The sequence below is a fragment of the Sprattus sprattus genome (genome assembly GCF_963457725.1).
Source record: "Sprattus sprattus genome assembly, chromosome: 2".
Classification (NCBI taxonomy): Eukaryota; Metazoa; Chordata; class Actinopteri; order Clupeiformes; family Clupeidae; genus Sprattus; species Sprattus sprattus.
The window spans coordinates 58,198,972-58,269,591 of NC_137921.1; the positions used below are offsets into that span (position 1 = coordinate 58,198,972).

Sequence of the window (70,620 nt, forward strand, 5' to 3'; positions counted from 1 at the left end):
GTGTTTTAGTTGTGAAAAAACCAAGTGATTGCTTACACTGCGGTGAAAATTAATCCCAAACACTGTGGTCTAAATTTCTACATGAGACAATCCACAGACTTCACATAAAACTGCCCAGAAGCTGTTTAAGGATGAGGTCAGCAGCTAAAAACAGCATTAGTCTGCATGCTGCTTGCAAGTATTTTTTGCCAAATGTGACAAGAATTGATGATTACAGAGCAAGGTCCTATACCAATATTATAATGAAGCTCTAGGCATCTGCTGTGAAACATAAATGTTTTAATTAAAAGTGTTTTATTAATATTTCAACTTTTAACTAAGTTGGATCAATCTTATTAGTCTGATTGAGCATTCATGCCTCACTAGTACCATCAGTGCTATTTCCACATTTTTAACACAATCCTCTGTCTAAAACATATACATACGTCACAATCCCTGTGGAAATGTGATCTACTTTCATAGTACACACTGCTGCATCACTTCATGATTCAGCGCACAGGTGCAACGGCTAAAGACAATGAATGCCAAGTGGCATGTCAACGTACATCTATTGAAGTGCTAATCAGAACTCCACTGTGCAGAGAAAAAAATGGAGAGACAGGCCTGCAGACCGTGCATGAGGGCTGGGCTCAGCGAGGCTGCTGCCACAGTCTTGGGGTGTCTAATCTCTTCTCCTAGGGTGCAGTGCTCCCAGGGGGACTGAGCACATTTCTGTTCTCAGGGGGCAAAGAGCAAGGAGGGAGGGCAGGGCATGCTTTGCCTGTGCTCTGCCAGACATCTGCTGTGAATAGATTAACATTCAAAGGCTCTCCAAGTGGCTGCCCCGGTTCCCTCTCTCCCATCTTTGCTGTGATGCCAGGGTGTCTCAGAAAAACACACTCGTTGGAACGGGATAGAAGCAGATTGTAAGCATATTTTTCACCCCAAGCATAATTCAAGACAACGGAAAATACAATAATGATCATAACTTGTTCGTAGCAAACTGTACCATATGGAAAAACACAGTTTTTATCCATTGGTTTTTATGTGAGGTATAAACATGTCCTACCATTAGGCACAATTACTTCTCTGTTTCCAAAGCAGTTGTTCTTGCAATACATTTTAAGTACTCTGGATGGCAATTAACTGACTGCATATTTATAAAATAAAAACATAATTTGCCATGGCACCCCACATGAATTGTGTGGAACTGCTTCAGTGAATATGCAGTCTGTCGTGTTATTGGAAAGGAGGACCAGATTAATTAAAATAGTGCTCGCTCCAGAGACAACATTTGCCATCATGGCTACGAAATAGAGCCTAAGCCTGTAGCCCCAGGGAGCAGTTTAATTACACACATATTGATTATAAACAGTATAAAACCAAAGGGAGTGATAAAAGAATGCTGTAGATGAAAAATAATAACGTTCCATTATTATTCCTATCTCATGCTTTAAGTGTGCTCCATCTGGCCTTGGTTTCTTCTTTGCCAGTCTGAACTACAGTTCAAACGAACTCCAACTGCTGGGTTTATTAGTGTTGCTGTCAATGAAGTCGCTGCTTGATTAAAAGAGCCAAAACCTCAGGGAAAACTCTATTTCTGAGGAACAGATCCTTTTCGATTCTGCTTGTTGATTCGTTATCACTGCACTGGCATTAAACTCTCAGACAGGAGTTTGGCATTCCTCGTTGGAAACGCGCACAGAAGATCCCATTGCTGCCAATCTTAGGATTGTTCAAGCTTTATTGCATTACATACGAGCCAAAGCACACATCCATACCCTTTAACTCTTCAAGCGTCTAGCTAAACTAACCTCTTGGTGACTCCCCTCCACGGTGTTAGCAGTTTCCTGGGTCTTTCACACACAAAAAAAGTGGGAGCAGAGGCAAGTTTACCACTGTGTTAAATCACCTTCTAATTACACTTTTTAACCGTTTGGGGATTGAGGAAACTAATTGTTGCAGTTCTGAAAATGCATTTGCCGATTCTGTGCTTGATAAAAGACTTCAGGTGCTCAACAGTCTGTGGTTGCCGTCGTCTGATTCTCCCGTCATGAAACGCCATACATTTTCAATAGAAAACAGATCTGGACTGTTGGCAGGCCAGTCAAGCACATACACTCTGTATCTACGAAGCCACCCTGTTGAAGCACATGCAGAATCAGGCCTGGCATTGTCTTGCTGAAATAACCATGGACTTCCCGGAAAAATACGTTGCCTTGATGGCATACTGTATGTCTCTCTAAAATCCCTACACATGCCTACGCATCAGCAATACCCTCACACATATGCAAGTCACCCATGCCGTGGGCACTGATGCGGCCCCATACCGTGTCAAATGAACTTGGCACCAGAAGGCTGTGGAGCTTCACATGAATCTGTGCAGTGCAAGCCTACAAACCCATGCCTACGGTGACAAGGATTGTGACTTCACGGTCTGATTACAGAATCTGTAGGTGACGCTTTGGGGTGAACACTGATTGCATTTTGAAAACAAACAAGTTGAACTTTGTTCAGTGGCAGTGGTCCTGTCTTACTGGGTGCCTTACGCATGCTATTTTGTGTGCTCATTCTGTTAAAAGATTGGGACAGGACAGTTCTTGTAAAGGAGGCACCAAAAGTGTTGCCAAATATTTTTGAAAGAATGAACATTGCAACCCCATATGCAATTGGTAAGGTCAGTTGTTTACATCTGACAAGTGGAGACACAAGCCAACAATATTTGTTGTTATGATTAATACAACAACATATATTAATATGTTGTTATGATATAGTAAAATATTAACATTCACATTAAGGGGCCACTTTCTCTCTAAAGTGCAACCTAGTGGTAAAGTAGTCTTGGCTTTTAAGTGTATTAGTGCAATTATACGGCATGGAAATCAGAGATGGAAAGAAAAGAAGGATCATCCTCCTTTCCCAGCATTTCCAGGCTATGCTTTAGCTTCCAGCAAATCTGCCCTCCCCTGAGGAGCTCCACTGAAACGTTTGCCATTTTTCAGGGGATGGGTGGGGAGATGGGATCTTTCACATCATTTACTCCCTCTACTCCGGACGCTCTTACACATTAGCTTCCACTGTTTTAAAAGACACACACTTAGTCCTCTCCCCAGATGTGATGACATATCAGTCCTTTCCCCAGATGTGTTGATCTATCAGTCCTCTCCCCAGATCTGTTGGAATACAACTTCTCAGAGTCCCGTCTGAATGTAATTGTAACTTGTGTCAAATGTGAAGGTCTCGAGTAACTGATGAATATGTATTGTGACACATATAAAATCCCAATGTGCTATGCAGGAAGCACAGATAAAGGACTGACACTGATGTCCTGAGTAAGAACAGAGGCTTATTGTTCAAGTTCTTGTTCACTTGTTTATGGTGCCTTTGATTTGCAGGCACTTCATGTGTCCTTCTTCATGCCAGTATATCAGGGGTTCTGTGGAAGAATTCATCCCCACTGGTAGGTTATGTGTGTTTTCTCAGCCATGGCTATTAGTCCTCGCCGAAGCACCCTCCCAACCTCCCAGCCCACCCTTTCCTTCCCTCCCTCCTGTGCTTAAAAATTTGACTGACATTAAAGGGGCCCAATCCCTGACTTTGATCTTCTGATGGGTCACAGGCCGTGCATTTCTGAAAAATCTCATATCTCTTAAAGACTTACAAAAGTCTTCATGGCTGTTCCCACTGTGGTGCATCTGGTGCGGTTCTGATCAGGGCTGGACCCCCTCATGAGTCATCTGTTATCTGAGATTTACAGTAATAGACATTTAGGAGCTGAGCCTCCATGTTTGGTTTAAGAAATACAGCTTTAACGCAAAAGATAAATATTTAATATATATGAAAATGCTACATTTCTAACTCTGAAGACATACACCTACATGCATCATCCAGCAAACATGCTTTTGCAAAAGTAATGTCTAGGCCTATATGAATGTGTTTTTGTATGTGTGAACTTATTAAACATATAGTGTTCCAATTAACCTCTTTCTTTCTGTGTCAGACCCTTGATAATAGCTTGTTGTGACAAACCGATCTACTTCAGAAACGGGTAATGGACTAATTATGGTATATGGGTCGAATTTTACAAATGAGTACATGGGTATCAACTACCCCTCTGTGTCTTCACTTAATAAATGATGGCAAGCCACTGGTGCCATGCAGAATGAGCTAACACTTTAAATCTTTAAAGAATGTCATGCTGGGCCTTAAATGCCTGCTTCAGTGTCACGTTATGAAACAAACACAGTTGTGCTATTTGTTGTTACAGCAGTTTTATTCTTCGGAAATCAAACCACATAATCAGTTATCTGGTTCAGAGCAATGCCCAAATAAGTCTATAAACAGGCTTCTGTTAAAGGCCAATCGAATTAGGGGCATTATTTTTTGCCTCTGTCTTATGATGTTCCCAAACTTGGCCTTGCAGTGCTGTGGCTGTCCTGGGGTCACCTCAGAATGGAACACACAGATGAAAGACCCAATAATTAATTATGTGGTACATTCAGTGACGGCAGATTAGATTAGTTTTAGGCTAGAATAGATTGATTTTTTTAATTCGGAAATACCTTGCCTCCAGTGATCACAGCAAAAAAACTGGGTTGTGATGTCTGTGTGTGTCCGGACTCAACTGATAAAAGTTTCTTTTTTTGTCAGTTTCTGATAATATACACAAATCAAAACTCTGTAAAAAGTGATGAGAATGAGAAAAGTAATGAGGTATTCTTGGACCTTGTATTGTTGACAAACCACTATAACTCACAAACAAAGCGGGGTTGTATTATACGCACTATGAGTCAATATCATAACATTATTTTCCAACGCAACAGCGTCATTACAAAAAAAAATATTCGGCTACAGTGTTTCACACCAAAAAAAATGCATATCCTGCAAATAAATCAAGTATAACTAAAGTGGCAAACGAATAGATGAAATATAGCCTTCAACCGTTACGGAAGATACAGACGGATACAGATCTGTCTTTGCTCATTGGACCGTGTGTGAACTCCCTGTGGTGAGGGGCTACAGTACCCTATCTCTGCGAGTACGGCGCGTTTTAAGACCATGCCTGCACAGTTGAGTTTGTAACATCGAGTAGCCTACAGCACTCACTGCATACCCTCACTATTCTTTTTCTGGTTTTGTTTTGCGAAGGAATTTCCGTTGAAAAGTCGAGATGTTGACGGAAGAAGACAACGTGTGTTGAACAAAAGGATACAACATTCTCTCAAAAATGAAAACGGTAATGTAGGCCAATCAGAGTAAGCTCTTCATGTAGGCTATGTTTGTGGAGTTTTTTTTACGTAGTTTGGTGGGCGTTGTCATTGTCATTCTCTTTAAATCGTTCCCACAGTCAGATTATTAATATAACATTTAGTAGCCTAATATTTTCATGTACTCGTTAAAAAATGATTTCAGGTCGATACAGGAAATGTTAATGTTTGGTAAACTTTAAGTGCTCTGGTCGTGATGTCTGCGCGAGCTGTCAGTGGGACCTGGACTTTGTGTCAGTTGGATCGTTAGTTCCGTAGGATGCAGTTTAACTTTGATGGACTGATAGGCTACTATGTGTCAGAATTAGCGCTTGCCTACATACGACACAGAGCATGTGGGTTTGTGTTAAAAATTAAAAACCGTTCTATAATGCGTAGGTGCATTAGAACAGTTAATGCTGTCAGCGATGTGTAGCCTAAGTTGTTCTGACTAAATGCTGTTGCAAATAAAGAAGTAACATTGCAACTGCTGCGTCTGAAAATAGTATTTTTTGTGTATGTATCCCAGATTTTCATTGTATTGCTGTTATCGCTTGTTGCCTCTCGTTCTAGTGTCATGTGTTGCTCCTCCTCGCTGTGATCACCACCATGTGCACGTGCCTGTTGCTGATGTACAAGAACACCTTGACTGAGCCACCAGCTCCTCAGACCAGACCCCGACCCAGCACACCCCAGACCTCACCATGGAGATCTTCACCATTAATCTTGGATGGTTACAACAGCATGGTTGACAATCAGGTAGGGGAGAGTGGGGTGATTTGTGCCAGTGGGGAAGTTGTGCCACCCTTTATTTCTAGGGAACCATAGAAAAAATTGGTCAATTGACCACACATTTTTGAAGATTCAGCCATTTAACTCATCCTGCAAAGAAGAGAGCCACTTTGCATGAGATAAGCACATTTAAGTTCAAAAAACTTTTTTTTGCCTACCAAAGTAAAATTTCTATGATCGCGTTTTTTTTATTGTTGTGTCTTAACAGGTTTAGACAAGTTTCAAAACATTTCACACATGTTTTAGTGCTTTGGTAAGCTACACTATGAGTCTATATAGCTAGTATGATTTTAGCTCAAAACAGCTGGATGATGCATTTTTTCCCAAAAAGTTGGGATTGGGGTGATTTGTGCAAAAGGGCCTGGGTTAAGTTGTGCATTCAATTTGGTCTTCATTTGAATTTCATTTTGTTCTGAACATGCGTTCATGTAAATTACCTTTAAATGGAATTGGCTCAACCCAACTTTGTTCTAATGTGTTCAGGAAGCCCTAGGCCTTGTTTAAGATGTACCTTTGATGTGCTCATGTGATGCAATAGGCTTGTAGAAAATCTGCTTTTGTTGTTGTAAAATAACTTTAAATAAACCTTAAATGAGTAATTTTGCATTGAATTTGTCTAGCTTTTATAAAGCAACACAGTTCCTGAGATGCAAATATACTGTTTTACTTCATTAATCAATGGCACAATTTACCCCAATGTATTCTCTTTAATGGCACTTTTTTTCAGAAAGCTATATTTCTTAAATACTATATTTCACATCCAATGTGATTTTTCCCAAGGATGCACCACATCCTGAAATATATGTACATATTTTAGTTGGAAGCATTACTGTCATGGCCTCGCTTAAAAGTCACTTTAAGTAAAAACTGACCCCACTCTCACCCCATCTCACCCACTCTCCCCTACAGTAAGACAACTTACTATAATTTAGTTAAATAATTTAGTAAGAATAGTAAAATCTGTAAAGTAATTTAAAAAAGTGTACACCAGCACGTCTATTGCACTGAATTAAATGCAGATCCAATAGTTCATTATAAATACACTTCATATAAATGAGTAGATTCCACAGGCTCAGAAGCAGGTCTTTGGGGTGTCTCTGGCTGTAAAATACTGGACATACTCACTCCTTACTCAACCAAACTGACTCATGGCCGTGGTCCTGTAGTGTGGGAGCACAGGCTAGGCTGGCATGGCCCAGAGGTGTGTTTAGCTCTGCAGAATGGCAGCACCTTTATGTGATTAATTGCTTCCAGTAACAGAACTTGCAGACTCATAAGCTGTGTTTGTATTGTGTTTGCTTTCTAATTAAGTCATTTTAAAGTGCCCCTCATATCTTCATTTGCACAATTACTGCTATTATTGCAGTGTTGTGAGAGCACCCATTTCCATTTGGACAGTTTTTTTTCTGGCTGGTCCAATTTATATGTTAATATACTTCCACAATTCTATATGGATTTTTAAAAATAGGGATTGTAATTGTCAAAAGCTTCATGCACTCTATCCTCCCTCTCTGTAAAAGGCATACCTGTCTGCTGTGCAATCACTTCACCTTCCCTTTCCCACTCAGTTGTGAATGAGCCCAGGCTACTCGGTCACGCTAGTTTACCCCAGGCATCCGAGTTAGACTTCACCATGCATCCTCTAAGTATGCACGGCAGCCCACTGCACCTCTGTTCATTTCCTTCTCTTCGACCGAAGCGTGGAGAATCGCTAAATTGATCTGGAGACCTTTCTCGCCCGGTATCAATCTCTAAATGGTGGTGAAGGCAGCAGTCTCCAGACTCCCCTGTCAGATAACGCACCTCTGAGGGTCTGAGGAGGCTTTCAGCTGTATCCCTGTGTGATCCATCAGTTTACTACCTATTAACTCACACACAGGAATCATTCAACACACGATGAGGAGGATCTGAAGAACACCACTCTGTTTTATTTGGTGTTAGTGTTATTGAGCCTGTTCTTAATACAACAATAGATACTGGAAAGCTATGCTGTGCTGTTGACTACATCATGTTTATTCAAGATATTTGGTGAATTGTGCATGATGTGGGGTCCAGAAATTACTTTTTAAAAGTATTTATGTATTTAGTGTGCTTGTATTAGCTATTGCTAAGTAGGTGTGTAGGTCAATTAAACCCTCCCCTTATTTCCTCCATGTTTGGTTTCTTAATTGCTTCGTTGTCCTGGCATGAGGTCCGTGGGCATGATGGGATGAGTTGCACTCTCAGATTTGGCTATGGCTGAGGATCTGCTCTGTTGATGATTGATTAGGTTAAGTAGATTTTCAACAGGAACAATCAGTGTAATACAGAGCAATTTGCTGACAAAAAAATGTACTGGATCAAAATCAGGGACTGTACATTTAAGTGATTAGTACTGTATATTTAGCAATTAGATCCTTGTAATCAGCCATGTGCAGTACCTGTGCAGAAAATTGTATTCAAAGGCAAGGGCTCACTCTCCTCCATGGGTTTGAGTTAAGTACAAACCAGCCCACTCAACTTATCTTTACACTGTTAGCCTAAGTCTCTAGGAGCACACTTCCATACACCATATAAAAGTGCCAGCTAATTCAGAGTAACTTTGGTCTGTGTCCATTAGCGATGACTCTAAACCAAAGGACCCAGTGAAAACTGGAGCATGGCAATTCCAGGTCAGCCAAATGCATTATGGTTGGCATCTGAATAGCTGCTACTTACAGGGACAAGTATCTCTTAAAACTGCTGTTTTGGTGAGTGAACGTTATGCATTGTTTGCCTACTCTGTCTGATAGAGTGACAAAAACTAAAATACAAACTGTCATGTTAAAATATGAGTATAGCAGATGAGACAAACAGATCAATAGAGAGACACATGCTAATAGAGAATGATTGGTTATCATTAACTTGGGTAAAGGGCAAAACAGATTGATGCTGACAAGTGAAAGTATCTCATTATTTTAATAAGAGTGAGTGGAGGAGGACCCGGAGTGAATTAAAACGGTTGTCTCGATACAAAGGCCTTTAAATTCTAGTACAAAGTATTTCAGTGAATGTTTTTTTTTCTCCTGTTAAGCAATTTATGGGGATTATATCAGTGACTCTAAAGAATGAAGTCTGGACGCGTGTCCCCTGAGTTATATGATTTGATATGATGACATTAATGTTCACTACTCCACCTTTTCACCAGCCAGACCAGCTCCATAAACTTCTTAGTTACCTCTGAAGATTATAGTTTCACCGTTTGGCCTACGTCCTCCTCCATTGGCTGCCGTTTGACCTACGTCCTCTTTCCTTGGCTGCTCAAATCATTTAGTTGGCTTTTTGTGTTTTGAAAGGGATTGAGCAAAAGTGGTGCAGAGATTTTTTTTGTTGTGGCCATGGTGTAATGGTCAAGGATGCTGAATCATCACTAGCCTGACTGTAGCCCATTTCAGAAACAGGACATTTTGACGAGCCATTCTTCCTGCCACTCTGGAGGGAGGTTCATGAGGACTCTTTACCTGTCATTGTGAAGAAATGTTCTGTCAAAGCACTTCCCCTGTGCAATTTGATTTAAGTGTTTACTTGTTTAATATTTTTTTACAGTTGACTCAGACCGGGACCTTCCTTCAGATAAGAAAGTCTCAATCTAACAAAAAGCAAAAGCTATTTGATTTTCAAAGAGGATTTGAAGTTGTGACGCTCATTTTAGTGAATGTTCTGTCATAAACTGTTCATTGTATAAGGGGAATTTCCTCTCTCTTAAATTGTTTATTTCAAATTAACATTTTATCGTATTATCTAACTAAGTTGTAGTGCTATTCAAATCCATCCAACCAATCCAGCAACACTATATTATCTAACTTGATGTCTCTTTTCACTGAGTCATCCATCAGCACACACTGTATATTTCTGGAAAGGTCAATGGCACCTAAAGCTAAAGTGAGAACTAGCTGCACGTAATTGTTCTAAAAGCCAAATGCTCTCCCGTTTTTCTGTGAAAATGTTGAGCAGTGTAAGGCTTATGTCTCCAAGTGGGTGTTCACAATCTTGGAACTACAATGCAGCAAGTCCCTCGCTTTCACAGACAAGGCCCTGTTCCTGAAAGAGCATCAGATAATGTGTTGGAAATGCCATGCCAAAAGGCTGCCATATGACTCAGTAGATTCCAGTCTGTCTGAGCAGCCTACACTTCAAGTCAGTGGTATTTTCTTTCCTATGTGACTTTTATTAGTCTATTTGCCTGCCATCTATCACAGGAACGACCAGGGCTGGAAATGGTGTTCATTCTGAACCTGTTTCCATTTTATATTTTGAAACCAACCCACAATCCCTTCTACAACACTTTAGAAAACTGAAAGGAGGATAGAAAACTGTCCAGTTTGGATTTACCGATGAGCACAGAACCATGAGCACAGAACCTTTGTGTTGATATGGATTGGATCAGATATGGATCAGATTTGGAATACAGGAAAGTACTCTGTAGGGAAGAATTTATTAAACAACCCCTGTATTCTGTCTTTTATCTTTTTCAATCTCACATATTGACTGTATGGTGGAAACCAGTATGTGTGTTTACTTGGACTGTGTGTGTACTTGGACTGTGTGTGTACTTGGACTGTGTTTTCTATGCCTGAAAGGAAGTGTGTTTGGCAGTTGGTCTTCTCTGAGTGCGATGTGATGTCCTCTTTGTCCACACACCTCTCTTTCAGCCCTTGAGGATGCACTGTAACTCCTGTTCCTTGGTGACGAGTTCCGGCCACCTCTCAGGCAGCGGGCGGGGAGTGGACATCGACCGCGCGGACTGTGTGATCCGGATGAACGACGCCCCGACCGAGGGCCACGAGCATGACGTAGGCCAGCGCACCAGCCTGCGCGTGGTGGCCCATTCCAGCATTAACCAGGTGCTGCGTAACCGTCAGAACCTGCTCCAGTCCCGCCAGGACTCGGTCTTCGTGTTCTGGGGTCCCAGCTCCTTAATGAGTCTACAGGGCTCAGTCTATAAGAAACTACAAAGTATCAAGAAGGCATTGCCCAAGCTCAAGGTGTACATCATTTCCCAGCAGAAGATGCAGCAGCTGGACAAGGTCTTTAAAGAAGAGACTGGGAAGGACAGGTGAGCCAAAAGTGTTCTGTCTGCTGGCAGCTTAGGCATTGAGTTCTGTGAATCACCAGGATACAATGTTCAATGTTAATGGCAATATTTAAACAAATCGTAAGAGGAAAAGGGGCTTTGATGGAGTGTGCACTCTATATTTGACATTCATGTGGGCTTCTTTGATCAGACTTCAGTCGCAGTTAATTGTTTAAGTATACAGTACGTGCCTGAAGATGCAATTTGGAGGGTGACTGCACAGGCCCAGAAGAAGCCTTTGGTTCTCAGACTGTAATATATATTGAATTTTGACAAACCATATTATTAGATGAAAGAAAGGACTCACTTATAAACCCAGATCCAATTGCAAATTTGATTGCACAATATCAGATTGTCCTAAAGATTTTACTCCAAGAAAGAAGAACTCTACTGCCAGTGCTTTAGCCTATATGGCCTTCACCAGGGCTTTGGAGTATGGGGTTACAGTGTGTATTTTAAGACCTGTATCAGCATGGAGATGTTTAAAGGTCATTCTCCCCATGGTAGACCAAGGACTGTTAGATTATTTTAGGTAGTCTGACATGCCTTGATGTTTTTGTATATTTCACCTCACTAAAAAATTGATGCAAAAGTGGCATATATGATTATATTCTAGAAGACCTCAGCAATAATAACATGAGAGTAAAAGGAATGTAGTAAAATAATGTTTTATTGAAATCAAATGTAAACATACCCTTACAAAAACTTACTTTCAGAGGTGCTCAGACTTTATACAAAAACACATTGTAAAGACTTAAGGTCAAGACTTTTGAACTCTGAACCTTGCGATTTTAGTATTCATAAAGTGTGTGTGGTTTCACTACTAAATATTAGTAAATGCAGAGTAACCTTTACTTCTCCAAAACCTAATACTACTTCTCTGGCGCTGTAACCCAATGCTAACCTGCGCTAACCTAAAATTGAATATATGACTCCTGTTAAATCTTGTTTTCTCTGTGTTTTTTATTCCACCTTGCAGACGAATATCTCAATCCTGGCTCAGTACAGGCTGGTTCACCATGATTCTTGCCATTGAGCTATGTAACAGGGTTAATGTGTATGGCATGGTCTCCCCTAACTTTTGTCAGTAAGTTACTCTTGAACTTCAGAACTGCTTTTCCCTATATGATTCTTGCAGCTGGTTTTAGTTCTCAAGTCAATAACACGCTGTAACTCAGCCATATAGACTACTGCTTGTGGGCAGCATGTTGTAGATCAGCATCTCTGACTCCCAAAGCCAGAGCATGTTTATTTCCTTGTTTAGTAGATTTGATCTCAGGAATGGAAGTGTTCAGGAGCTCTGACAGCTTCCTCTTTCTTTATTTTTGCACAGGGATTCCACCCACGCTGTCCCCTACCACTACTACGGACCCTCAAAGATCCTGGAATGTGCCATGTATCTGTCTCACGAGCGTGGCAAGCGTGGAGGCCACCATCGCTTCATCACAGAGAAACAGGTGTTTGCCAGCTGGGCCAGAACTTTTGACATCCACTTCCACCAGCCCGACTGGACTCCCACGCTGCCTGCACAGAACAGCACAAGTACCTCAGATACCCAAGGGTCCTGATACGGTGCGGAGTGTCTGATGGTCTGACTGCGGCTGACTGCCCTGTGGAGAAACCTGGACACGAGAGTGAGGTTCTCATGTATTGTTCTTGCTGTCAGGCTAGCCTGTTCGTGGCTCATTCCGTGCCAATCTGTGCGAACAGACAGACAATCTGAATCCAGTTACTGCAGCAGAGAGCTCTGTTACATAATGTCTGGGAGGCCAATAGAATTGGAGGATTCAAAGCCAACTGTAACGAGCTGCAGGTTTGCTAAGAAGGCCATTGCAGTGAAATAGAAGTTTGTCTTGAATTTAGTTCATTCATCAGGGGGATGTTTCAGGGACGCCTATGTTTGTAATCAACCAAGATGAATGTGAATGGGAGAGTGATTGACACAGATATGGGTATTTGGGCAGCAACAAACAATAGCATTTTCACAAGTGGCCATAAAAAGGTCCAGCAGACTCACAATTTTCCTATTATTTAGAATTTGATGGTGCCATTGGAGGAAAGATTTGCGAGATTCACATGACAGATTACCATTCATCATGAAGACTTCAATTAGGCCCATGCAATAAACACTGAATAAAACCTTCAAAGAAGAGATAATCAGCACATTACACATATACAAAGGCTGAAGCCACATGGTCACACTAAAGAAGAAAGATAGTAAAATATGACAGCCCTTTCTTAACTGTGAAAGGAGGGATCAGAACTTAACCCCTTCAATATAAGGCCAGATAATATGCTTCACATTCATAACAAACATTAAGTCTTGCATCTGCAGGAAGAGACACCCAGCCAAATATGAACCACAGTGCGCCACAGGAAGGTGTAGAGAGGCATCAAGGCCTTGAGAGGATAGTTTAAGACACTCTGAGGCAGGTCTGAACTGCTTGAGACAGAATGTTAAAACACAGTTTTACAGCAGGACGGTTTCAAATCATTTCTGAACATGGTGTATTACATCTTGAAAACAATCTTCATGTTACGTGCCTGAGCTGTCAGATGTTTTAGAAGGATTATATTTAAAAGGCCTTTATTTTATATGAGGTGTCAGGGTGTCATAAGAGTCAGGTGCTCTTTGGTGTCAAGGGAAAAGGGACAAGGTACGAGCTACTACGCCTGGGTATTTTCTAACAGTCCAGTTAGGACCTGTCAATATAATAAAAATAAAAAATTCTCGCTTTTTCTTTAGCTGTCAGTTGTTTCTTCAGCTTCAGCTGTCAGTTGCTGTCAGCTTTAATTTACATTTACATTTAGTCATTTAGCAGACGCTTTTGTCCAAAGCAACGTACAAGGGAGAGAAAGCGACGTACAAGGGAGAGAAGGACACTAAAAGTTGATGAAAAAATGGTTCAAGAATGTACCACTGCTCATGTTTTGGTATCCATCTCTCCAATCCACTGACTCTGCTTCTGCTTCTGTTAAATTATTTAATAATGTGTGCTTTTAGCAACAACTGGGAAGATATTTAGGTCACATTGTTCTTAATCTAAAAATGTAGTTGAGTCATGTTCATAGCATAGAAACTGCCAGGCCTGACGAGGCTGACTTCATTAAGCATAAGTGGGTCTAGTGGGAAGTTCCAGTTTGTGGTCATTAAAACATACAACACTTCTACGAGGCGTTGACCATCACTGTTTCTGGTTTTCCTTTGGTTTGGCTCACTTAGCAGAGGCAGTGTTGCCTTGTTTGTTTACGTAACTTCACACCCAGGTGCTCCTTCCTCTGCTTCCTTGTAAAAGTTGCTGGCATGTCACCTGGCCAAAACTGTAACATGATTTTCATTTATCATGCTTTAGAAAGCAGCTTCCTTTGGGATGGGTCTGGCCTGTTCCGGCCCCAGCTTCTATTTGAGGACAGCCCAGTGATCAGAGAGCCTAAGTGAAATGCTAATGTGCTGTCATTCACCCCTTTGCCCTCCCTCCTGCCCAGAAATGCCATGCTGAGTGCATTTGTTCCCGCCGGAGCTCAATTGCTATACTCAACAGTGCCTTTTTAAATAACAGTAACAGTGGGACATTTGGGACATTTCGATTTTAAGGCTTTAAAGGTCAGAGAGACGTTTAAGACTGGCATCAGACTGGCATCTGGCATCAGACTGGCATCCGAGGCCTCTTCCTCCGATCCCTTGCTATCAGACCACCCCAGGGTGGCACCGTGATTACTTCTGACCTTCCTACATTAAAGAGAATAGGGATGGGAGCCTGCTGGACGTATTTCCGTGTAGGAGACCTCTCCTTGACTGTCAACTGCGTTGATTAGTCAAAAGGACCCAATGCTCAAATGTGAGATGAAAATTTCATTGAAACGCCAGATGCTCCAAGCTTTGTGTTTTGGTTCCAAATTGAAGAGGGGTCAGTAGGAAGGCCGTACAGGTAGAGGGCTTCTTGCTATCAGATCCTCACTTATTAATCATGTTGAACACATACAGATCAATACTGTTCAATACTTAAGCTCACCCAGAAACAGTAGTAATGGTGTATAAACAAGGACATACTAGTTGTATCCTTTCATGCATGGAAATGCTGTTGATTTCTACTAGTCTGTATTCGTTTGGGTGACATAGTGATGGTTGAATAACTGAATCCAAAGCATGGAACTGTGAACTATGCAGTAAGTTACAGGTCAGTCATCCTTCCTCTGATATGACAGTAAAGTTGATCTGTTTGGGACTGCACTCTGGAAAAGAAATTAGATTATGGTAACAGATTGATTTTTGCTAAATTGATCTAAGTAATCTAAACCAAATGTCAAGCTCAAACCTGTTTTCCATGAGTTCCATGGCACTTGATTCGGCATGTCTTCCAGATTCCACAGAGGACGATACCATTTGTCTTTGGTGATGTTACAATTATCAAACATCACTGGATAATTGCAGGGCTAATTTAGATCAAAAGCACAAGCTGAAGCAAAACACTTTCAATCTGCAGCTCCTTGCAATAGAAATGTTCCGACAATGAAGATTATGTTGTTATGGAAACACCCACAGTGTTCCAGCTTGTTTGAGCTGGTAAGTCCCCAGATTCCGAATATTTGAGTTGCAAGGAGTCACACGTAGGTTGCAACGTATCTTTAACATAAGCCTCTGAGGCTGTGTCGCTTGGCTTACTTTATCTTTTCAGCTTCAATCTACCGCATCTCTTTCTCCTTGCACTAGTCATAGTAGTCTTGTCTTTCAACAACTCAATTCTAATATTGTATTGTTGGATGTGTAGCAAAGCAGGAGATGTTTCATCCCTTCCCCTCATTTATTCATCACCCTTTCATTAACTACAACATTCCTATTTGAATTCTAATCTTTGGTTAGATTCAAATTCCTCACACTTGTTACTTTCAAGCCTTGGTTTATTTAACATTGTACAGACACACAGTATAAACAGTGTTGTGTGCAGACTTACCTTGACAGTTCCATGGATTACACTCATGTAAGTCAATCTCATTTAGCTGAACATACACATCATTAACAGCTAGTGACAGCAGTACCCAACATACACATCAACAGCTAGTGATAGCAGTGAGTATTTTTCAGTTTGTTGAGCTGTTAGAATAATTCCTCCACAGTCTTGTGGGTCTGTGATGGATGGCTTACACCCTGTGCCAGGAGGGAGAAGGGGATCAAGCAGAACAAAGCACAGAAGGAGCATGGAAACCTCCTTGGATATTTGGTTCCTCACCAAGATGACAGACAGTCATATTCTGTTGACTAGAAAGGAGGCAACACAACATTGTAATATTTATCTCTCTATCATAGATGGATGAGGACTGCAGGACTATGTGCACTACAATAGGAGTGGATTTATAGAAGAGAAAGAAAGAAAATGATTACAGTAGAGTTACCTCAATGTTATTGCAATGTTTACTAAATAATAGTGGCTCTTAGTAAATATTTATTGTTACACTTGGTCTCTATTGCTCGTCGCTTGACTGTTCTCTCCCTTGTACGTCGATTTGGACAAAAGCGTCTGCTAAATGACTAAATGTAAATGTAGTAGTCGGCTGGAGAAAGATTTGAAGTCCTGAGGGATACTGCCGATGTAATAATGCCAGAGATAGAGCATTGCTACATAAAGTAACCAATGACTATATCAGTCCATGTGTGAAACTAGCAGACACAACACTGAGCTCATTTCCCCATCTAGTGGCCAATCATGGCTTCACACTGTGTTGTAAAGGTCCTGTCATATACTACGCCTTCAAATGAGCCATTAAACACAGACAAGACCCAGCAATCCGTTTGTATTGATTGTGCTTTTCACAGTTTGTACCACTCTTGTTCCCTGAATTGAGAAATTGTTATAGTTCCTGCTTTTCTCAAGACATCCCAAAACTAGACATACCCAGCTAGATTTTGTTTTAATATATAATCACAAATGTTTCTAATTACTTGTTGAAGAATTAGTGCTTATTCACTTTTCTTAGAAGATCATCAGCACAATGGAAAATCTCTCAGTCTCTGACAGTTTAATAACAGGCTGATGACATTAACATTAGTATGCTCCACTCGGTGCCCGAACAGGTCATCCCAAAACTAGACATACCCAGCCTGAGTTTTTGTTTTAATATATAATCACAAATGTTTTTAATTACTGGTTGAAGAATTAAGGTCTATTCACTATTCTTAGAAGACCATCAGAACAATGGAAAATCTCACAGTCTCTGGCGGTTTAATAACAGGCTGATGACATGAGCATTAGTGTGCTACACTCTGTGCTTGAACACCATGTGCCGGTGACAAGATATTTCTCAGTAACTCACATCTCATACCAAATTCTCAGCCACCTGGAAATGGCAGGCAACTATGGCAACTATTTTGTCATCACAGACACAGCAAAGTAAGGGAGGCAGGCCTAGTTTTCCCGTGGATCTCAGTGATGTGGTGGCAGAAGCAGCACTTGGTGATTAAGTTTCCATGTTACTGAACATCCATTATTACTGTTGCCTCCCAGACACGGGCCAGATGAGGATGCATGTGGTCCGATATCAGCAGCTACTCTTCAGGCTTCTGCTTGTATTGCTGGACTTGGTGCAGGAAAGAATATGTCGGTTGACAGGAACAGAGTCATTGAGCCTGGTGAGCAGACCTAATGCCTTTGGTTCAGTATTAATGAAAAGCATGAAGCTCAAATTGCAGGGCCATTTCTCCTTCAGTCTCCAATCCCGTTGTGTCCAAGAGCATTACTGGAGACCCCATTTGGTGCCACACAGAAGTGCTGGTGATTGCCGCCTGTCCGTGCCGGTTGCTGTGACCTAACACCCACAGAATCTCGTGCCAGAGGAAGTCTTCCCTTAGCACCTCTGGCACATTACCCACTGAAAGAGGTTTCAGACAAAAAAATGGAGACGGAAAGCTATCATCTCCCGATGCTGTGCTGAAGACATGGTTCCCATCAGCCTCTTCAGATGAAGGAAACATTAGAGAAGCTCTCAGGAAGGACATTTCTGAGTTTTTTCTCTCTAGAAAGAACCCTTATGTTTCTGACAGATAGATTCACTCCTCCAATTTACTGCCATCTGTGATATCCAACACCTCCTCCCCTTAGGACCAGGTAACGATGGCAGTGGTATGTGAGTGACAGGTTCTCTGATTGGGTAGGTCATCCTAAACTGCTGCACTCCAAGCCTGAACAGGTAGACATCATCAGGCACATCTTCCATGTTTTTCACTTTCATTAATACCATTTTGGAATTTCTCTTCAAAAACTCAAGCCTGCTGAATGAAAATAACTTTTAGTTATGTATACGTTTTAGCATCAATGCTGATGTTATAGACTTAGTACATTGAGGTTTTTTTTTTCGGGAGACATTTTTGCATACATTTTTAACCTATTATATTCGGAGCACGTTGAGCATGTCAACCTCACCCTATGAGCTTGTCACAACAGAGGAGTCTGTATTTGTTCCATGTTCAGCAGACACAACACAAACATAACTTGTCCATCTGTATGGTACACACAGAACCTCTTGAGTTCATGCCGTTTCCATAGTTACATTGCAACTTTATATTGGCTCACCAGAAAGACAGTATCATTAAGGCTGATTAATGATAGAAATGTCTTCAGCTGTTTTGACATTGCTGGAACTCTCTAATGACTTATTGACTTCCCTGCAGCCACAAGATGGAATAGAAACATATTTAGTAGAGCCACAAACTACATGAGCCAGTTACTGAAAACGCGTTCACTTTCACTTTCCCTGAGTTTGAAAGGTATTGAAAACCCTTTCCCTGAGTTGCTGGAAGTGTTCCCTGTCAGTTACAAATCAACATTACTGTTCTGGTACACAAACAGCTTGTCAGACAGTGTAATTAGAATAAAAGAGCTTAATCTGTTAGACAATTACTCAGAGTTAAAAAAAAAAGGGAGTCATGGCAACAAGGGAGTCGATTTAGAATCCCAGCCCAAGATATTTAAAGTCCATAACATAATTTACAAGACATATTCTGTCTTTGGCTAGTGTTATTTACCATGGGAACATAACATGGACTGTTACTTAATAAATAGTCATACATAATTGGCGTCTGGTCTGGATGAGGTACATTTTTTAAAGTTACTCCTTGGAACAACAAAATATAATTTACTGAAGGGCATTGAAATTGATTATATCGTTTCTATGGGAGTTAATGTCTGTACAAAACACACATGAAATTCCCAGCTGCAGTGATATTTCGCTGAGAGAGGACTGAGAGTGACTGAGCCTTGTGGATCAATGAACTGCCTTCTTCTTCCCATTATCTGAGAAGTTGGAGGATGACAAGCTACATCCCTCTCCACACAAACCCGAGTTCATGTCTACCTCCCCAAGAATATTTCAAAATCCTGCCATACATACCAAAGTAACCTCACAGTTAGTGTCCCCGTGTAACCTCACAGTTAGTGTCCCCGAGCTGAACAAAGACTGGTTTACTTAGAGCTTGTTGTGCTGTCCATGCCATACATTATTGTCTCCCCATTACGGTTTATCTACAACTGTGTCAATACAATTAGGCTACTGCGGTATTCCCAGGAGGATTCTCCTCATTGCACAAGACCACCACAACATTACTGAAGTCATCTATTAGGTCCATTATCTGTGCCTGCAACATTAAAGGTGACTGTGGGTGAACCACTATAGGTTCATTCAAAATGTTCAACCGCATTGAGAGCCCTATGATATTTTAAGACTAAATCATAGGCCTAGTTCTACTGCTGTATATTATCAGTCTTTACTAAGTTATAAATTACTAAGTTATAAATATGAAAATCATGCCTTTGCATTGAGTTACATAAACATTATATACATGTAGGCCTATACATGTATTACAAATGGCCTAATGTTCAGGGAGATCAGGTACACTTGTAACCTTGCTAGTTGCTTGGTGGGTAGTTTAACCTTGCTTACTTTTTCAGTTGGCATCTGAAACTCACATCCTGAGCATGCTGAATTTCAGCCTGTATCAATCTCTGTCAAAACGTATACAGCAGGTGTTTTGTGGGGGACATGTGCGATTTGCGATTTTGACTGCACAATTGGTGCGTTTTGACAGGCACACAAATAACAGGTGGTTGTGACCAGTGGTTTCCAAACTAGATGCTAGTATAATTATTAGCTGCAATATGCTATAGTCCAACTATTTCACCAAATATAAGGAGGACAATTGTAACATGCATTACAATCGGTTGCAATCAGCAAGCGTAGCAGGTGAAATAGGCTCGCCACTTTGCGAAAACGTGACACCCTTGGTTTGTAAGCAATCTCATTGGCATTAAAAAAAACTATTAAGACCACCTCTTTAAGAAAAAACCTTATCAGTCTTTATTTGGTTTTAATAATGCATAGCTGTTGCCGTATTTTTACTTTAGGCTACCCCATCAAACCATTTGACAATGGTTCTCGGCCGCTGTTACAACGGTCACAAAGATACTTTTAGATGAAACAGGAGAAAATGTGCTTGAATAAGTGAAGTAAATTAAGAGCCGAAAGATGTTTGTTGCATATTGGCCTATGTTCATGAAAGGTGTCCCTAAAGCCTACATTATACTTTTTTTTTAAATTCATTTTCATCCACCATGACAAAACAACATTATAAAGTGCAGCACTAACAAACGCTGAAAGCAATAAATGTGGTGATGCATAATTAAGGGTCAACGCCAGAACATTACTTGAGGGATAATAATTATCTTTTGGCAGCGGCATTATTCATTCGCTCACTCAGCTTCCAGGCATTTGTAGGTATACTTCACCGTGTCTAGCCTCAAACACCACCACTTGTTGACAGGAACCTGTTCAACCAAAGACGGGCAACAGCACGTCCAGTTGCTGTGTGTGCGTGTGTGTGTGTGTCAGCACATGCTTTCTGTTACTCGGTGTCTCATCTCCCGCTTCATGGGTATACAGAAGTTTTACTGGCGCCAGCCAGCGCTCATCAGGTGCGGCACACGGAATCTTGTGCATCTAAGTGAGAAATGACCGACCTCTCGAATAACCAAGATTAATGAATTCACACAGGCCCATGGATGTTACACTTCAAGAAACTGTAACCCTGCTTTTGCAGTTGTGTTACCCACGAAAGTTAGAGTTATCACGCTTTTGGAGGATGCGATGTGTATCGCCTCGTTAATGAAACTAGCCTATTCTTGCAATCCATTCATTTGGATCGTCGACTTCTATACGTGAAAGTTACCGATGGCAAGTAAGAGGACTGAGATCCTCCTGATCAGCAACATCACTGAGGGTGTAGTCATGGTCGATATAATCGGAAGCTAATATTCTCATCACTAAAGAAAATCTTCTGAAGATACGCTCAAAGGTAAGACACTTTATAACTGGGGAGACCTTTCATCTGCTACACTAGCCTACCTTTAAAGTTAAATTAATATATGAGTTTTAGTTCCTGTTGGAGGATGAATACGTGCGTTTGGCTAATAGTAACAGGGAAATTATAATGATGTTATAATAAAAAAAAAAAAAAAAGCTCCTCGTGGTGTTGTAGAGACGCCGTATCTCGTCACCTACCTGTCCTGAGACGATGTTTTAAACATTTATCATAGCAATTTTATTATCAGGTCAGGATTCAAATAGAGCTGTGTCAGCATTATGAGTGTGACTTGGTTTTACTTCACTCCAAATCATAAATGTACTTGTATTTCATAGCTTTTGAATGTCTTTTCTCAAAATGTTTTAGAATAATAAGCCGTTAAAGAAATGGACACATATAGGCTAGTGTTATTGATATAGGGTAGAATTGTATTTCTTTTGTCACTTATAATATCACAATATAACTGAAAAGGCTGGTTTAAAATGTATCGTCTATTCTGTGTATATAAATGGCATACTCTTATCACAGAAATAAAAGACAATAATCTTACCAAACTTGTCCATGCTTGCATTATGTCCACTGTAGGTGAACCTGTTGGCTAAGAATGATCCAGAACAGGAGCTCAGAGACAGGGTGCCTCTCAGGTGGCAGCACCTCCAACAGCACCAGAAGCCATGCCGAAGTCGCTGTCATTTCCTCGATCATATCCATGTCTGTGGGCATCCTCTCCAATACTCTCGCCCTCTTCATCCTGGTCAAGGCTTACCAGCGCTTCCGGCTTAAGTCCAAGGCCTGCTTCCTGCTCTTCGCCAGTGGCCTGGTGGTCACCGACTGCCTGGGCCACCTCATCAATGGCTCCCTGGTGTTTTATGTCTATGGTTACAGCAAGGACTGGGAGGCGTTTGACCCCAAGCGGATCCTGTGTGGCGTCTTCGGCGCCTCCATGGTCTTCTTCGGCCTGAGCCCCTTGCTCCTGGGGGGCGTGATGGCCGTTGAGCGCTACCTCGGGGTGACCCGCCCTTTCTTCCACTCAGCTGTCATCGCCTCGCACCACATGAAGACGCTCATGGGCTCCACCTGGCTCCTGGCCCTGTTTGTGGCCCTGCTGCCTATCCTGCTCCGCCGGCCGTACCAGGTGCAGTGCTCGCGCAGCTGGTGTTTCTTTCGGATGGTGGGCGAGCGCGACTGGCTGGACGCCCTCTCCCCGGTGCTCTTCTCCACCCTGGGGCTGCTGGCGCTGCTCGTGTCCATCGTGTGCAACACCATGACCGGGTTTGCCCTCCTGCAGTCAAGGCAACACAGCCATCGTGACCGACGCCGTCATCACCACCGGAAAAGCTCGGCCCACCACTCTGAAATGATCTGCCAGCTGTTGGTCATCATGATCGTGTCCTGTGTTTGCTGGGGCCCCTTTCTGGTAAGAGGGGGTTATTTTCTGGGATTCTGGGAGCTAATCTCTGGCATGAGCATAACTACAAGAGAATGTAAAGATACATTTAGCTAAGTACTCTGTCATTTATCTTGTTGTGACGTTATAAGGGATAAGAACAAACTAGGTGTGATAAATACTGTAGTTTGCGCTTAATGTTTGATCTCATGAGTTTTTATAATTCTAATGACAAGATATACAGGTGCATCTTAAAAATTAGAATATCATGGAGAAGTTCATTTTTTTCCGTAATTTAATTCAAAAAGTGACACCTTAATATATTCTAGAATCATTATACATAAAGTGGCACGTTACCAAGCCTTTTTTGTTTTAATCATGATGATGACGGCTTACAGCTCATGAAAATCAAAAATCCAGTATCTCAAAATATTAGAATAAAGAATTTAAAATACAGAAATGTCTTATAGAGGTCTAATCAGCTAATTAACTCAAAATACCTGCAATGGTTTCCTGAGCCTTCAATGTCTCAGTCTGGTTCAGTTCACACATCCACAATCATGGGGAAGACTGTTGACTGGACATTTGTCCAGAAGACACTAATTGTCACCCTCAATGAGGAGGGTAAGCCACAGAAAGTCATTGCTGAAAGGGTTGCCTTGTTGCAGAGTGCTGTATCAAAACATATTTATGAAAAGTTGACTGGGAAAAGTGTGGTTGGAAACCGTGCACAAGCAACCGGGATGGCCGCAGCCTTGAGAGGAATGTCAAGCAAAGACTGATTTAAGGCTGGAGTCAGTGAATCAAGAGCCATCAAGCACATGTGTCCAGGAAATGGGCTACAAGTGTTGCATTCCTAGTGTCAAGCCACTTCTGAACCAGAGACAACGTCAGAAGCGCCTTGCCTGAGCAAAGGAGAAAAAGAACTGAACTGCTGCTCAGTGTAAATTTTGCATTTCATTTGGAAGTAATATACCGGACACCTGCCCACAGTGCCAAAGCGACTGGTAACTGGTTTTCTGCCCATGGTATAATTACTGTGGCCAGCAAACTGGACTGATCTGAACCCCATAGATAATCTATGGGGTATTGTCAACAGGAAAATGCAATTCACCAGACCCAACAATACAGACAAGCTGTAGGCCGCTATCAAAGCAACCTGGGCTTCAATAACACCTCAGCATTGCCACAGGCTGATTGCCTCCCTGTCACGCCGCATTGATGCAGTCATCTGTGCAAAAGGAGCCCCAACCAAGTATTGGGTGCATAAATGTACATACTTCTTTGTGTTTTGAGTTAATTAGCTGATTAGAGCTCTTCTCAGATCAACATTTCTGTATTTTAAATTCTTTGCTCTAATATTTTGAGATACTGGATTTTTGATTTTTTTTATGAGCTGTAAACTGTTACCATCGAGATCAAAACAAGGTTAAATGAGATTAAATGAAGGTGTCACTTTTTTAATTAACTTTTAACAAAAAAAATTGAGATGCACCTTTACTTTCTCTAGCTACATTTGTGTTGTTGGCTTGAAAATTGAAGGGACCCACATTGCATTTGTTTTCTGTAATACATGCTATTCATTTGTTAGATAAATTATATTAAGACGTTAATATTAATGAGACAGAGACCAGCAATCAGAATTTCAGCGCTTTATCTTTTGCAAAAGAGGGAGAGTTTCACAACCAAATATCATGAACAGACTTCAAAGAAAAGCTGGGCGCAGCCAGCCTATATGTGAGTATAAAAAACAGGTTTCATGACACACAAAGGGCGGTATTCTCTCGTCCCATCCCTACCGAAGTTACAGCAGTGATCTCAGAATATGCCCTTGAGAGAAGAGCGGTATGCATGACTATCAGTACAAAATCAGGTGGTTTGCCTCAGCAAGAGCGAATGCCTCCTGTAGGCCTCATCACACAGGATAAGCAAGCAGACTAAAATACAATAACAATGACCTCATTAAATTTCTCTATCAACATGCATTTTATTGTTTAATTACATAACCTGCTAATTGTGTACCTGACCTACATTTACAGCTGGCCATAACCAGATGTTAAAGTTCCTTGGTAATCCCTGCAATAAAATACATGCAAAGAGACCTAGTATAATAGGTCTAAGCCCAATTTACGAAAAACACAGTATATTCTTTTGAATGAGATGAAGATTTCTGTAATCAAGTGATCAGTTAACTTTATTGCATTGTCAAAACAGCTGATAGGTAGATGAAGGTCACCTGAATAGGTTTAGCAGTGCTCTGTCTCTACCTTTCTTGTGTGTCAGGGTTTAAAAGCCAAACAGCCTTAAGATATGTACAGTTTCTAAGGTGGTTCAGTAAGTGTTAAGTATAACTGCATGCGCATGTGACATAAACACCAATTAACAGTAAGTACAAGCCAAACAATGGGTGTCATTCCCCTGTGGGGAAGAATTTACTGCACCAGGCAAGTGGCCAAGTGAGAGGAGCAAAGCTATTGTTTTCTGCTCCAAGCACTTGAAATACGGGAGCTGTTGCCATTAATCTTAGAGGCTACCAGAATAATCCTCTCTGTTGCCCCTGCTTAAATAGCTGAGTTTTTGCATCATTAAGGAACTGGGGCCGTATTCACAAAGAATCTTAGGGCTAAAAGTAGGTCATAAGTGGCGAATTTAGGAGAAACTCCTAAAAATAATGGGCGTGTCAGTCTTAAATGTAGGACTCCTAATTTTTTTTACTAAGAGCAATTCACAAAATATTTTATCCCTAAAAGTAGCACCTAAGTCTAGGACAGCTTAAAACCTCTCATGAGGACTCCTAAATCACTAAGACCTATTCACAAAAAATCGTAAGATGGCTGCAGCCGACTTGGAATTGATAAAAGACATTGCTTAAACCGTGAAGGTATTAATATTGTCGTAGAATTAGCGCGGGATGCAATGACTGAAATGTTGTGAAATGTTTGGAAACATAAAGATAGCCTATTTGGCTTTGCGGAAAACACAACTGACGACACTGGGAATCATCAGTCAGCCGTTTAATTCATCAAACTATCAACGCACTGTAGACCCCACATCATCCAACAGTTTATCCAGTTGCTTTTGGACAATCGCCTATTACACAATATCAAAGTAAATTCCATGGCGATCGCAGGAATGTCCAGTGACGGGACACACATTACAATAATTCGTCCACCGTGGCCTGGATGTACCGATGACTCGTGCATTTCAACTGAGAGCGGTCGCAGGTTTTTGAGAACTTACCAGCTGGATGCCGCTGGGGTGACAGTGGCTATTGGTCCTGGGACCAGTAGGCTTTCGCCTAGGCTACGGTTCACGTTCGTTTCGCTTTGATCAATTAAGATTGGAGGGCTTGAAGGGCCGTATGTGCTGATATTTGAAGTGGTCAAGGGCTGGAAATATAATAGCCTAACAGTTTGCTGGGTGCTTTAATTATTACTGCCTTGATTACATGCAATTGCCATATTATATATTGATCGCTTTCTATTTATCTTATCGTGCAAATTGTCATTCCCGTTGGATGCACAAACTTGTCATCATGCGTGTGCATTCTGCTAACTGCACTGTTCATAACTATTTAATATGACTTAATTTGAAGCCTAGGTTATTCTCTTATTTTCAGTTGATATAGTAGGATTGTTAGAGGGACGTCATGAATGAGTTTTTAATGAGAGAGCCTGTCAACAACCAATCACCGTCCTCACCCCTTCTAAACTCGTGCATGAGAATCGTCGTCATCCATAGCGACGGAGTTCTTATCTTAAGCTTAGGAGTTGGTATTATCCTTAGTATGAGTAGGTCTCAGAGCCGTTGTGAATCACTTTTAAGAAATTACTCCTACGTAAAAGGTTTTAGCGCGAGTTAGGAGCACTCCTAGTGGTAAGATAAAAGGCTTTGTGAATACGGCCCCTGATCAGTAAAGTACAGCTGCAAGTGGTCTTCACATGCCACTTGTGCAGGAAGTTGTTGGTATGATCTACATCCTGATAGGCTTTCTATCCCTCCAGGTCAATGTCATTATCCTGAGCATCAATGAGCAAGATCAGCGCGCCTACACCCGTATGCTTCTCACAGTGCGCATAGCTACATGGAACCAAATTCTGGACCCGTGGGTTTACATCCTCTTGCGCAAGGCTGTCCTGAGGAAGCTGTTCCTGGTCACCCACCGATGCTGTGGCTCACACCCTCAACGACTGTACACCTGGAGGTGTGGAACTCTGACGAGGTCGGTGGAGATCAGCACGTCGGTCATCAGCAGACCTGAGTCTCTTACTCCACATGGGGACGCTATACCTGAGGGCGACACACAGTCTGCTGTTAACCCTGAAAACAGGATATGACAAGACATGGCCCCTGAGATTAAACTAAGTAAGATGCATGGTACAGACCATAGACATATATAAGTCATATAGATCTATACATGTCTATGGTATAGTCCCTATATTACTGAAGGTGTCTGAAGGTAAGTGTGTCCCTTGCAAAACAGACATAAAAGTGTGAATCAAATAGTATTACCATGCTGCCATTTAACAGATATGTGGACTCACAATAAAATATAAAAGATATATATGATTATTTACAACACATAATTAAACCAATGTCTATAAGTTAAACTTTTGTCTTCTACTGTGGCATTGTTGTTTTTTGTTTGTTTGTGTGTTGCAACCTCTTAAATAGTTGACAGGCCAATGTTCTTAAAGTTCACCAATCTAAGTAACTCTTAAACTATATCACACTTGACTTGAGTGATATAAGGACAACAGTTTTAGTTTTAGGTAATACCTGTGCAGAAATGCTTCCTGGAGAGACTGATCAAATTCAGCAAGCAATGCATTTGCCAGATCTTAATTCATGTTAAGCATTAAAGGCTTATTTTATTTTATATGACTGTGGAAATAATCATAAATGAATTGAGGTAGTTGAAAATTAACAACAACAATACCCCAAAGCATTTGTTGTGTTTAATATCATGCAAAGCACAATTTAACTGACCCCGATCCTGTGTAACATCGTACTTAAAACATGTGTTATCATAATGTTTGCATGCAACATAAATTATTTGGACACATTTGTGAATATGTGTAACTGATACTAAGCTCATTGCAGCGTTCATAAAATTGGCCTTGAAAGAGTTAACTTTGTGTTATTAGCTTAATGTCAACGTAATTAGCCTACGTAAGGTAAGCCTAATGTCGTAATGTAAACAACTTACTGCAGGAACAAACTATGGGACTGTACCGTGTATTCTTTTTTGTGCCCATTTTGTATGTAAATTGCAATTTTTATTCTTGATTGTTTTGCCAATGTAAGTGTTAATTTAGATGTTCTGTAATACATTTCATCGTGCTGTGTAAAGTATATGATTTAAATAGTGTTTTGTGTGTGATTTCCAGTGGAAATTAAATTTTCTTTGCATATTGCATATTAAAATGTTTGAATGATATACAATTATGTCCAGTACGTTTCCTATTATACACATGTGAAAAATCATGGAAAACAAAGTTTAAAAATACATTTGTGACGTAGAAGCAGGCTCTTGATCACTGATGTTAGACCCATGAACATAAAAGACAAATTTCATGACATCATAATTTCACTGCAGGCAGACCATGCACGAATCGCCGCATCCAAGCTTCTAAAAAAAGAAAAGTCACGTGATAGCTCACGTCAACATTTCCTCATATCCGCCATCTTCCTCCGCCGCATGCTTTCTCGTCTGATTGTGGAACAGGTCTGTGAAAACGTAATGCTCTTGGTTCGCGAACATGTAATGTTCGATCTATTTTGATGACGACACCTATTTATCTCATAGTTTCGGTTTTCGTCGCAGTACTGTCTATACGATGTGACTAGCTATCGTTTAATATCTAAAGACTTTGCTGGTAACTTTGCTAGCTAGCAACGCGGTAAGCAGCTGGGAGGTTAGCTAGCTAACATCATGTTGGCACTTGTGAGCTGACGTTTTGTAAGATTGATGCTGTATTTTGGTCAGCTGCTCAGTTCGTTACTAAAATATTCATTAGCTATCATACTTAAATATACATTGACAGCGTTTTGGCTAGCCATCTTGCCAATTAAATATCACAATGTGCTAGCGAGTATTAGCTAACTTGTTCGTTAACATTAGAGATTGTCTGATGGATGTAACGGTAGCTTGCCTGCTCAGCGATATTCCTAGCTAACGTTAACGTGTTTACTGGGTAATCCTCTGCGTACCTACTTGTCAGGTTATTTTATTGTTGACATCCCCTCTTAACTATACGGTGTTCTTCATTGCAGGTTACATCATGAATCAAGAAAAATTAGCCAAACTTCAAGCCCAAGTCCGAATAGGAGGCAAGGTGAGGTTCGAGTTCGGCTGTTCAACCAACGTTTACGTTAGCTTTCCAGTAATGGCTGTATTAGTTTACATTCTGAATTTTCCAATTTTTCATTTCACAGAATTATCACCTTGTGTGTAGATGCTAATGGTATAAAGACTTAAGCATCCAAACCAATGGTCATGAGTTTCAGCTGCTGCTGATTCGTTTTGTGATTACTGCGGCTAACTACTATCTAGCTAGCATAATTAAAGAGACTCTGGTATTGTTTAAGCAGCATAATGGGTTCAGACACTTCCATGGTTCAATGTTGTCATACATTAATGCACAATATTGACTAACTTTAAACGAAATCAGGAATAGTGGATAGTGCAATGTCCTGTTGCAGTCTTTGTAGACATTATATTGCCTTTGCCTAACATGTTTATATATTGCGAGTAGGGCACAGCACGTAGGAAGAAGAAGGTTGTGCACAGAACGGCAACTGCTGATGACAAGAAACTGCAGAGTTCTCTGAAGAAACTGGCGGTCAACAACATTGCTGGTATCGAGGAGGTAAGGATTTGGAGTTTGTTTGTTGGCTAATAGTTAACAAAAGCTTTTGTGGTGAGCACAAGGTAAATAGAAGAATAATAATATAGGCTGTGTGGAAAGGATAGTTGATCTACATATAGGACACATCTAAAGTGGCACCTATTTACACCACAGTTTTGGCTACCTTACAAAATCAAAAGGATTTTAATGTTTTAATGTGATTAACAGCTTTTTAACCCCCAAGCACATGATGTGATGTTTTTAAATTCTATAGGCTCTGATGTAAGAATAATGTTAGGAAAGGGAAAACTGGAAGAAAATAGTTTACATTTTTTTTATGACTGATTATCTGTCTTACTGTGATGCACCTGTTGTCTGAACAGGCTATACTTTTGAGGAAGTGTTAATGTCATTGTGTTAATGTGACCTGTGAAAAGAAGCGCTCATAATTATTTCACATTATTCCTTAAAATTAATTTCGTCCAAATCCTTTCCCATTTTCTCTTCAGGTGAACATGATCAAAGATGACGGGACTGTGATCCACTTCAACAACCCCAAAGTGCAAGCGTCTTTGTCGGCCAACACTTTCGCCATCACAGGTCACGCTGAGACCAAGCAGCTCACAGAGATGCTCCCGGGCATCCTCAGTCAGTTGGGAGCAGACAGCCTCACAAGCCTGCGCAAACTGGCGGAACAGTACCCGCGGCAAGGTGTGTGTTGGAGGGCACGTTGGCACACAAATGCTATAAATGGACTGCAGCATGGGGTGGTGGGGGGTGGATTGCTACAGACACAAGAGTGATTTTATGCACAGGTGATCTAGCTGAAGTTTTTGTGTGTTTTTTGCTCAAACCTTGTTTTCCTGATGTCATTTTTAGGCCTTGACCACAAAGCACCAAAGGCAGAAGATATTGAGGAAGAAGATGATGACGTCCCAGGTAGTGACTGAGTCCGATTTGGGCTTTTAAGTTGGTTTCAAAACTGTTTACTTTTATTCACTTAGCAGTAATGCCTTTCTTTGCCTTATTTTATAGTTAAATTGTTCATTTTATTAGTATGTTCACTCTCTGGGAATTGAATCCATGACCTCTAGTTTCGTTATATGCTAATACAATGGCACTAAAGGCTTTTCAATTCTATTCTTAAAGCTTTGGCACATAAATTGTTCAGTTGAATTCTGAGTGTTTTAGAGGTTTCTAACATGGGTTTTATTTTTTTTTACCACAGATCTCGTGGAGAACTTTGATGAAGCTTCGAAAAATGAGGCGAACTGAGTCCCGTCACGTTTTGAATGGGACTGCAATTTCAAGTCGTGGCTTGTCAATTCAGTGTTTTTAATTTAGATGAACGTGACATCATTTCAATGCTATCCAGCAAACCAGAGAGACTTTTGTATTGTGACCGGAAGTCTGACCCAGATTATCCTCTTCAAAAACGGTCTTATGCACTTAAAATAAAGACCACGCTATAGTCGAAAGGGGGGATGTGTTACGCTATTCCTGAAGAGCTGGGGTGTGGGGGGTTTAGTGCACCCCTCTTCCGATTTGATGGTAGAAATAGTTTGACGAGAGAAAAGGCTGGTGCTTATTCAGGCCTTAATTGCTTGGAGACTTGAAGGTTACCCAGAAAACCAGCACGCTGCAGTTGTCCGGGAATAGGGTGCCCTTCCTTGGCCCAATTAACGGTTCAGTACCTTTTACCACATTGCCAGTCTTGATTGCAGTGGTTATGAAATGTAGTCTTAATTATTATTATATTTTTTTTTCGGTTTATGAAACACAATAAAACTAATTAACCTTTGTTACATGGTGCTGTGGTCAATATGATGGAAAGTAAAATAAAAAATACCTCCTATGTGTACTGGTGAATGTTGAGCTATGAATTGAATGGATAGTAGAATTAAATCTTATTCCCAGGGGATTTGACAAGCGTCGCCCGTAAGTGGCGCGTAGTGATGAAAACGCATTTCAGGTCAGTTTATATTACGTATATAATCCTATGCATTGCAGTCAGTTTGAACGTAGAGGGGCTGGTGTACTTCAGTAGCACATAAAAGGTGTTTGGCAGAAGTATGATTCAGAGACGACTGAGACCACAACTCGGTTCAGCGGACCCTGCGAAATCTGGTGGGAGGGATTGTGATGTGAACGCTTACCGTCAGGTGTTTTGGTTTGTCGCCACTGCAAATGCACAATTCATTCGTCTGCACAGAAGCGCCCAGGTGCTGGCCACGAAGGAGAAGCGGGTAAGCTGTAAATGCGTGCCTTGTTTCGACTGGGGATTTTAAAAATTAAGTTTTTGAAATAGATTTCGGAGGTAAGCTCACGGCTATTTTTCCATATGTCGATTTTTAATCGTATGAATCAGCATGCATAAAATCACGCCGCTCCTATTTCTTATAAATCACTGGAAATCGCTAGGCCTATTCTAATTGGTTGGTGTTAAATGATATGTCCTGATCCTGACAACAACGATGGAAAAGCTTACAGATGAGAATCGTAGTACTGACAAATTGTCGCATTGCCGTATTCAGTGGTCGATATAGCAATTAATTTGCCATCGCGACAAGAGGAGCACCACACGTGCACCAGTTATTTACAAGCGCGTTTCATTTTGCGTAGCATTTCCGTGTAATCTTTCATAAGAGCAATGTTGTGGTGTACCGTGCATTGAACAGTCAGTATAATATCATGACATGTAAGGAGAGGAGGGGGTTCGATGAGGGGAAAAGAGTCTGCAATGCAGTTGTCAGATATTTTTGCAGAATGTAGAAGGGGTAATTTGATCAGTGGAATTATATTCCAAAGTTAAAAGTAGGTTTGACCATTTGTGTGACGACGCTTTTCGCTTATAGTGAGGGAAGACCGTGCTTTATCCTGTATATTTGCGCCCATTGATCGAGTAGTTTGACGACCGGTTTCTGTCACTAGCTTAGCTGTTGTAGTGGCGTGAGATTAGCTTCTCAGTGTTTTCGTCGTCATACAAACCAGATAATAATAAAGCAATCGTTACACATTGTAGATATTGTTTGCTTAATTCGTCGGGTTATTTACAGAATTAAGAAATCAGCGTTTCCTATATTGTATCGATACTGCAATTAAACATGTGGCATATGACAAGGAAGCTTTGCACCGTCGGTGTTACTGCAGTGGGATCATGGAGCGTATAGGCTACAGCAGCCTCAATGATTGGTGTTATGGGGCTGAGGAGCATCCAGCTTACTGCAGCTGCAGGGAAGAACACTCGCAAACTCAGCAGAATCACCCACATAGACAGTTGTAGGATTGTGTGTGGTATGCATGTTTGACGAGTGAGTGCTTGTAACGCCTCCTAGGGTGAGATGAGTGGGCAGAAAAGGGAAAGGCTATGTCTCACTTGGGTGGAGATAAGGGATGCTACAGTCTGATAGGGAAGGGAATGAAGCAAAAGGATGTCCACCAGGTATGCAGATTTATAAACAACGATCTCATTTTTAATTATTTGGACTGTCTTTCACAGGCACCAGAGAATGTAATGGTGACAAGTGATGTACAACTCTGAACATTTTCCCTGAAGAAAGTGAGTTTATTTAATCCACTTATGCACTGCATCAGCATGGATCCCACTGATTCAAGACTTATAAATGGAAAAACCTTTAGCTTGCACTTTACCCTGAAAAGCATGCAGAAAATACAATGATTTGCCCAAAGCTCTTTGGCCACTTTAGCATTGAAAGTAATGGTGAATAATGACCAGTTTGGAAAAAGGATGTGACTTGCCCCGTCAAGCATTATGAGACAAGCGGTGACCACGCTCTCGATGTGGGGGGAGAGGCACTTTGGCTACACCACCTTGAGGGATTCCACCGAGACACTGGGCGACGAGAGATGGCCCCAGATACCCCGTCTGAAGGAGGACTCTGTCATTGAGGAGAAAGAGGTGGAGGAAGACAGCGGCCTGGAGCAGACGCCCACCTCCGAGGAGCAGGATGCCGTGGTGGGGCTGGCCTCCGTCCTGCCGATGGACTCTCCCCACGGCGGAGAGCAGGATCATGACCTCAGGCGCCAGCTGGAAGCCCAGCCCAAGGTCTGCAAGCTGCCTTTCGGCGTCAAGCCCGAGAAGGAGCCAGGTATGGATGGAAGAGGAGGCGTGGGTGGTGGAGGAGGAGCAGCTAACTGTGTGGCTACTCCCAGCCCTGACAATGACCACCCGGCTGGGACCCTCGATGAAGACGCCACGCCGCCTTCCGGCTCCCTGGGAGAAGTGGCCCCCGTGTGGGTCCCCGACTCCCAGGCTCCGGCCTGCATGAAGTGCGGGGCCAAGTTCACTTTCACCAAGAGGAGGCACCACTGCAGGGCCTGTGGAAAGGTCAGTGTGAGCGAAGCCGGAGTGCGATAACAAGCCTACTTAACTCTCTCAATTACATAGAACAATGGAGACTAATGACTCTTGGGGCTAGCTGCTGCTCTTGTATGATAAAATCCTGTGGATTAGCATTCGTATTTGTGTGTGTGTCTGTGTATTTCTCCGAATGTGTGTGTTGTGTGCATATGTCTCTGTCGGTCGGTCTGTCTGTCGGTCTGTCTGTCGGTCTGTCTGTCTGTCTGTCTGTCTGTCTGTCTGTCTGTCTGTCTGTCTGTCTGTCTGTCTGTCTGTCTGTCTGTCTGTCTGTCTGTCTGTCTGTCTGTCTGTCTGTCTGTGGGTGTGTATTGTGTGTGGGTGTGTATTGTGTGTATGTCTCCTCTGACGGTGCTTCTGTCTGTGGCATGCAGGTGTTCTGTGTAGTTTGCTGCGATCAGAGGTGCAGATTAACACACCTGGATGGGAAGGAGGGGCGTGTCTGTGTCAGCTGTCACTTCACTCTCATGAACAGTGGGTATTATTGGGCAGTGGTGGAGGTGGATGTAGTCACCCATATAAAACGCACACAACAAAATATAGCTTGCAGTTGCTTACATAGTTAAATGGCTTCTTTTGTGGGCTTACATTTCTTAAAAGGTGTCCCCCCTCATCTACATTTATTTGTCTGTGTTCGTCTCTTCGGTGTGACTCGCCTTGTACAGGGTCGGCCCCCAAAGATCCGAGAAGAGTGTGGTTTCCGGACGGCCTCTTGCCTGACTCGGACGCCAGGGACTCCACTGGAACGCTAGATCAAAGACCGTCCAACTCCTCTCAGCCAAGAAGACCTTCAGTGCTGGGGACAGGAGGACAGGTTGTGGTAAACGTCTTTCTGTTTGCTTACACGCCCATCATTGCTGCTGGTATGGTGTGCGCCACTGCCAAGGCACACTGCTTCTCATTCCCATTATATTCTCCAAACAATAAATGAGCAGTTAGTAAGTTGGAAATGAATAACATAGAGAAGTCAGCTCTTAATTGCTGGTAAATTTGTATGTTTGTGCCCCTAACAGGCTGCGGATGCTCCCTCTGGATGGGGTATGGGTGCTCTGGTGGGAAGTCCCATTGGCAGCTCTACCAACCTGATCCCATCCGAAGGCCTTCCTCCTATTCTAACATCGACTGGAGTCAAGGGAGGTATGGATATGTCCGTTCCAAATGTAGGTTCAAAGAAGTCCAAGAGTAATATAGGGAGAAAAAGCTCTGTAAATCGTCATGATATCCTCGTGGAGGATGTTGCTGAAGGGCTAGTTGATGCTACAGCTGTGTTTATATTAGCGTAGCTCATTGTTGGAATGTCCAGCTGGGCCTTAGCCTCATCTTCCCCTCCCTACCTCAGACTACACCGTGGAGGAGAGGCCCTCTGAGATGTCCTTGATGGTGGAGCTGGAGGGGGGCAGAGCAGAGCCGCTGGTCTTCGTCCTCAACGCCAATCTCTTGGCCATGGTCAAGCTTATCAACTGTATGTCAGCTAATACGTGATTTAATATCAGACACATTTGACAGTTTAGTATATTATTTACATATTCCATTATTCAGTTGCGAAAATAAGTATTTAAACCCCTGCTGATTTTGCAAGTTTGCCCACTTGCAAAGAAATGTGTGATCTATTATTGTAATGGTAGGTCTATGTTTACAGTGAGAGACAGAGTATCAACAAAAACATCCAGAAAACAGCATTTTATAATAGTTATGAATTGATTTGCATTTGTTGCGGCAAATAAGTATTTGGACCCCTAGCAAAACGTGACTTAGTACTTGGTGGAGAAACCCTTGTCGGCAAGCACAGACGTCAGACTGTTCTTCTAGTTGGTCACCTGGTTTACACACACATCAGGAGGGATTTTGGTCCACTCCTCTTTGCAGATCCTCTCCAAATCCTTAAGGTTGTGTTTTCAATGGGAGGGAATGAGGGTCAAGCCAAATATTCCACGGTACATGGCCCCATCCATGGTCCCCTCAATGCGGTGGAGTCGTCCTGTACCCTTGGCAGAGAAACAGCCCCTGGTGTTCTTGGGGTCTTATTCAGCATTCTTCCCCCTCCAAACGCAGCCAGTCGAGTTGATGCCAAAGAGCTTGATTTTGGTCTCATCTGACCACATTCTGTCTCCAGACGGCCCTGTACATGTGCTCTCCTTGAGCAGGGGGACCTTGCGAGCGCTGCAGGACTTCCAACCATTACGACGTAGTGTGTTGCCGGTGGTTTTCCTGCTGACTGGGGTCCCAGCTGCCTTGAGATCATTCACAAGCTCCCCCTGTGTAGTTCTGGGTTCTGCGATTGACAGTTCATTGGTGTTGCTTCCATTTGCTAATAATCGCACCAACAGTTGTCTGCTTCTCACCCAGCTGCTTGCCAATGGTTTTGTAGCCCATTCCAGAATTGTGCAGGTCTACAATTTTATCCCTGACGTCCTTGGACAACTCTTTGGTCTTGCCAATGGTGGTGAGGTTAAAGGTGTGTAGTATGATTCTTTGGACAGGTTTCTTTTATGCACGTCACCAGTTGAGATCAGGTGTACCTTGTTAGGCCTAATGATGACTGTCTGTTTGCCTCGTGGGCACATAACTGGTCATTGGGAGCCAGAATTCTTGCTGTTCTGGTAGGGGTTCAAATACTTATTTGCTGCAAATCAATTCATAACTGTTATAAAATGCAGTTTTCTGGATGTTTTTGTTGATATTCTGTTTTTCACTGTTAAAATAGACCTACCATTACAATTATAGATCACGCACAAGTGGCCAAACTTGCGAAATTGTCAGGGGGTCAAATACTTATTTTCCCCACTGTATTATGATAAATATTTATACATAGATGATCGACGTCAAATAAGTACGACGAGTCAAACACACTGCATTATTACGATGTTGGCTGCTTGCTTGAAGCTGTGAGGTGATGAACACCAGGCTGTGCTGTGTGCAGATGTGAACAGGAGGTGCTGGTGCGTCATGACGAAGGGGATGCACGCGGTGGGCCAGGCCGAGGTGGTGGTTCTGCTGCAGTGCCTGCCCGACGAGAAGACCTTTCCCCGGGACATCTTCACCCACTTCATTCAGCTTTATCGAGACGCCCTCGCAGGTAACCACTGCGGCACCACTACATGGACTGGGCCCTTGTTATGATGTTAAGATGCTCCCCTCTGACTTGTATTTAAAGGTCAGGGATTTGAATAGAATCCATTGTACATTCCATTAAATTCAGCCAAATTCTCCTCATGCTCCTAGCTGTTTATACAGTGTTTGCGCTTTAAAAAGCTATTGTGCACAGTCCTGGTGCTGTAAATGGAAAACAAACAATGTGGCTGGGACCAGGCATACATTATTCCTGCCAATTAAACATGTTTTCTGCCAATTTCTCCTGTGACCAGGGAAGGTTTTAAATCACCTTAGTCACTCCACGGTGAGCAGAGGCCTGCTGGGTAGCAAAGAGCACGCCGGGTTCCTCTACATCCGCCCTACCTTCCAGTCCCTGGACGGCCTCCCGCTGCCCAGCCAACCTTTCCTCTTTGGGCTCCTGATCCTGAGAGCCGAAACCCCCTGGGCCAAGGCCTTCCCCCTGCGCCTCATGCTTCGCCTGGGGGCCGAATACAGGTGTAAGTGTCCCTTTCGCTCCACTGGTAGAGCAGTTGGTTGAGACTAGTGCTAACAACACCAAGACCAGGGGTTCAAACGCCAGGGGGCACACATAAGCTATTGATGAAAATGTACATCTGTACTGCAGGATGACAGCGTCTGCTAAAACGACACATGTAATGTAATGTAAATCTATGAGTTAAGTGCTTAGGAAGATCCGGAGTCAAGCACCTTGACTGTGTTGTCCGGTAACCCTCAAATGTTATCGCAAACATCTGGAAACGGATATGCCTAAGCCAGAGGGGACTCAATGAGTCATAATTGTGTTTTGTCTTTGTTCCGATCAAAGTCTAAAGTAATGTTTTGTTTGATTAAAATTACATATCTGGTTGCTTCCTCTAAGTCAGTGGTTTCTTCAAGGTAGGAAAATTGGCTGCGGACTGATCTCATTATTGTTTGTCTTCTGTGTGCAGTTTACCCTTGCCCCCTGTTCAGCGTACGCTTCCGGAAGGCTCTGTTTGGAGAGACCAGCCACACTATCATGAGATTGCTTGTGGTGAGACACGCTGATCTTGACAGACCTTGAGCCTTCATTGGATATGTGTGTTTTTTCAAAAGTGCATTTGTAAATCAGATGACCATGTCTTGTGTCTCCCCGCCTTTGTCATTTAAAGGACTTCCGTTTCTACCGCTACACGTTGCCAGTGGTAACGGGCCTGATGGTGGACATGGAGGCTCGAAGCACCTGCATTAAAATACCCAAAACCCGGCACAGTGAGGTAAAAACCATCTCTTATCATAGGAACTAAAAAATGTCCTTCACCGTCTCTGTGCAATAAAGCCAACCTGAAATGTTAATTTAAACAAAAACTTTATACTTGTTTTAGTAATACATTTCAGTATACCTACTTGGTTGTGCTTAGTGGAAGTTGCTTTCAGTGAAAACATCAGGTTTATCTGCAAATTAAAACAAATATATATTTTTCCACAGCTGTTAAAGGCCCTGAACAAGTCCAATGAGCATGTGTTGGCCATGGGCGCGTGCTTTAATGAGAATGCAGACTCGCACCTGATCTGTGTACAGAGCGAGAACGGACAGTACCAGACCCAGGCCATTAGCATCCATAACAAGCCCCGGAGAGGTACCCACCCACACACTGCTTAAATGACTGAATGGTCCTCAGCAAATCACTTTATCCAGTCATGGATGTATTCAATTAAAATATATAATAAAAATTAACAAATTCATACAACACTTAAATGAGGTATTTTACATGTATAGATTATGTAAAGACATTTGAGACATTTTTCAAGATTTCAATGACAAGCTGATGCCACTAGGGGGCAGTATGTGTCTGTAGACATATTGTGGACCGCCTATGTTTGGAGCTATTGTAAGTTGGGTGTTTATTTGTTTCAGTTACCGGCGCCTGCTTTTTTGTGTTTAGTGGAGCTCTGAAAATATCCTCTGGATACCTCGCCAAGTCGAGCATTGTCGAAGGTAATATTGTCTTTGGTGTCTGTGGTGGAGGCTGTTTTGCGTCATATTAGGCAGTGGTTTTATCTTTTGCCTCTCTTACCATAACGGTGAATGATAATGGACCTTTAGCATTTCACTGCTTTATACTGACTAATGTCTGACATTTTGGCTCTGTATGTATGTGTGTATGTGTGTGTGTATGTAATCATGTGTGCCAAAATAATCCTCCACACAGATGGTCTGATGGTTCAGATCACCATGGAGAGCATGGTGGAGCTCCGGCGCTCCTTACGGGAGATGAAGGACTTCACCGTCACCTGTGGAAAGCTCGACCAATCGGACAACCAGGAGTGTGTGTACATCCAGTGGCTGGACCAAGAGCCACGCTTCAACAAAGGGTGATGATTAACTCTCTCACACACACACACACACACACACACACACACACACACACACACCGATCCCTCGTCCCTGTGTGTCTCCGTTAGCTCAGTTAGCTCAGTGACTAGCAGCGTACCCCTGCTCTCTATAATCCTCACTGCTGTTGTCTGTCCCTGGGCCGCAGGATCTCCAGCCCCATCGATGGTAAATCCATGGACTCCATCACCAGCATCAAGATGTTCCAGAAATCAGAGTACCGGGCCAACGGCAAGGTCATCCGCTGGACAGAGGTGCTGTAACTGAAAATATAACATTCTTCATTATGAGATTTAAAAAACATAATAAATGCAGAATTCCTGAAGATCATTATGCTAATAACACAACTCCATTTTGCTAATAACACTACTCTAATTGGCTAATAAAACTTCTCCATTTTGCTTGCCAAACAGTTATTTTCTGTTGTCTCTAGTGATGGCTTCAGCATTTAACCTGCTTCCAATCTGCATGTAGAAAGACAAACAGTCATCACAAGGCTATCAAAGCCATTAGGATGTTCATCCAGTCCTTTTGTGATTCGGGTGTGACCTAAACAGGTGTGCATGTGCGCCCACAAGTCCTGTTACCGTAGCGTGCTCTACCCGTGCCGTGTCATCACGCACCCATGAACATAGGAACATTATGCTTGTTTTTCTTCTTTCTTTTTTTTTTTCATTTGGAAATACTGTGTGTGTGCTGTGTGTGTTGCAGGTGTTCTTCCTGCAGAGGGACAAGCAGGCCAATGGGCCGGTGAACCCCACCACTTACAGCCGGCTGACGGAGAGGCTGGCGCGGACGTTCTGCCTGGCCTTGTGCTCCTATCTCAAGCTGCTGAAGGAGGACGGCATGGCCAAGCTAGGATTGCGTGTCACGCTGGACACCCAGCGTGTAAGAGCCTTTGTGATTGGTCCACATGGACATTTGGTCACCCTACTGCTTAAAAGAAATAGTCAGACAAGCAGCTCAGCCTCCTACAGCAAGTTGCACCACTTGTGCAGTTAGCTGTATAGTAACAGCAGTAGTTACCAGTTTTTCCGCCTTCACTATGGATGCAGGCAAGGATATCTTTATAACAAAAACAAAGATTCTCATGTATAGCTCCGTTTCCATCCAACTTTTCAATGCGCATTTATAAGAACTCCTGACCAGAAATGCTTAACAAATTGCATAAAAACTTCTATTGCGAAAACAAAAGGGATTCGCTAGAGCGGGTCGGATGAACTCCCAATTTACATAGGGTGCAATGAAACCCAGGTTGAACAAAATGGAATTATTCGTATCAATTCACAATTGCTGCAATTTTGGCTGGTGTTTTTTATTTTTTATTGCCCTGACAACCTTGAGCCCACAGCTGTTCACCACTCCTTCCTTGATTAGGAGAGCATCCATTTTTAATTTGCACAGTGGATGGCAACCCGCACAGACTCATGTTTTCTTTAGCTGAATATTAATGAATATGATTGAAATGTGCAAATGATGGAAACCCAGCTACTTAAACTAAACTCAGTAGTTACTCATTCTACTGCAGAAATACATTCATCACATTATATGATAATCCAGACTGGTATATAATAACTGAGAATAAGTAAGAGAAGGGTTTAAATATGGACTCCTGCGACCATGATGATGTTGATCTAATAGGACTTGTTTACCCCTCAGACGGATTACCTCGCGGGCAGCAACGGGCAGGCCTTGCCCTCCCAGTACATGAAGATTCTGGACAGCGCCCTGATGCCAGTGATTCAGGCTGGGGCCCTCCAGCGAGGCGAGGGACCCCTGGAGATGGAGTTCTTCTTCTACATCCAGGAGAACATCTCCTAGAGATGGAGTTCATCCTTTACACCCAGGAGAACATCTCCTAGAGATGGAGTTCATCCTTTACACCCAGGAGTCCATCTCCTATGTCCAGGAGTTCATCTTTTGCATCTAAAAGAGAACATCTCCCACAGATGGAGTTAATCTTCTGCATCTAAAAGAGAACATCTCCTAAAGATGGATTTCTCCACTTTCTCTCCCCCTGCCTGCCTCTTTTTTTCTTTTGTTTCTACCTGCATCCCCTACTCTCATAGAACCCATTAAGTGCCAACTGCCTCATCAACGGCAATCACCCTGCCCCAGCTGGCAGAGAACATCGCAAGCATGGTGCCATTCTTCCTGCTCCCGACAAATCATTCCCATCAAGTAGATGCCGCATGACCAGTGGCCATCTTGATTTTATTTTGAAATACAATGCCAGTATTTTGAATAGGCCCTCCAGCTGCAGTAATCAGCCTTTAAATAAATCATGGATTCTTGGTTGGGGGAGAATCTGGAAGTCTATTTTACTTTCTCCAAGCTGAAGAGAAAAAAAAGACTGAGTGTCAAAATTGTTATTTATTTCTTTGAGAGAAACACGTAGACAAAACAGCTTCAATGTAACACCAAGGTCCTTTTAAAACGGATCTCAGATGCAATACAGTCTGTATCAGTCTCTTATCCATGTATTGTAACCTCTCATCAAGTACTACTTTCTCAACTGTGAAACCCCAGGATTCAAATGCACACTTACTTAGGCCATGGATGGAAACAAAGACAAAATAAATGGCCATGAATAATAGGCAACAGTTGTGCATGCGAGTTGTGAGCAACTGAGTTTTAGAGGTGTGTTGTTTACCCTATGCATGTATGTATTAAGAGGTACCTGAATGGAAACGGGTGGCACCCTCACTTGTGGGTAAGGGCAGGCCTTGAACAAACACTGTGTCTGTGTCAAACACAACTCTGAATCACACAAAAAAAAGCTGGAAAAAAAATAACCACGACTCACAAGTTGGTTTTGTTGCTGACCTTACGCAACCCTGTCACTGGTGGTTGTCACCCCCACACACGCTTGCTGCTGTGGGCTGCTGCATGTCGAGGGGATCTACAGGATGCTTGTTCTCCAGCTCGTCTTTCTGTAGCCTGGCCGGTCCCTCAGACAAAGGCAGAATGGTGCCCTTGTTCGAGTTCAGCGTGCTCAACATTTTTTGGATTGCAAAGACCAACGCTGCATAATATGCACACCCACGGGCATGCTTACGCAAAGTCCTAACTTCAAGAGAGCTTTCTTATGGTTTTGCAGTGAGGGGTATTTTACCGTTACATGCACAGCGCGATTTACTCAGGAGGCGAGGACGTTTGTGGTACTTGCTGTGACTATCTTCACTCAGGGTCATTAATCTTAGTAACTTTGAGGCAGTTTAAGTTACCATAAAACCTTACTCTGTGGCTGGTATCAAAGTTTGAGAAATGTGAGCGTATTGTCAGTGTTTTCCATACCAAATAGAACACTTTTAATGCACTTTTGAAACCCAAATCACTCGTAGCCTTTTCACCTCAATTCAATAAGCACAACGAAGAGAAGAACTTATTTTAAAATTAACTTTATTCATCACTTAATTTAGCATAGATACTATAACAAAATTCTGCAGGACTTAACCATATGAATCTCCATTAGTCATGAAAAAGTAAAACTATTTACAGGATGTCTTCAAGTCTGTCTGACTGTACAGTGTAGTTTGCCTCTAGCAGGGACCGTCAGGAGGGGAGACTGAGCGCAGTAGGGAGGTGCTGTGATGGCTGACAGTCAGGCCATGAGGCAACTTCAGTGAACACCTTAACACATCATTTCTCTTCATTTGTTGTGCTCCATATTTACCTTCCCGAATAAAAATAATTAAATTATTGATAAAAACTAAGAAAAATATACAAAATTAAATGAAAAAAAAATCTCGTACTCATCTACCCATGTTTCTTGCTTTCTGTGAATATGAAAAACAAACAAAAAGACGAATAAACTAGTTTAGAAAAGAGACACAACCAAAACATTTCTTTGGAATCCGTGGCTGGTTGTACAGGCTCTCATTTTCATGCGTTTTGGGGTGTTCTTGACTGTGTAGGTCCTAGGCCTTCTTCATCTTGCTGCTGTGGGTGCCGCCATTTTCATGGTGGGCACTACCGTTCTTGTGGGCACTACCATTCTCCAGATGCTTGTGGCTATCGTTGGCAATCTTGGTGGCTCCGTTGGTGACCGTGCCGTTGGAGCTGCTCCCCTTGGTTTTACCGCTGAGTTCCTGGTTGTTCTTGGGCAGCCTCTTGCCCTTGGTGTAGGCCTGGTACCAGAAGTTGGAGAACAGCACGAAGAAAAAGGTGCCGTACACCCAGATTAGATGTAAGATGAGCGGGGCCTGGTAGTCACAGCTCTTCATGAAGTAATACTGGGTAGCGTGAATGGACACCAGCACAAACTGGACCTAGGGGGAGGGAAATTAAGGCAGATTATACACAGATCCTTCAGCAACAATATCTACATTGCAAAAATATTCCAAGTCGGCATCCCCAACATGAGAGAAAATGTGTGCTACTACCTAGATCATCATCTCACTTCGTGATTATAGTTATGCTTCATTACTTCCTGATTAACAGGGAGTTTCTCCTTGCCCCTGACGCAATTGACCCTTCCGCGACCACTCCCCAAAACGGTAACTGATCAATCATAGCATAGCAACGGTTACTAAGCTCGGGACCTCAGTCAAGCAAGCCATTTTGATGAATGGAAGTCAATGAGAGAGACGTCTGCTCGAGAAGAGAAAATAAAACGTTGCGCTTATGGAGTGTGTAATTCTGACAGCCGATATCCAAAAAGGCTGGAGGGAGGGGTAACATTTTATCCCTTCCCGAAACCCAAGACCCAGAGAGAGAAATGCCTGCTGTGGATCAAACAATGTGGACGACCCCCCCATCAGCTGAATGTCAGCAACGTAAACAGAAGCACCTACTTTGTTCCAAGAAGCTATGTCGCTAAAATCTGCCCACTGCATCGAAAACGTGAGAAAACCCTTGCTTAAAATACGATTCAGTTTTACCACCTTACATGTTTGCGTAGCGGCGACTGTGTAGATAATAGAACAAATAAACACAGCTGGAATGAACCTGTTAGCCTTATCATTTGTCTGTCTACAAACACGGCATGTAATGTCGTGGTTGTAGCCTATATAAGCATATTGCAGACCCTTTGGCCTGCTTCGATCTGAGATCTTGCCGTTTTTCCAAAAAATGCTTGTGATTTCTTTGGGTAGAGCTGAAATTGACACGGTTGAAAACATGTTGCCACGCCATTCATACCAATGCTGAGAACCTGGGAAACGTGAATGCTTGACTGATATAGCAAGCGTTGCTAAGGGGGGTGGAGTTTGCAGAAGGGTCCATTGTGCTTGCTCTAAGTGGGTTCAGGCACTGGGCTCTGTGAAAGCGCCCTGAGGGAATTGTATTGTTTTGGCGCTATATAAATAAAATTGAATTATTTAAAACATCCCCGTACCAGCTGAATGGCAGTCATGTACTTCTTCCACCAGAGAAACTTCTGGAAGCGTGGTCCAGCAGCAGACAGGCCGTAGTAGGAGTACATGACGACGTGAACGAAGGAGTTCACCATGGCATGAAAGGAGCCCATTCCACCTGGAGAAACCAGTTAAAAATGTCCCATCAACCAACACAAGCACAACACATATCAGGAGCCACTTGAAGAGGACGCAGAAGGGGAAGTTATTTCGTAATTCCTTGATGCAAACTTCAAGGCCATCAAAATATTCAATGACTAACACATATATAAAAAATACCTTAATCATTATTTTGTGCTTCAACTGTTTAAATTGGTAAGCACACCTAGCATTGTCTTTATTTTTGTTTCACAATCTTCATAAGTGTGGGCCAACATATTTTTCTTCACTTGGTTAAAGATATGAAGCTGCACATTTTTTGATGGTTGCTGGTGTAAGGAGTTTAGTTTTGCAAATTCACCAAGTGTCAGTCAGTCAATACACCAACTGGCACGTCTTAAGGAAACACAGGCCATCCTGTGGCCAATCAGCTGGGACTGATCTTGAACTCACCAGGGGCATGGCTGATTCCCCACCACCAGCTCCAGGGCATGATGGAATGATGGAAGATGTGCAGGAAGGTGATCTGGCCTTGTTTCTTGCGCAGCACAAAGAACACCTGTCCAAAGCCAACAGAGAACAAGATGTGGGTAAGGATGTGAACTGGCACGATAGTCCCCTGGGGGGTTTATTATGCTGTTTCATTAAAAGGTAAGCAACTAGAAGCTCTTACCGTGTCCATCAGCTCAATGAACTTGGAGAAAAGGAACACCCAGGCAACTTGGACCATCTGGGGGTGACCAAAAAAAAAAAAGATGTGAAGGGTTAGCTAGCGGACAAGTTTAGATTTCCAGATTAAAAACATCTAGATATGACTCTCAGACTTACGCGCTGTCCCTGAGGGCTGTCGGAGAAGTCAACCGGGTCACACCTCCAGGTGTATGTGGTTGCCCAGCCAGACATCATGAACTACAGGGGGATGAAACATCACATACTTTAAAGCATTCATCCAAGTACCAACATCACTGTATAAAGGCTTTATCCCCCTAGAATGAATGATGGGGCATTTTGAAGGGTTCATTCCCCTCCTCTTGGCCTTGTCTAGTAACTGTTCCACATTACTGACCCATTTAGAGAGAGACACCACATTCCCCACTGAGTGGATCACAAAGCGCTCCCACCACAGGACAGCCAGACTGGCCAAAGAAGCCTCTAATCATTTAGAAATGTAACAGCCCCACCAGGATTTTGAGAAAAAAACGGCAAACAATGTGTGTGCAGACATTTGCAGCACTTTTAAGTGTCCTCTAGAAACACTTCTGTTCTCCTTTGGTGTAATAACAGCACACAGCTCATGTTTGGTTGGAATTTGCCGGATGTTTTCTTAATGCTGCAGGTGTGTTGTGACGATGATGTTTTCTTAATTTGCATGCGTTTTGTCTATTTGCATGTGTTTTCTTAAATTGAGCTCTCAGGGCCACCTCATCAGTCCATCGCGTTTTGCTACCAAAAAAATGGGACATGAAGTTGTGGCAGTGAGTGAGACAGACTGCATAACCTTATACCACCATCAGGAGGCCAGAATACGTTTAATTAAGTTGCAATGTAACATCAATAACTAAGAAATAACTAGAGAGGTCCTAGTTTTGTTGTAGTCTCTTGTGCTCTCCAAAAGCCTTTATTCCCGGCTTCATTAAAGACCCTCTCCTGGCATTGACTAAACTCCTAAAAACTCATCTCGGTTCCTTAAAATAACATGTTAATAAATTATTGTTGAAATAAAAAAAAAAAATACCTTTATGGTCTCAATATGGTTTTAATGTAGCTCTACACGTTTGCCTCATTTAGTATTCGCAGATATATGAATATGCAAATAAAAGTGTTTTTGACCGTCGTTGGTCCTCAGGAGTCCAAGGTGGATATACTGCATATGTACTGTATGGTGGCTATTCTCAGCCATGGTGGAGTTGACTGCTTCTGTTGCTCATGGTTTGTTGTGCATCATATAAAAAAACACTGTATGGATATGACGATATGGATGTTAAAATAAGGTTAAAAACTTGATTGGCCAAGAAAGGAAAGAAAGGCCAACTGAATTAATTGGAGTTGTCCTAGCAGAATGCTCACACATGCATTATAGCTTGCACAACATTTTCTGGTGGTATTCAGTGAAAAGTGTGGGACTAGCTTACCTCATAACATATGTATATAGACAGGGCCACCAGGGAGAAGTTGTACACAATCATGGCCTCCTTGAGCTGGTAGGGTTTCCGGTTGGCCATGAAGCGCGGCCCGATGTACAGCACGAATGCGAGGTAGGCAAGCAAAATGGCCGACATGTTCACAGGACTCCCCATTAGAGGGTACCCAGTAATTCTGGGGTCTAGGAAGAGAAGAGATGGAGGAAAAGAGGAGGTGGATAAAGGTCAGCACCACTCTGAACACTAAACTTTGACTATCAGGTGAAAATTCAAATTCACTCAACCTCAGGACTCCGGAGTTGCATAATATCCTTAAGTCATTAAGAGCGTTTCGAAATTATCTCTATCAGTGACCTTGGACTTAAATTCTCAATTGGCCTTGTAGCACTTCCACAGTCATAATTTGCTGAGTCACATCCCAGTGACGGACAATAGACCATACGATCATGCGTTATGACCATCCCTAGTCCAGACCGAGGCCCATAGCCTTTTCCTCAGGGCAGAGACTAATCAGACTTGTCCTTACCTGCTCCAGCCAGCAGGGAGTCATAGACCTCCATGATCCTCGTTCTCGCAGCCTCAAGCATGTTGACCTGCCCTCTGCTCCAATCTCAGCAAAAAAAAAGCACCTGGAGAGACAATAATAAAGACCATAAGCTCAGCTACAGCTTCATATAAAAGTCCACTTTACACTTTTTATGCAAGTTAAGCAATAGCAGCAACAGATGTTGATGATCATACCAAGGACATCATTCATAAAGACCAGTAAAAGCCTCAGTACAACCAAACAAATGTGACATTGAAGAAAAAAAAAAAGGGATTAAAAGATTTAAACACTTTTATGAGTTACAGACACTCTGGAGTCAGTATTAAGTTAAGACAGTTACCATGTGATGTAATTATGTTTATGAGTAATAAAGCAGTGAGCAACATGGCTTCCCCTGAAAGTCCCGGGAGGCATTTCTCCCTCCGAGTCAGCTGTTCCCTCGACAGACATGGCCTGATGAGGTGGGGGAGGGACTACATCCTAAGGGAGGAGCTTCCCTCCAGATGCAGATCTTAACATTCCGGCAGAAGTCAATGAGGATAAAGGACATAAAAGTTTAACCATGAGCCAACCAGGCTTTATAATGCATAGCAGAATGAATAGGCATTCGTTGTGTGGAATACTGACCAGATTAAAGATAATCTTTGATTTTTTGATTTTTTTTCCAAAGATGATCAAGACAAAGGTTTGGTTGAAAGACAGCTGCATACAATACACCACTGTGCCTGAAACCCCAAGTGGTAGGATAAAGGGTTACCAACGTTTAACTGTACACCAAGGACCTGAGAGGAACTCCATCTGTGACAAAAATAGATTTACTAAAATGAGGAAATGAGAAACCGCACAGCCAAACGCAATGCACTGCCAGCTTCATTTGCACAAGGTCAGAACTTCCTTCCAATCGTTTGTAAGAACCATCTGACAATAAGTCATAGACATCAAAAATGTCTCACTCCTGCATTGGCGTACCCCAACACAGGGCTAAACACAGATAAAGCCAAACTAAAGCACAGGTCACGGCAAGTCACATCAGAGGCGAAACTCATCACCCAAGGGCTCGACTTTAGGACTCACAGCGGAGCTAATTATGAGCAAACAGAGGAGGGATGCAGGTGTGGCCCTCAATCCAGGGTACAGGCCAGAAGCCAGGGAACAGTGACACGATCGACTTTACTGGTTGAAAAGAAAGGCAAGGAAGTAAAGGACAAGCCAGTCAGTCACTGACCATTCAGTCGGAAGGAATTTTACAGATGAATCTTGTTCCTTTACAGCTGCCATGCAGTCAAAAACCAGAACAACTGATTGCCAAGGTGACAAGAGTTTAACAACATGGCCATAGACATGCACATTTCAAATGAGACAGACAATCGTTTCCATGACGGCGGGAAAAAGGAAGCTCTCTGAAATAATGCATTCGTGCTCGGTTCAATAGTATGACAGAAATCTAAAACAAACAGTCACTTAAGACCAATCACCAAGGAGCCGGAGGATCAGACCTCACTGTAAGGTCAAAGAGGCCATTTAATCAACCAAGTAAATATTAGCTTAAATTTGAGCCATAAAAGACATACAAACCTCAAGACATACAAAAACACTTCTTCCAAAATGTTCATGTCAAGTACAATCTGGGTAACAAATAGCTGAAAGACCTGGTAAAGCTCACAGTAGCACATAACTCGCCAGAATGCACAACATAATACATCCCCATTTACTGTGTCCAGGTTGATTAACCAACTAAACAAAAAACTGAAGGAACAGATTCAAAATGGCACACCTCAGTTCTGGAAAGTGCACCAAGGTCCCAACAGGTCCTCTTCACACATTAAGTGGCAAAGCCAAAACGTGTTGCACACCTATTGCCAAGTATGACATCATACCCTTTGGACCCTTCCCCCTGAAGTCCGACTGCATCACCTTCATACAGGGACATTCTACGACCGTGACTATCCGATGGGATATCAGGTTAAACCACTTTCCTCCTCGATGCCCTTGTCCTGATCCCTCATGTGATTGACTGTCGATGCCAGCATTCCTAAGATTTAGATACAAAACCTAATGGATGCAACGTCATGTCTGGATTGTGGGTACATGCTTGATGAGGTTTCTATAGGGGCCGGCAGCAAGATTAAACTTTGAGGTGCGGCTTGATGGTAAATTGACGATAACAGTTACGTGAAAGCCTGACCTCCTTCTGCAACCACTGCAATGGAGAATGTAGGTTAGAGGTCATTGTAGAAACACCTCTGGATCCAACCACGAACCTTCTTTTAAAACACCATACGTGCAAAAGACACCTCGTACAATAACACACACCCACAGCCAGGATACAGGAGACACCAAACAGAAAGCTCTTACACAAACAGCTTGCAGATCCTGGGGAAACTAGAGAATGAGGCCATTGAGGCGGTGTGCCCGTCCCATTTCAACCCCAGCACCAACATCATGTCTGGCGGCGGGGGGGCACGGGGTGGGCATGACTGGCGGCCTAAGCCGGGCGGTGGCCAGCAGGCCGTGGCACAATCAGACATCAACTGTGCCATGGCAGCAATCTTGTTCTGAGAAAAACATCACTAGTAGATTAGATCAGAACGGCACAATTCCTGAAAACCTCTGTTCTTCCCTCTCTAGGGCAGCACATTGGGCTCTGTAGTGTGAGAGGTTGGGGGTAGTTTCAATAAAGAACGGGCTGAAAACAGCCCAGTGACAACTACCCAGGGTGGCAAATCTGGCAATACTTATTTTAAAAATCCAATCCAATTAATAGAAGAAATGAAAGGAATCAATAAAGAATCAGATCCCCATGTCACCAGTGCAAAGGATCATTAGATCCAAGTGGGACTCATTTTACCAATCATATTTTCCACTCTGCCTTGCAGCTGACTTACAGTGCAACATCTGCACCTGGGGAGGGTAGACAGAGGAGCTTTGTGGCAATCACTACAAAAACCACAGTGTGTGGGGCTGTACAATGATGTACATATGAGGGATGGAATGGTCAGAGTTTCAGTGGATACAGAATAAAGACAGCTTTGGTTTTTATGAATCCGCAGGCAATAAGTAGAAGTGAACATGGTAAGGAGAAAGGAAGATAGTGGTTCGCCCCCACTCCTCCTTCCAGCCACTAACAAATTTGACGCTCGACAAGAGGACTGCCTCCTCGAGCAAAACAGGCGTCTCTGCCCATATTGCGCCAGATCCATGTTCCCCAGTCATCCTTCACTTGGGAGGCGGCTACACTGAGCAGCCCTTGAGGGCCTTCTCCAAACCCATCCCTCACACAGGAGCCAGGCTCCAGACTTAAAAGGCACCTTGTGTAGCACGGTACGGCCCAAGTAGTATGCATAACATTTGTGGTGACTTTGTTATAGTACAATTTATTAGCAAAGTACAAATTGCCGATCACATCGCAATAATAACCCAATGCCGTCTACTTAGTACACCTGAGAATGACACTTTGTCTGCCACTTAGAGGCCATTACAGTAGGTACTCAATCTGAGAAATGAAAAATCACCCAAACCCCTCCAGGCAACTTCTGTATTTCACGTTATAACACGTTATTCCACACATGCTTGACCACATCCTGCAACACATCCTTGGGTGTGATCTTCTCTGGGTGGGAGTCGATGAACAAAATCTCTGCCCAGCCTAAAAGACCTCCCTGCATCTTTTAAAATCTCTTAAAACACAGTGTGGGCTGCGGTTCCCTGCTGCGGAGAAGAGGGGGTTGTAGGGAATACCGGCGCTCCTCCCTCAGGAGCAGCAGGGAGTGTCTTCTCCGGCATGGACCATGTGAGTCATGTGAGACCACTGCCTGCCCTGACATCAGCTCCACTAGGTCAACAGTCTTAACAGTAAAAAAGGGCACAGCACAGTTTACTGGATAGAAACACACAAATACACACCTTGGGCCAGCAACAGAATCAGATAAAAGACTGGCCAAATGAAATAGATCGATGAGGTTTATGGCTTGTATTTGAATAGGGCTGTAGGGGAGTGGTACTGTAGATTGTAGACTGCGACTGCGATGTGACCTGACATTCCAAAAAGAGGACGAGGCAACGAGGTTCAGTGTGCCATCAAGGGAGGGAGGACTGGGAATGAATGGAAATGGGTGGCATGCGTGAGTTTGCAAAGCCTCTCCTGTAAATGAATCATGGAAAACAGGGAACACGGTTCACGAGGTGGGAGTTAATAATGAACAGAGAGTAAAGTGAGGCAAGTTAGAAGAAAAGACATTCCAGCCTCAGACCCCATTGGGCAAACACACAGCCCAGCATCTGTTTGAACGGTTTGACAAGGTTGATCGCCTTCATGGATTTACGAAAACACACATATGCTGTATATAGAGGCCCTTGCCAACACAGAAACCCGCATACCATCCATGAGAAAGCACCATAAACGTTGATGCCAAAACAGTGTTATGCAGGCCAGGCAAGTCTTAGCAACACCTACTTGGCTCAGGTCTTGAGAGTGGAAAAGTTTTGGGAAAAAAAACAACCTGACATTTAAGATCCAGTTTCACCCGATATCTGCCCAGTAAAAACAGAAGTAGAAGTCAACTCAACTCACCTTTTTCCTCTAGAGGTTTTACCCCCCCCTTCGGCTGTGCAATCAAAAACTCCTTCTTGCCAAGACGACCGACTCTCTCAAACCTGAGGAGAGGAGAGGAGAGGCCAGAGCAATAGCCGGTACAGAGGGGGGAGCCAAAGTGAAAAAGGGAGAGAGAGTCAACAGGAGGGAAACACACACACACACACACACAGGGGCGGGGAAGAGTGAGAGCGTTGACGGAGTGCGACTGGTACTGCTGTCCTCCACGGCCCCACCCTCCCTGACTCACACCAGACTGAGATGAATAACTGGCTCAGATACACACAGAGAGAGAGAGAGAGAGAGAGAGAGAGAGAGAGAGAGAGAGAGAGAGAGAGAGAGCGCAATAACCATCATAGGGTGAGCAAGTGAGTGAGGGAGAGAGAGGGAGAGAGAGAGGGAGCAAGAACCATCATAGGGTGAGCAAGTAATTGACGAAGAGAAAAGGAGAGAGAGAGGGAGCAATAACCATCATAGGGTGAGCAAATGAGTTAGGGAGAGAGAGGGAGGGAGAGAGAGGGAGAGGAAGCAAGAACCAACAGAGGGTTAGGAAGTGAGTGAGTGAGAGAGAAAGAAAGAGAGACAGAGAGAGAAGGGGAGGGAGAGAGGGAGGGAGAGAGAGAGAGGAAGCAAAAACCCACAGAGGGTGAGGAAGTGAGTGAGAGAGAAAGAGAAAGAGAGGGGGATACTGAGAGAGAGAGGGAGAGAATGAGGGGAGAGAGGGAGAGAACATGGGAGAGAGAGAGCGAGGGAGAACCGTGCCCCTCTGACCCCAGTGACACAGTGTGACATGCAGCAAGCTCCCACTTTAAAGTGACAACAAAAAGGCATTTTATGATTGGCTGGTGGCGGGTCCAGTCAACACCCTGATCTGGGTGTGGCTGTAGATGGAAGGGATGGGTCAGCTTGGACCAGCAACCCACTTTCCCCTTAGATACACTGGTACTGTACCCCCCCCCCCCCCCCCCCCCCCAGTTTGTTCTGAGCCTGATTATATTGTTCACAGGCAGAGGGAGAGAAATCAGTAGCGACTCTGTCATCATGAAGAGAACCATTGTGAAACCACCCTCTGGTTCACCTTCTTCCTCCCCCCTCCCTCTCCTCCCTCTCCTCCTCCTCCTCCTCCTCCCACAACATCACAACACACTCTCAACCAGACACAAAACTATCCAGTTATGCCTCACTGACCCCTCAAACTAAATATATCACTAAGAAGAGAAGATATTAGAATTCTTCGCCTTCTAAAAAATAAGTTCAGGAGCCCTTTAAAGGCACCCAGTGCAACTTTACAGGCTTGAGACTCGAAAAATAAACATTCAATTTCTAGTCTTTTTACACGTAGTAAGTTTCAATAACTCCATACCATTACATATCGACATTCAAGGAGCAAAGATGAGACGTCGTTGTGTGGTGAAAACTGATAGAAAATCGTAAACAACAACAATCGCCGGTGGGGAGAGGCCCTTTTTCCATTGACTGGAATCCTGCTTTATTTATTAGTGGCACCAATAAATAAAGGGCTACGCTCTTGCGGCTAGTTTTAGCGCTCTCTTTAACGCCCAAAGTATCAAATAATGATGCAAATGTGCTAGTATGGTGAAGTAAATGTCAATATCATAAAGATTGTCTTATCCAGAATATTTCTATTTTGATGCCCTAATGTTGCACTGGGTGCCTTTAAGGTGTGGTTCAGCTGGGTAATAATATGTGAAGTAAAAACGATATCCTCCCCACTATATGAAACACAGTCGGACTGACAGACTATCTGTGTGAAAGGCCATAAGCTCAATAAGCCACTATAATATACTGTTTACTCAAGGCTGGCCATTAAATCTAACAACCATCTCTGCCTCTACCATTACGGACATGAAACACTGACTCACCGTTACTGTGTAAACACACACACACACACACATACACTATCTCACACACACACACACAGGCACACATGTACACACGCACGTGCGTGCATGTATTCAGTGCAACATTGGTGAACCACACCTTTTTTGTGATAGTAACCAAGATATTGCCTCATTGCAGTACCCTGAGCACTATTATGCAGTTATGTCTACCAAAACTATATTGTCCACATGTAAAAATCTCTAAGAGAGCTTGGCGTTTTGGGTAATTTCCAAAACTTTTACATCAGTATTTTGCTGGTGTTGGCACACTGACATACTACACAAATGAAAAACAAAATCAAAAAGCATTTCAGAAACTTGGTAGGATAGAGCTTGTCTATACACATAGTTGCAGTTCACAGAAAATGTAATCCAGTGACGTGACAACAGACAATCATCTTTATCACAGGTATTACAATAATTACTATAATAAAGAAACTTACGAATGTCTAAATTTAGCTTTTAAACAAGGCTAAAGGTGGACAGTTATGTACACACAACCATTTTGTTTATAAACTAGAGTTAACCTGGAAAGTAACATTTACACAACCATTTGGTTTATAAACTGGCTTAACCTGCGCCCCGTTCGTCGTACCACGTTTAGTGAGTTACCGAGATCATTTTCAGGATGAGATAATATAAGCCCATCTTTTCGGTTTGTCGAAGCAATTTTGGCTTAATCACCATAGCAACACATCAATGATCTCGACCCTGCTCCAGCGCAGGCTAATTTAAGTGAAGCTGGATAAGGTTACCACACCCTCCGGAAAAAGGAGAAATCCCATGGACCAAGGAGTGATACTAGTTAGATTAGCGTTTCAGAGGGAGAGAATTCTTCGCGATCGCAAAGATCCGTTACTCCATCATGATGAGCTCTTGTATGAGCGCTACCAATTCAGCCGACAAGGAATAATTGATTTACAAGACCTTCTCTAGCCATTTATTACAAACGCCACAGCCCAGCATTGACTGTCTTGCGCTTTTTTGCGAGTGGTACATTATTGTAGTGTTGGCAATGCAGAGAACAAGGCACTCATAATTATATAACAATGTTATTAGTACACCATAGCATATCTTTATTGTAGAAAATGATTAAAAGGTGGAATTTCTTTTCACTGCATCAATTTATTGAATTTCTTATGAATAAACTTACATTTAGTCATTTAGCAGACGCTTTTACCCGAAAGCTTCTTGTCTTGCTCTCGCAGCGGTGGCGGTGTTGGATTTTGCCATTATGGTTTGTATTCTTTATAAGCGTTTATGATCATTTCCAACTTGCCAGCAGAGAAAAAAAAGTTTTTTTTTTGAGTTTAGTAGCCATTGTACCCTTAGAAAATAATGGTTTTGGTGAAGTAGGATGGGTACGCGCAATTGTCTGGTTCGAATTAACGACATTGCTTGACAGCGGATCAGCCGTGGACGAACCGAGATGGCCAGTTTAAATTACCGCGATGATTGAGGACAGGCTAAGGGGACAATTGATCGACTTGCTGAATCTTGACGACAAATGGGGCTCTGGACAGTTACATTTACACAAGCATTTTGTTTATAAACTAGACTTAACGTGGACAGTAACATTCACACAACCATTTTGTTTATAAATTAGGCTTAACGTGGGCAGTAACATTTACACAATCATTTGGTTTATAAACTAGGCTTAACGTGGACAGTTATATTTACACAACCATTTTTTTTATAAACTAGGCTTAGCAAAGACAGTAAGGCTTACACAATCATTTTGACATACGGATTTCAAAGACATGGTATGAACTTTGTACTGTATAGGTGAACTTGTCTCAAGGTAGAACTGCTGTCAGCATCCAAAGCCAGTTCTACCAGTTCTTCAGGCCAGGATAAGGGGAGAGGGGTGGGAAAGACCATGGGAAGTGGGGAGGGGGGCGGGGGAGTGAAAATGAAGCTGGCACGCTCACTCTCCCCCTCCTTTCTGAGTCTCCCTCCCTCTCTCTCTCTCTCAGGTCAGTCAGGTCACTCACTCACTCACTCACTCTCTCTCACAAACACACTCACACACACACACACACACACACACACACACACACACTCTCTCTCTCTTTCTCTCTCCGTCTCTTGTACCCTCCCTTCCTCAGTCAGTCTCTTTTCCCTCCTCTCATTATTTCTAAACTATTGGCTACCCCAGGTCACTGACACGCTGACAGCAAATCTCTGAAAAATGCCAATAACGTAAGCCTTTGGCTGAGGTTATGAACATAGACTTCATGGTTCACCAGAGACAGAAATCCAAAATAATTGGATTCAACAAGCCAGAATTCTTATTTTTATCCTTTTTTGAAGATTAAAAAAAAAGAAAACATTAGTGACTACTTTAATAAAGTATTTTGGGGATTGAAGCAATCCAGTCAGGGAATATGCCTTCATCAAAACGTCATTACAAACTCTACATGTCATTGGACAGAAGACCATCCCTTTTGTAGGAGGTCATTTCTTCTCAAGACACAATGCAAACTATCTAAAATTAGGCAATTCCTAAATCTTGGAAAATACAAATCACACTGTTGGCAAAGAATAGCAGCCCAAGGCGACATGTAGAACAGTAGTGAGTCCATATAGCCAACACACATTGAACAAAGGAATCTAAATGTTCACATCTAACAGCATCCATAACCATTATCCAGTTTTAAGCCTTCAATTTTTGAAACAATTGCTTAGTTCCAACTATATGAAGTTCCAGGCCGCACCTGAATAGTGTTAGGGCCTATGGAAGGTCTGGCTGCCAGCACCTCACACCACAGTGCGAGTACTGCAGCCGTACTGCCACAGAGAGCTCATGTTGACTTGTGACCACTCCATAGAAACAGCACAATGGCATATTAGGTTTCATAGGAAAAGCTAATGTTAGTGTCACAGTCAATTATGGATATGTTTAGCCAAGCTTCTAAAATACATCTGTAGCAAAGACCAAATGGTTTCAGACAGACATGTCGAGTGTGTGTATCTTTTCAGGAATTCAAGATAAAAGGTGCAAAGCAGCACTATCAACATATTTGATCTATGGAATGAATACACGCAGTGTTCCTCTAAATGTGTTAAAACATTATGAAATGAATAAGTAATGTATTGGCAAACAATTTAAATAAATTCTAATTCCAAACTCTCCTCAGGGATGAAAAACTTGCTTGACTGAAACTGATGCGTCAGTCACATTTCCGACTCAGTTTATGGCCATTGGACAAGTCACTCACTAAGCTTTCATGTGTAGACTTGTGTAGAACCGGAAGGTCTTAAGATCCTGTTATGGAATTTAAATAGTCACAGTCATTTAAAAGTGAGAACCACTGAAAACAACAGTGGGAATTAGGCACTTCTCGTTGTGGCAGCTCAAAGGTAAGTTTAACGCCATCACACCTAAACAAATCAAATACTTAATTAGTCCATTCTTTTTACAAATACTCATAAACCAAGTGCCATGAACACAATTGACTACTTAGTAATCAATGACTGATGGAGTACTTCAAGGAAAAAAAAAACTTTGAATTCTCCCTCAAGTCAAAGCCATTCACCGTAATTACAGACCAAACACGCAATTTAACATCAAACCACAGATTGACAGGCAGCAATGCTGAGAATGACACTGCGTCTGACTAACCCCTGCAGGATGGGGCTGGTATTGCTGGTTTGGCAGGAGGAGGAGAAGGGTGGGGGGCAGCACCTGGATAGCCCCACACACACCCACACACACACACACACCTCAGGTTTCAAACATTTTCCATTGTGTTGTGGGGGGGGGGGGGGGGGGGGGGGGGGGTGGGGGGGGGGGGGGGGGTAGCAAACATATGCATGTTTACACAAAAGAACACCTGGATGGTAACCTTCACGGCCACTGGAATAGGGTGCAAAGGGGACTCCCAAGCCACCAGAGGCCAAACTGGAAGGGTTCTACATCGACATAAGATCTACAAAAGTATTTTTTTATAACAATCACTCGTGACTCCTTTCAGCCTCCTTCGACAAATATGACTAATTTCCAAAACTGTTCCCCCAAATGAACTCACACGAGGACAAACAAAAATGGAGACATGACAAAATAGTGACAGTCACACGTGGGGCTCGTTGCACAAGTTAAATATAGACCTCCAAATAATAAGCCTACATCTACCTTACCGACACTAGGAATCAAGGCTTTCCCCATCTGATAAACACAGGGCAGACACTGCACTATATGAAGACGAAAATCTCACTTCAACCAGACCAATGAGAAAAAACAACATGCTGTTTAAGAGCCAAACCTGACATGACAGGAAGGTAAAACTGCAGTTATTGCTTAACACTATACAATGAATGGAATGACACATTGTCGGTCAAGAATGCCTACCCTGTGGTATGAAAAGATTTAGCTACAAGACAAGGCTTGAAGCGTGAATCACTTCCCAAAATTACGCCAAACACTGAAGAGAGATTATTCAATAACCCTTTATGGATATTTCAAATTCCTTTATAGTCCCCTAACCACACAGAACACATAGGTCTAACAAAGCTAGGCCTAGAAAATGTACAATTAACAAACTAATAGCACTTTGTGCATCCATTATTTTATTTGAAACGTCCTAAATGGATGCATCTCAATCTCCATGCAACAGATTACAATACTGAAAACAGGAACAAAAATCCATTTCTAACACCAAAATGAAACAACATCAGCTGCAATATCAGAACGGAAATTGTGAAACTGAACTGAAAACTCTGCTGGCATCAAACTGCTGCAACCACTAATGCATATAACTTTTAAAAGACATGTCAGATTTTCTGCAAACTTCTCAGATTTCTCCAATTGTTTGCACCACAAGCCCTGCGGCAGAAATGGACACCTGAAACAAAGCCAAAACAAGGGTGTCTAGCGGTGGCTAAGGGAGGGGAACACACACAAAGGTAATAGAATCACGCAGGATCGCCCTCAGGCCATGGCACCTAGTCACAGGGTACAACTTTAAGAACAGCTGCATTCGGCCGCTCAAATCAGTGAGCGCCAATCAAATCCCATTTCCCATCAAGCAACTGGAGGAAACCACTGGGTTTACGAATCTCAACAGAGGGAAGATTTTCACTGTGTTAGACCGGCAGACAGGCGAGTTGGGGGAAATGGGCCAATTCAATTTCACCATCACATGATTAAGGAACATGTGCTGGCTGAATGACCGTTATGGTATGAAAACACACACACAAATCTAGACTGACTCAAACCATCAACTCAACAAATTCCTCATGTCACCAATGACAATCATGCCATTAATCAAACTCATTTCAGTCACATTGTGCCACAGATATAGCAATAAGCCTAACCCACCCTCAACCACATTAAAGTACTTGCTAAATAGCTTTGTATACTTGATCACAGCATTGAATTCATATCACCTTAGTAAAACTTTAGATTCACCAATAATCTGCGCTTCTGAGACACTGCTGGACTCAAAGGACTACATTTGATGTACCCAATAATATGGACCACCACTATTTTAAATGAGTGGAAAACAACAACAACAATTATGTAGCAATTTAAAAAAACATGCAAAAATTAAATGATAAGAAAAATACACTACATATAAATTCACTCGTGTTTTTTAACACTGAAAATGTGTGGCTGACAGTTGTATCACCAGGGGGCATAAATAGAAGGGTAATAAAATCCAATTGCCATCCAATTCCTTTTTTTCCCCCTACATATTTGCTTTAAATACATTTGTTTAGGATCAAGCAGGTAAAGCTAGAGCTTTTTCGGTAGAAGCTTACAGAACTGCAGTTGCCCCTTCCTTCCTCTTCTCTTCCCAACCTTGAGTCTCTCTTCACTGCAAAGTTCGGTGTCTGAAGCTGAGATGATGTTCAACAGGTGGGATCTGCACGGCTTGATACAGATGGAGAGCTAGCATAAACTCGAGTCAATCCATATACAGGTATTTTCAAATCAAACGAAATGCCATAGACGACGCACGGGTGGGCAAAATGGATAGGACAAACATTCAAAAATGTATGTTATCGTTGACTAATTTCCGCTTTCAAGAAACCCACGCCTACATCCGCTCGAAATTTAAACAAGTGCATTTACAGAGATCATCAAATGGGATGCTTTATTATGTGCACAATTTGTAAACCAGGACCAGACCCCAATAACAATAGGCGAAATCTTCGTAAATGTTATGATTCGGTAAAGACATAACACTTTAAATAAAATATTTTAACCACAATCTGTAATGTAGGCTGCAATATCCATCATACACGTGCCTGTTAGAATTTAATTTGAAAGCACAAATTTCACCGATGTCACCTACCTGGGTTAGACGCAAAAACTATTTGGGTGGAACTAGTCGCGACAGCCTATGTAATAGCTCACTTCCTCTCCTCACAAGTGATACCCTTTCAAAGCCTTTTCTTCCTCCTTCATGTTGTAGCAGACCCAGCCCTTCGAGACAGGAAAGGGGCGGTCAACGCAAGAAGCCACAGGAACGATTCATAGTTGATTTGAGTAAACTGCACCATTATTTGACAGATACACAGGTACACGCATAACACATGACCAATTGTAAATAGTCAGTTTTAGAACTTCTTTGAAAGGTCAGGTGTAGGCTACAGTATGTTAACTAAATCAGAGGTAAACGTCCTGTTAATCTGAGTCTATATGGAGCCTCAGGCAAATATGAAGCAAACTATTGACTATATTGAAAGAAGCAAAGAACTAGGGAAATCCATACAAGAGATCATAGGCCACATAGGCGTAAAGGATGATGATGATGATGAGGTATGTCTTGATGTGAAAATGCAATGACATTAATGGGAAACAGAGATACTGTAGTCTGAATAATGAATTCAACATAGTTCATCATAGCTTAAGTGTATTTCAGCCTTATCATTTCTGTCCCTTAATGCTACATGGACAGTTGAGATATTGTTAACTGGACCTGAAGAAAAGCATAGTTTACAGTGATGTGGTTTAACTTGATGACCACATTTTAATTTATTTTTCAAATTAACATTATTCAACAATTTTATACTAAAATAACAACTTCAAAATCATTTGGTGGTACACTAACTTGTAATATGGAGAACGACGTCAGTGCCACTGCCACCGGCAGGCCTGGTATTGCAATGTAACTTTGGGGTACAGGGCGCGATATCTCTTGCGAGAACTACCACCGCCAATAAGCCTTGGATGTTTGCAACCTTGAAAACCTACCCTGAGGGCAAACTTCCAAGGCTTATTGGCGCCAGTAGTCTAGCTTGTCGTTTAGAAAAAAAAAAGGTATATGGGCTGAACACGTGATGTTGACGTTCATCTTCAATGTCACAATGAAAAAAACTAGAGTCATATTTGTGTAAAATCCTGTGATATTACTCTACCTTGTCAGTCTACATGCTTCTTTGGCTTCTGCCGTTGTCTTTGCTGGTTCCCTATCCTTCAACTTGTCAACCAATACACATGTACACTGTCCATTAGAACATTAGTTGTGTTCTATAAATACATTTGACTTGACTTGACTTGATTAGGGAGTCTCGAAGTATGATTTGTATTTACGACTGTGGTATAAAAGTAAGCTACACTCCAATTCTCCCAGAATGGGGCTTTAAATGATCAATATTTCAAGGTAAAGTTGTATTCTTCCACAGTAAGCCTTTCAGCGTTCTCTTTGATACGTTGATGACTAAAACCACTATCAGTCCTCAGAGCAGAGAGCACAGACCCTTTGACCTCACACTTTATGGACCTTCGTCAGTCCTATAGCAGAATTTTATGTATGAAACAAGTGCTGTGGTGTTATGTTCAATTGCTGCAAGAATCAAATTCAACAAAGAATCCCTAAGAGACATTTGTCTGCATAGCAGTATTGGAAGCTTCATCAGCTGTTTTATACTGAAGAAGACACATTATTGTCTGCCATTAGATTAAAATAACTGATGATTGTAACACACCACTGATGGCCTGTGAGTGAGCGAGTGGCGTAATATGATATACAGTAAATTAGTTTCAGGCATAATTAGAGGCTGTGTACTGTAGCTAGGGGACAGTTACCACGTCAACTAATGAATTTCTACATGAATAATTGCACCCTTCTTACACCTGGCACCTGCTAAGCACAGAGAGGAATCCAACCTGTTGGCTAATCGGTCTGTCTGCAAGATCACCAATGTGCCAATGGGTGATGTTCCAATGGTATGTGAGCAATGAGAAGTTTCAACAAAAGTGGTGCAGGAAGTCTGATCAAAGGCAAAGTGGGCTGGGCAGAAGGTCAGGGGTCAAATCAGGGGTCAGACAGAGTCATTAGGAGGCCTAGCTGACTGGTTTCACTACTTGCTCCGCTGGCATGATTGAGAAGAGGGGAGGGTACAAAATAGAGGACAAAGTAGTGTCGATATTTCCAGCCAGGGAAAGCATTTTTTTAACTTGAGGTCAACATATGTAGTTTTCTCTGTTGTTTTCTCGTGACGTGTTGTAAAGTGCGCATTTGGAAGATGGTCTGCATTTTAAAATCTATGTATAGTCCTGTTAATAATCCCAATTTTTGCTAAAAGTATGTGTAATCTAATTACATGTTTTTACAGAACAGAATACAGTTACCATTTTTTTGTATCCTAATTACATAACGTCGTTCAATGTATTCCTTACTCCACAAGCCTGATCAAGGATGGACCCATTTTGCATTATACTGCACCCTAGTGGGCATATGCCACATAGTATCCCTGTTACCTTTGAGCAAACATGGAAACTAAAGAGGCATTCTCTCTCTCTCTCTCTCTCTCTCTCTCTCTCTCTCTCTCTCTCTCTCTCTCTCTCTGTCTCTGTCTGTCTCTCTGTGTGTAAATAGTAACAGCGTGTTAGTGTAAGGAAGATGTACTAAGCATAGTAAAAAATGAAGATATATTTTGATCATTCTATTCTGCAAGATCATTCTGTTCTGTAAGTATTTGGTAGTTGATGCATATCTTTTGGTGCAGCTCTCCAGCATGTGATTTGAAATGATTGAAAGCAGTTAAACACATGCTTTTAGTGACAGCCTTAAGCTGTTATTTGATAGTGCTCATAATATAAACTTTAGAAACATGCTGACAGAACAGTGGAAGAACTACAGCTCTTTTTGTACGTTAAAGAAATGCGTCGTTGTTCATGCATACTTATGCACATAAAACGGCCTCTGTGTACTGTTAGCATACTACATGCACTCTTGTTGACCACTGAGATGCTAATCCGCCATTGAAACCACAAATCACACATGTGCATGATGAAGAAATAGCTTCATCTAGTGACACTTTTAGGTTTTGCATCGACTCATGTCATGGAGTGATTGTTCAAGGACATCCCCTGGTATCCCCTATTCTGGGATTCCTGAAAGCATAATTTCACCAATTTATATCGTTTTAAGTTAAATTAATTATTTTAACATTAGTCGATCATAGTTTAAAGTCACTGGTATTCATCTTATGGCAACCCTAATGGCTGAATCTAACCGAAAGCCATGCAGATCACTCAGTAGAAATCAGCCTTCCACTCTCTTATCTCTCTCTACAGGCATTCATGTGCAGTTCAGCCAACAGTTATCAGTCCAGACCAGGCCTCCAGCAGTCCAGTGGTGAATAGGTTTGGTTCACTGCAATCACTGTCAAATCAGGCAATCAGGACAAGAGCCTTCCTGGAACTCACGTGGACTTACAATAAAGAATAAGCAATTGGTTCAGTCAAACCTTAGTGACCTGTGTATCTATATGCTTGCTTGCCATGTATGAGTGGTAAGTGTTTTCTCAGAATGTAAAAAGGATAAACAAATACACTTTTGTCAGATTTTACAGTGTGTATCAGATGTCCCTTAACAGAAAATAGATGATGACTGCTCATGTTTTCAAATGCATTGAAAGGTTGTTTTTCAGAACGAATGCTCATTGTGGGAAATCAAGTATGCTGTGTCTCTTGGTACTGAGACGCAGCAAGTGGGGTGGGGGGGGAGGTTGTTACTTTCTCAGCCTAGGGCTTACAGTTTTTCTCAGTTGTTAACGCCCAAAAAGCGCTCGACCCAATTTGGCACTACTTCACACTCCCTTATCTGTATTAGACTCTGACATTCCTTCTGATGTCAATTACACATCACCTTGTTGTTGTCAGAACCCTACACACAATGTTCCTACACTGAGACATTTTACAAAAAGAGAAACGAGTCATTGACATTCATATGGTGTGTTTCATTTCTATGATTGTGTTTTCAATTTTGCACTTCAGTGTGCTGTAAATGCTTGGTAGTGTGCAGCAAATGCTTAGTTGTGTGTACTCAATGAATGGTATGTGTGTGTCATTTGAAAATATGGGTGTACCAAATGTGAACAGTTACGAGATTTGATGGCAAAGAGTCATCCCGCAAAGGGAGTGTCAGTTTTAGCATTTTGTGTGTGAGGTTTTCAGTTTTGTGTGTGCAGTTTTGAGAAAGCCGATATTGTTTTGAGAATCAGTGTTAACAATTCTGAAAAACTGTGAAATGCTTAAGCAGAGCCCACCACTGAAACTCTGCCCTATTTGGGCAGTTGGGTGTCTGAGGAGGGTGGAGGGCTGAGAGGGGAGCACAGGAATGAGAAGGACGAAGGAGGAGCAGGAGGAGGGCCTAAGACAGCCCCCTCGGTTCCGCTACTTGCAACTCGGCTCTTCCCCCTCCCCTCATCTCAAACTTTATAGTTCCTCTCAGCACACAAGTCCAGACTATTCCACCACACACACACACCCACACATACACACACACACACACACACACACACACACACACACACACACACACGCACGCACGCACAAGAACACAGTCACAGACAGCGGCAGAAGGGGGCCAACCAGACAAAATCAGGATGTGACATCATTCCTAAGAAGAAAAGCCAAACAACTTTTTTTTTCCGTATTTTCTTTCACTTTTCCCCCCTCCATTGCTCTGTTGTGTTGTGTGCCACTGAGTGAGATCGGAGCCTCCAGGTCTGGTCTGCTCTGGTCTGGTCGGGTGCCGTCTGAAAGGGAGGGAGTGCCCGGAGGCGCTAGAGGGGACAAATCAAATCAGGATCCCGTTCGTGGCGAGTTCTATTTAAGCCACTGACACAGGAATTCTCCCGAGCCTTCCCCAGACTCGCCATAACATTCCAAGCCATTCAAAGTGGGACTCAGGCCAGGTACTGTAGGAAAATCTCTTTCATTTTCTCTCTCTCGTGCACGCTCTCTCTTTGATGTGTTTGTCTCAACAAACTTATTTGTTGCCAACTTACTTTTGAGACAATGGCATGAAAGTGTTAAGTAATCACTCATATACAGGAGGCTTCTCAGACGGGATACTTTGGAACACTGCAAGACAAGTAGATATCTAGAAGAGTGTAGTTGCCGAAACAAATGCGACTAAATAAAAAGAGGCGAAAACTAAGCTCAAGCAGATTGTTTTTTATATATACATTCATGTATATAATGCCCAGGACAGCCACAGTTACCCCAGTAACAGGACCAGTAAACTCATAAGGCGGAGAACTACTTACTATTGCTATTGTGGGGAAAACAGTAACTGTCTGTTTTTATGTAGAAAGGCTCTACATTTTCAGGCCTCCAACTCCAGACCAGTTTTCAGAATCAGCAGAAACTCTTCACTAATGCTGTCTTCACTAACTCTTCACTAATGCTGTCTTCACTAACTCTTCACTAATGCTATCTTTACTAACTCTTCACTTTGGTGGTCCTCACTAACTCTTCACTAATGCTGTCTTCACTAACTTTTCACTAAGGTGGTCCTCACTAACTCTTCACTAATGCGGTCTTCACTAACTCTTCACTAAGGCGGTCTTCACTAACACTGTCTTTACTAATGCTGTCTTCACTAAATCTCCACTAATGCTGTCTTCACTAAATCTTCACTAATGCTGTGTTCACTCACTCTTCACTAAGATGATCTTCACTAACACTGTCTTCACTAAAGCGGTCTTCACTAACAGTATCTTCACTAACTCTTCACTAATGCTGTCTTCACTAACTCTTCACTAATGCTGTCTTCACTAAAGCGGTCTTCACTAACACTATCTTCACTAACTCTTCACTAATGCTGTCTTCACTAACTCTTCACTAATGCTGTCTTCACTAACTCTTCACAAATGCTGTCTCCACTAACTCTTTACTAAGGTGTTCTTCACTAACACTATCTTCACTAAAGCGGTCTTCACTAACACTATCTTCACTAACTCTTCACTAATGCTGTCTTCACTAACTCTTCACAAATGCTGTCTCCACTAACTCTTTACTAAGGTGGTCTTCACTAACACTATCTTCACTAACGCTGTCTTCACTCATTCTTCATTAAGGTGGTCTTCACTAACTCCTCACTAAGGTGGTGTTCAATAACTCTTCACATGTTCTTTTGGCCAGTAAAAGAGCCAAAGAATGAGCAAATGGCATGTGACAGTGTTAGTTTTGTTTTGGTTGCACAGGCATGTCTGACTGGTCTGAGGCAGGTCAGATTACTTCCTGATGCATGAGCAGAGGGGAAGTGTATTGCTCTCAATATCTGAGTGCATTTGAAAGACCTCCAGACAAACAAGGATAACTGTGGTTTGCGGACACTCAGGCGATGGGAGAACAAACACAGGACGTGATGTAAAACAGGACATGGGTCCCTCATGAGGAGGACGCAGCTCTAGCAATGGGAAGCTCTATGGGACTTGTCAGGTCACAGTCCTCTTCCAGGATGCTGCCCAATAGTAGCTCTTTTGCTCTGGAATGGATCCTTATCACATTTCATAATAGTTTCTTATCCTGATTGTTTATTTCCTCTGGACTGTTTTCCCTCCAATATGGTATCTGTCTGATGAGTCTAGGTTTCATTAGGAGCTTGTTTATACACTGGGCTGTTCACTTGATACTCAGCACACGGTGTGTTTATCTAGGGTACCAAATGGGCAATTACACGTAGCCCCTCCAGAATCACGCTTATTTTCATTCTGAAACAATTAGACATTTTTCAGCCCTCCCCCTCATCAACATCGTCATTTTCAGTTTTTTAACGTTTGCTGCGCCATGCAGAAATGTCAGCTCCATGCGATTCAATTTTATTGCTCTTGAACCCTGGGGAGGGCTAATGTTTACCCATTATCTTCCTGATAGACTCATGGCTAATTGCTGTCAGAAAGGGCCCACATCAAGCGCATCATCACGGTTTTCTCATTCAAGCTTGCAGTCGTTGCTTTGTTGTTTTCTGCTGAGGTCTGTAATGTAATTTAATGTGAGTACTGACGGGTCCCTTGTTACTCAAAGCTCAAAATACATTAATTATTTAAAAACCAAACAAAATTGGAATATAAATTTGCATTAATTAACAGCACCACTGTTCTCCCATGAAGTAATACTTTTCTTCATGTTTGGCATGGGTTGTCATGGAGAATAAGTTGTCTGTCGTTGTCACCACTCTGCTATCCCATAATTCAAAGGGGGTTAAGAGAACAGAAGTACAAGGTGATGAGACACATTGTGCTGAGGTACAAGATCTAGGTACAAGCTGCTCCCTCCTGTGTTCACTGACTCTTAGCTCTGGACTGTGTGCCTCTAATTTACTAAATTACATATGAAGCCCTGTGTAGCCCTGTATCAGACTTCAGCTCTATTTCCGTACCGCTCCATTTCTGTGCTCTTAACATATCCTAATTTCATTTCAGATCTTGTGACAATCGCACACACAAAATGTTGAGGTGGATTTAGTATACTATAATCCTTAAAAAAACCTGTGTGTGTACAATTTGGTATTCTCACCCCTATTTGAAGCTATTTAATTTAAAAACTGATTGCATTTATTTGTCTTTTTGTGATAAATAAACAATGAATGGTATCAGTGGTGAAACAAACACAATCAAAAAATTATAGAACCACACAGTTGTTGGTAGTCAAAATGCTACTGTATTTCTTTCAAGGTATGAATATGTATCTTATTTCTTCCTAGGGAGAGTTTCCACAGTCCACAGCATGAAATAAAGATCCTGAAAGAGGATACTTCACAACATTCCTGTTGTTCCACTTTGGCCGGAAAAAAAACAACCAAGATGAACCTCTGCCTCGGGCAGGTCTTCAGCAAAGATAAGACGTTCAGGCCTCGGAAGCGCTTCGAGCCTGGCACCCAGAGGTTTGAGCTGTACAAGAAAGCCCAGGCCTCGCTCAAGTCAGGCCTGGACCTGCGCAAAGTGGTGCAGCTCCCTGAGGGCGAGAGCATCAATGACTGGATCGCCGTGCACGTGGTGGACTTCTTCAACCGCATCAACCTCATCTACGGCACCGTCAGTGAGTTCTGCTCCGAGCGCACCTGCCCCATCATGTCCGGCGGCCCGCGCTACGAGTACCGCTGGCAGGACGGGGACCACTACAAGAGGCCCACCAAGCTGCCCGCCCTCATGTACATGAACCTGCTCATGGGCTGGATCGAGACGCTAATCAACAACGAGAACATCTTCCCCACACAAATAGGTGTGTGTGACGTCTGCAGCGTTGTTTTGGAATTTCCAATTAACCACTGGGAGCTGGGAGGGAGGGGCAGGGTTAGGTTGGGTTGGGTTGGGCGCCTGTCACGGCAGTTGACAAGTGGGGACAGCAAATCACTGATAAATGGTCAAGGCCCTAGAGGTTGTGCTGCTGTTAGCTCTGAGGCACTTGACGTCAGTCCAGCAAAAGGCCAACAGCACATCAGATTGGTTATGTAAATTACTCGTTCTGTGCGCTGCAATGCTTCGGCACCAAAGGAATCAAGACTGACAGTCATATTATGTTTGTGTGTGTGTGTGTGTGTGTGTGTGTGTGTGTGTGTGTGTGTGTGTGTGTGTGTGTGTGTGTGTGTGTGAATAACTATGTGTGTCAAAGTGGGATCACAAAGAGGTTAATTACACAGTGTTCAAATGACATTTGAAACTAATTGTGTGGCAAAATAAGGAGCAGTTCATTGTCAAGCAGACATTGGTGTTTCACAAGGAGCATAGCCTACCTTAAACATCGATTACAGATGTGAAAGAGGCAATCAGTTTATACTATGGAAGTCTTCACTCTACTGGCAGATACATTTGATGTAGATCCATTACCCTGAACCTCAAAAGCCAATAAACCCCAGGACATCAAAGTCGTTTTTTCCCATACACGAAGAAAGTGTCTAGGCATTATCACACATGTGAACAGAGGTTATTTATCAGTTCCTCCTTATTTAATTATTATTTAGTAATGTTATTTAAAAAAGGCTTTAATAAGGCCAAGACTGCTAAAAGAAAAATGCCTTTCAACAACTTCAACAACCATACAAAATGTTATTGGATTTATAAAGCAAAAGCCAATGAATATACAGTACATGAATATCCGTCCAGTATAGTGCATTCCTCCCAGTGTAACACAGTGATTTCTTATGTTGTAGGTGTTCCCTTCCCAAAAAACTTCCAGCAAGTGTGCAAGAAGATCCTGAGCCGACTGTTCCGAGTCTTTGTCCACGTTTACATCCACCATTTTGATGTTATTTGCAGTATGGGGGCTGAGGCCCACATTAACACCTGCTACAAACACTACTATTTCTTCATCTCTGAGTTCAGCCTCATCGAACACTCTGAGCTTGAGCCTCTGGTGAGGAAGAGATTGATAGAATATTGATATTAAGAGATAATTTTACAGCGGACAGACATTTGAGTTTAGGCACAGAATAAAAACACCTAGAAGTAATTACTGATGCCTGTTGATAAATTTGCTGTACATAGTTACACTGTTACTTGTAGGCAGGTGAAATAACACATTTCAGATGAGGCAAAGTTTGAAGTTGATAATTGTATATCATTTTTATATATTTGTTTTTATAAAATAACATTAAGCAAAAAACATTTGCTCCGTACTCTGGGCCGAAAGTGAGTAACTCTGTAGAGATTATTAATATGTTCCTAATCTGGATTTATCCTCTCTCTTCCAACAACAGAAAGAAATGACAGAAAAAATCTGTACCTAAGGAGTGACTCTGTGGAGCCATAGAGAACCAGGGGACCACCAGCATCACACCAAAAACCAAGATCCAATGAAGTGGACTGTAGCATACTTTAAGAGACTCTGATTCATTCTGATGATGGCATGCCCTTTTCTTGACTTTCGTATTACGGTCATAATAATTATTGATGCTGTTTCTACATCTGTGTTTGCTATCTGCTCATTTCCCCCCAGTGTTATTTATGCATGTTAGGTTTCAGTACAGTTTTGGACAAGAAATGTGATTTTTTTTTTCTGCATGCCTTGGATAGCAGGAAAGATGAGCCAGAATTCATAAACTACGTTCACTTGAACTACTCCATTCTAGTGCTGTGTATGTTGTTGTTAAAATATGTCTCCGAACACACAAGTTTGGGATAGACACAGTGAAATGATGTCTCACCACAAGAATTGTTTCCGCTGAAAATGTTTATCAAGAATCCTTGTTCTAGAGGTGCC

The 70,620-nt window shown here is 42.4% G+C and overlaps 6 protein-coding genes across 7 annotated transcripts in view; 5 read left to right on the forward strand and 1 right to left on the reverse strand.

The window, feature by feature from the left end:
- The first annotated feature begins 5,057 nt into the window (after positions 1-5,057).
- On the forward strand, positions 5,058-13,854 carry st6galnac5b (ST6 (alpha-N-acetyl-neuraminyl-2,3-beta-galactosyl-1,3)-N-acetylgalactosaminide alpha-2,6-sialyltransferase 5b). The gene is made up of 5 exons (XM_080832208.1): positions 5,058-5,215; positions 5,799-5,984; positions 10,688-11,091; positions 12,089-12,196; positions 12,443-13,854. Exons 1-5 carry the CDS (start codon positions 5,207-5,209, stop codon positions 12,675-12,677), a joined length of 942 nt encoding a protein of 313 aa, XP_080688334.1. The 5' UTR covers positions 5,058-5,206; the 3' UTR covers positions 12,678-13,854.
- Positions 13,855-22,061: 8,207 nt separating this feature from the next.
- Positions 22,062-27,181, forward strand: ptgfr (prostaglandin F receptor (FP); the record flags this gene model as incomplete). Its single annotated transcript, XM_080860315.1, has 2 exons — positions 22,062-22,874; positions 26,849-27,181. 2 exons carry the CDS (start codon positions 22,062-22,064, stop codon positions 27,179-27,181), a joined length of 1,146 nt encoding a protein of 381 aa, XP_080716441.1.
- Positions 27,182-28,522: 1,341 nt separating this feature from the next.
- btf3l4 (basic transcription factor 3-like 4) lies at positions 28,523-31,497 on the forward strand. The gene is made up of 6 exons (XM_080857777.1): positions 28,523-28,572; positions 29,121-29,182; positions 29,603-29,716; positions 30,205-30,406; positions 30,575-30,634; positions 30,924-31,497. The coding sequence occupies exons 2-6, from the start codon at positions 29,129-29,131 to the stop codon at positions 30,968-30,970; spliced, it is 477 nt and encodes a 158-aa protein (XP_080713903.1). The 5' UTR covers positions 28,523-28,572; positions 29,121-29,128; the 3' UTR covers positions 30,971-31,497.
- Positions 31,498-33,467: 1,970 nt separating this feature from the next.
- On the forward strand, positions 33,468-41,361 carry zfyve9b (zinc finger, FYVE domain containing 9b; the record flags this gene model as incomplete). Its single annotated transcript, XM_080860316.1, has 15 exons — positions 33,468-34,043; positions 34,448-34,547; positions 34,739-34,893; positions 35,087-35,210; positions 35,413-35,535; positions 36,994-37,149; positions 37,439-37,663; positions 38,117-38,199; positions 38,318-38,422; positions 38,635-38,785; positions 39,064-39,144; positions 39,359-39,521; positions 39,689-39,794; positions 40,252-40,428; positions 41,200-41,361. 15 exons carry the CDS (start codon positions 33,468-33,470, stop codon positions 41,359-41,361), a joined length of 2,487 nt encoding a protein of 828 aa, XP_080716442.1.
- A 1,629-nt stretch (positions 41,362-42,990) lies between these two features.
- Positions 42,991-52,375, reverse strand: elovl1b (ELOVL fatty acid elongase 1b). Of its 2 annotated transcripts, none has more exons than XM_080857931.1 (8): positions 52,255-52,375; positions 47,664-47,766; positions 47,129-47,319; positions 45,825-45,905; positions 45,670-45,726; positions 45,450-45,555; positions 44,879-45,015; positions 42,991-43,811 (listed from the first exon to the last, which is right to left on the reverse strand). In XM_080857931.1, exons 2-8 carry the CDS (start codon positions 47,722-47,724, stop codon positions 43,461-43,463), a joined length of 984 nt encoding a protein of 327 aa, XP_080714057.1. In that variant the 5' UTR covers positions 47,725-47,766; positions 52,255-52,375; the 3' UTR covers positions 42,991-43,460. The 2 variants fall into 2 exon arrangements, with proteins under 2 accessions (XP_080714057.1, XP_080714058.1); XM_080857932.1 differs by lacking the exon at positions 52,255-52,375 and adding an exon at positions 50,040-50,286.
- A 12,541-nt stretch (positions 52,376-64,916) lies between these two features.
- The window catches only part of mob3c (MOB kinase activator 3C), a 5,858-nt gene continuing 154 nt past the window's right edge, over positions 64,917-70,620 (forward strand). The window contains exons 1-4 of the mRNA XM_080833230.1: positions 64,917-65,330; positions 68,126-68,643; positions 69,572-69,774; positions 70,118-70,620. The exon at positions 70,118-70,620 is cut by the window's right edge and continues 154 nt beyond it. Coding sequence (XP_080689356.1) covers positions 68,226-68,643; positions 69,572-69,774; positions 70,118-70,147 — 651 coding nt within the window. The 5' untranslated portion in view covers positions 64,917-65,330; positions 68,126-68,225 and the 3' untranslated portion in view covers positions 70,148-70,620. The remainder of the gene's footprint in view (positions 65,331-68,125; positions 68,644-69,571; positions 69,775-70,117) is intronic.

Excerpts from the sequence above, each read along its gene's own strand:
- st6galnac5b (XM_080832208.1), top strand. Across the intron at positions 5,985-10,687 it reads ACAGCATGGTTGACAATCAG|CCCTTGAGGATGCACTGTAA; the intron begins GTAGGGGAGAGT and ends CCTCTCTTTCAG. Across the intron at positions 12,197-12,442 it reads GTCTCCCCTAACTTTTGTCA|GGATTCCACCCACGCTGTCC; the intron begins GTAAGTTACTCT and ends ATTTTTGCACAG.
- btf3l4 (XM_080857777.1), top strand. The coding sequence starts at position 29,129 with ATGAATCAAGAAAAATTAGCCAAACTTCAAGCCCAAGTCCGAATAGGA. Across the intron at positions 29,183-29,602 it reads AAGTCCGAATAGGAGGCAAG|GGCACAGCACGTAGGAAGAA; the intron begins GTGAGGTTCGAG and ends TATTGCGAGTAG. Across the intron at positions 30,407-30,574 it reads GGAACAGTACCCGCGGCAAG|GCCTTGACCACAAAGCACCA; the intron begins GTGTGTGTTGGA and ends TGTCATTTTTAG.
- elovl1b (XM_080857931.1), bottom strand. The coding sequence starts at position 47,724 with ATGCTTGAGGCTGCGAGAACGAGGATCATGGAGGTCTATGACTCCCTG. Across the intron at positions 45,906-47,128 it reads CTATATACATATGTTATGAG|TTCATGATGTCTGGCTGGGC; the intron begins GTAAGCTAGTCC and ends ATCCCCCTGTAG. Across the intron at positions 45,556-45,669 it reads TCATTGAGCTGATGGACACG|GTGTTCTTTGTGCTGCGCAA; the intron begins GTAAGAGCTTCT and ends GGCTTTGGACAG.